Source organism: Crinia signifera, chromosome 4 (assembly GCF_055691185.1).
Source record: "Crinia signifera chromosome 4, ASM5569118v1, whole genome shotgun sequence".
Taxonomy (NCBI): domain Eukaryota; kingdom Metazoa; phylum Chordata; class Amphibia; order Anura; family Myobatrachidae; genus Crinia; species Crinia signifera.
This window is the reverse complement of record NC_139220.1, coordinates 109,576,642-109,648,730: the sequence shown is the minus strand read 5'-3', so window position 1 is coordinate 109,648,730 and position 72,089 is coordinate 109,576,642. Positions and strand designations below refer to the sequence as shown.

The 72,089-nt window shown below is 43.3% G+C and overlaps 2 protein-coding genes across 4 annotated transcripts; both read left to right on the top strand.

The window, feature by feature from the left end:
* Window positions 1–12,387: 12,387 nt before the first annotated feature.
* On the top strand, window positions 12,388–54,365 carry LOC146074278 (coiled-coil domain-containing protein 87-like). 3 transcript variants are annotated; one of them, XM_083182199.1, is made up of 21 exons: window positions 12,388–12,768; window positions 13,030–13,202; window positions 15,393–15,470; window positions 16,685–16,827; window positions 17,463–17,713; window positions 19,100–19,325; window positions 22,601–22,691; window positions 23,444–23,535; window positions 25,329–25,483; window positions 26,241–26,382; window positions 27,212–27,421; window positions 28,878–28,994; window positions 29,475–29,611; window positions 33,102–33,216; window positions 35,100–35,203; window positions 36,647–36,762; window positions 38,413–38,456; window positions 46,909–47,043; window positions 50,750–50,864; window positions 52,064–52,206; window positions 53,676–54,365. In XM_083182199.1, exons 2-21 carry the CDS (start codon window positions 13,031–13,033, stop codon window positions 53,820–53,822), a joined length of 2,733 nt encoding a protein of 910 aa, XP_083038325.1. In that variant the 5' UTR covers window positions 12,388–12,768; window position 13,030; the 3' UTR covers window positions 53,823–54,365. The 3 variants fall into 3 exon arrangements, with proteins under 3 accessions (XP_083038325.1, XP_083038324.1, XP_083038326.1); XM_083182198.1 differs by having other exon boundaries at window positions 13,027–13,202; XM_083182200.1 differs by lacking the exons at window positions 12,388–12,768; window positions 16,685–16,827 and having other exon boundaries at window positions 13,072–13,202; window positions 53,676–54,364.
* A 6,685-nt stretch (window positions 54,366–61,050) lies between these two features.
* LOC146072385 (coiled-coil domain-containing protein 87-like) lies at window positions 61,051–69,693 on the top strand. The gene is made up of 5 exons (XM_083179643.1): window positions 61,051–61,069; window positions 62,208–62,342; window positions 66,217–66,331; window positions 67,532–67,674; window positions 69,142–69,693. Exons 2-5 carry the CDS (start codon window positions 62,232–62,234, stop codon window positions 69,286–69,288), a joined length of 516 nt encoding a protein of 171 aa, XP_083035769.1. The 5' UTR covers window positions 61,051–61,069; window positions 62,208–62,231; the 3' UTR covers window positions 69,289–69,693.
* Window positions 69,694–72,089: the final 2,396 nt, after the last annotated feature.

Sequence of the window (72,089 nt, the reverse complement as noted above, 5' to 3'; positions counted from 1 at the left end):
ATGTCGGACGGTCTGCACATAAGATAAATCTTATGTGCAGCCGGCAATGAGCTGGTCTGGGGGAGTGGGGACCAGAGACCGGAGAGCAGGGTCCGGTCCGTGGGTGATGCAGAGGGGGTAGTCAGCTAGTGGCAGGAGAGGTGGCGGGGAGCGGGGTCCGGTCCAGCTGCAGGAGGGGTAGTGGGCTAGCGGGTGGACTGGATAGGTAGCGACAGGCGGGAGCGCACGGCACAAAGCAGAGTCCAGGTATCGGCGAGCGGGAGAATAGGAAACATCCTATTCAAAAGACTGGGTGGGCAGGGCGGTCGCTGATTGGCTGAGCTCTCGGGCAATCAGCGTCCGCCCAGTCTCTCCGGTCTCTGGTCCCCGCTCCCCCAGACGGACCCTGACCCCCCCCCGCCGCAAGCTCCCCCTAGACCCTGCTCTCCTGCAGCTCCCCCGGATTTGAATCGATCCGATTTATCATATGCAAAAAATGGCACATCAAGTGCCAAATCATATCAGGAGCTGCCGGGGGTAGCTCAGTGGAAGTCGGGGCCGACATTACGCCGACTTGTCCTAATGTCCCGGCAAAGTGTAAAAAATCACACACATCATCTATAGGGATGTGGGACCATTTGTAGACAACAAGTAGATGGTTCCCACACAATACAATATGCGATCACTGACTACGCTAACTGCATAACACTGACTGACTACGCTAACTACGTAAGCTCCGGCTCGACGGGCGGGAACACTAAACTACGCTGGCCGCGGGAACACTACGCCTATTTTGACAGGGACGCTACGTAACGGGCACCGCAATATCACACACAAGTACCAAAAAAAAAACAAAGTAATTTGACATATTAATAAGAGTAGGGGTGTAGGCAGGCATATACGGAAAGAGGTTAGTGTGTGCGCTTATTGGATCATAGTAAAATCGGGGTCTTAATATCGCATAATGGAGCTGCTTTAATGCTATTTTGGCTTCAGGATGGCGAATTAAAAGGCCGTCATTCCATAGGAGGAAGCCGTCATTCCGCGTCAGGTGACATGTTTACGAGAGTAGGGGTGTAGGCGGGCATATTTGGAAAAGGATGAGCGCGTGCGCTATGGGGATCACCGTAACATCGGGGTCTTAATATCGCATAATGGAGCTGCTTTAATGCTATTTTGGCTTCAGGATGGCGAATTAAAAGGCCGTCATTCCATAGGAGGAAGCCGTCATTCCGCGTCAGGTGACATGTTTACGAGAGTAGGGGTGTAGGCGGGCATATTTGGAAAAGGATGAGCGCGTGCGCTATGGGGATCACCGTAACATCGGGGTCTTAATATCGCATAATGGAGCTGCTTTAATGCTATTTTGGCTTCAGGATGGCGAATTAAAAGGCCGTCATTCCATAGGAGGCAGCCGTCAATCTGCGTCATGTGACATGTTTACGAGAGCAGGGGTGTAGGCGGGCATATTTGGAAAAGGATGAGCGTGTGCGCTATGGGGATCACCGTAACATCGGGGTCTTAATATCGCATAATGGAGCTATTTTAATGCTATTTTGGCTTCAGGATGGCGAATTAAAAGGCCGTCATTCCATAGGAGGAAGCCGTCATTCCGCGTCACGTGACATGTTTATGAGAGTAGGGGTATAGGCGGGCATATTTGGAAAAGGATGAGCGCGTGCGCTATGGGGATCACCGTAACATCGGGGTCTTAATATCGCATAATGGAGCTATTTTAATGCTATTTTGGCTTCAGGATGGCGAATTAAAAGGCCGTCATTCCATAGGAGGCAGCCGTCATTCCGCGTCATGTGACATGTTTACGAGAGCAGGGGTGTAGGCGGGCATATTTGGAAAAGGATGAGCGCGTGCGCTATGGGGATCACCGTAACATCGGGGTCTTAATATCGCATAATGGAGCTATTTTAATGCTATTTTGGCTTCAGGATGGCGAATTAAAAGGCCGTCATTCCATAGGAGGAAGCCGTCATTCCGCATCACGTGACATGTTTATGAGAGTAGGGGTATAGGCGGGCATATTTGGAAAAGGATGAGCGCGTGCGCTATGGGGATCACCGTAACATCGGGGTCTTAATATCGCATAATGGAGCTGCTTTAATGCTATTTTGGCTTCAGGATGGCGAATTAAAAGGCCGTCATTCCATAGGATGCAGCCGTCATTCCGCGTCACGTGACATGTTTACGAGAGTAGGGGTATAGGCGGACATATTTGGAAAAGGATGAGCGCGTGCGCTATGGGGATCACCGTAACATCGGGGTCTTAATATCGCATAATGGAGCTATTTTAATGCTATTTTGGCTACAGGATGGCGAATTAAAAGGCTGTCATTCCATAGGAGGAAGCCGTCATTCCGCGTCATTCTGCATGTAAAATATGTGTAATGGTCTTAGCAAGAAGTATACCTAAAATATAGTTGATATGTGCAATAATTTCAGAAATATTAATACAAAAGTCATTTTCTCCCATTATAGTCAATTGGCATTCCTTATCTGCAGACAACACTGTCATTCCACTGTGCTATTTTAATGCTATTTTGGCTTCAGGATGGCGAATTAAAAGGCCGTCATTCCATAGGAGGCAGCCGTCAATCTGCGTCATGTGACATGTTTACGAGAGCAGGGGTGTAGGCGGGCATATTTGGAAAAGGATGAGCGTGTGCGCTATGGGGATCACCGTAACATCGGGGTCTTAATATCGCATAATGGAGCTATTTTAATGCTATTTTGGCTTCAGGATGGCGAATTAAAAGGCCGTCATTCCATAGGAGGAAGCCGTCATTCCGCGTCACGTGACATGTTTATGAGAGTAGGGGTATAGGCGGGCATATTTGGAAAAGGATGAGCGCGTGCGCTATGGGGATCACCGTAACATCGGGGTCTTAATATCGCATAATGGAGCTATTTTAATGCTATTTTGGCTTCAGGATGGCGAATTAAAAGGCCGTCATTCCATAGGAGGCAGCCGTCATTCCGCGTCATGTGACATGTTTACGAGAGCAGGGGTGTAGGCGGGCATATTTGGAAAAGGATGAGCGCGTGCGCTATGGGGATCACCGTAACATCGGGGTCTTAATATCGCATAATGGAGCTATTTTAATGCTATTTTGGCTTCAGGATGGCGAATTAAAAGGCCGTCATTCCATAGGAGGAAGCCGTCATTCCGCGTCACGTGACATGTTTATGAGAGTAGGGTATAGGCGGGCATATTTGGAAAAGGATGAGCGCGTGCGCTATGGGGATCACCGTAACATCGGGGTCTTAATATCACATAATGGAGCTGCTTTAATGCTATTTTGGCTTCAGGATGGCGAATTAAAAGGCCGTCATTCCATAGGATGCAGCCGTCATTCCGCGTCAGGTGACATGTTTACTAGAGTAGGGGTGTAGGCGGACATATTTGGATAAGGATGAGCGCGTGCGCTATGGGGATCACCGTAACATCGGGGTCTTAATATCGCATAATGGAGCTATTTTAATGCTATTTTGGCTTCAGGATGGCGAATTAAAAGGCCGTCATTCCATAGGAGGAAGCCGTCATTCCGCGTCACGTGACATGTTTACTAGAGTAGGGGTGTAGGCGGGCATATTTGGAAAAGGATGAGCGCGTGCGCTATGGGGATCACCATAACATCGGGGTCTTAATATCGCATAATGGAGCTGCTTTAATGCTATTTTGGCTTCAGGATGGCGAATTAAAAGGCCGTCATTCCATAGGATGCAGCCGTCATTCCGCGTCACGTGACATGTTTACGAGAGTAGGGGTATAGGCGGACATATTTGGAAAAGGATGAGCGCGTGCGCTATGGGGATCACCGTAACATCGGGGTCTTAATATCGCATAATGGAGCTATTTTAATGCTATTTTGGCTACAGGATGGCGAATTAAAAGGCTGTCATTCCATAGGAGGAAGCCGTCATTCCGCGTCATTCTGCATGTAAAATATGTGTAATGGTCTTAGCAAGAAGTATACCTAAAATATAGTTGATATGTGCAATAATTTCAGAAATATTAATACAAAAGTCATTTTCTCCCATTATAGTCAATTGGCATTCCTTATCTGCAGACAACACTGTCATTCCACTGTGCTATTTTAATGCTATTTTGGCTTCAGGATGGCGAATTAAAAGGCCGTCATTCCATAGGAGGCAGCCGTCAATCTGCGTCATGTGACATGTTTACGAGAGCAGGGGTGTAGGCGGGCATATTTGGAAAAGGATGAGCGTGTGCGCTATGGGGATCACCGTAACATCGGGGTCTTAATATCGCATAATGGAGCTATTTTAATGCTATTTTGGCTTCAGGATGGCGAATTAAAAGGCCGTCATTCCATAGGAGGAAGCCGTCATTCCGCGTCACGTGACATGTTTATGAGAGTAGGGGTATAGGCGGGCATATTTGGAAAAGGATGAGCGCGTGCGCTATGGGGATCACCGTAACATCGGGGTCTTAATATCGCATAATGGAGCTATTTTAATGCTATTTTGGCTTCAGGATGGCGAATTAAAAGGCCGTCATTCCATAGGAGGCAGCCGTCATTCCGCGTCATGTGACATGTTTACGAGAGCAGGGGTGTAGGCGGGCATATTTGGAAAAGGATGAGCGCGTGCGCTATGGGGATCACCGTAACATCGGGGTCTTAATATCGCATAATGGAGCTATTTTAATGCTATTTTGGCTTCAGGATGGCGAATTAAAAGGCCGTCATTCCATAGGAGGAAGCCGTCATTCCGCGTCACGTGACATGTTTATGAGAGTAGGGGTATAGGCGGGCATATTTGGAAAAGGATGAGCGCGTGCGCTATGGGGATCACCGTAACATCGGGGTCTTAATATCGCATAATGGAGCTGCTTTAATGCTATTTTGGCTTCAGGATGGCGAATTAAAAGGCCGTCATTCCATAGGATGCAGCCGTCATTCCGCGTCAGGTGACATGTTTACTAGAGTAGGGGTGTAGGCGGACATATTTGGATAAGGATGAGCGCGTGCGCTATGGGGATCACCGTAACATCGGGGTCTTAATATCGCATAATGGAGCTATTTTAATGCTATTTTGGCTTCAGGATGGCGAATTAAAAGGCCGTCATTCCATAGGAGGAAGCCGTCATTCCGCGTCACGTGACATGTTTACTAGAGTAGGGGTGTAGGCGGGCATATTTGGAAAAGGATGAGCGCGTGCGCTATGGGGATCACCATAACATCTGGGTCTTAATATCGCATAATGGAGCTGCTTTAATGCTATTTTGGCTTCAGGATGGCGAATTAAAAGGCCGTCATTCCATAGGATGCAGCCGTCATTCCGCGTCACGTGACATGTTTACGAGAGTAGGGGTATAGGCGGACATATTTGGAAAAGGATGAGCGCGTGCGCTATGGGGATCACCGTAACATCGGGGTCTTAATATCGCATAATGGAGCTATTTTAATGCTATTTTGGCTACAGGATGGCGAATTAAAAGGCTGTCATTCCATAGGAGGAAGCCGTCATTCCGCGTCATTCTGCATGTAAAATATGTGTAATGGTCTTAGCAAGAAGTATACCTAAAATATAGTTGATATGTGCAATAATTTCAGAAATATTAATACAAAAGTCATTTTCTCCCATTATAGTCAATTGGCATTCCTTATCTGCAGACAACACTGTCATTCCACTGTGCTATTTTAATGCTATTTTGGCTTCAGGATGGCGAATTAAAAGGCCGTCATTCCATAGGAGGAAGCCGTCATTCCGCGTCACGTGACATGTTTATGAGAGTAGGGGTATAGGCGGGCATATTTGGAAAAGGATGAGCGCGTGCGCTATGGGGATCACCGTAACATCGGGGTCTTAATATCGCATAATGGAGCTATTTTAATGCTATTTTGGCTTCAGGATGGCGAATTAAAAGGCCGTCATTCCATAGGAGGCAGCCGTCATTCCGCGTCATGTGACATGTTTACGAGAGCAGGGGTGTAGGCGGGCATATTTGGAAAAGGATGAGCGCGTGCGCTATGGGGATCACCGTAACATCGGGGTCTTAATATCGCATAATGGAGCTATTTTAATGCTATTTTGGCTTCAGGATGGCGAATTAAAAGGCCGTCATTCCATAGGAGGAAGCCGTCATTCCATGTCACGTGACATGTTTATGAGAGTAGGGTATAGGCGGGCATATTTGGAAAAGGATGAGCGCGTGCGCTATGGGGATCACCGTAACATCGGGGTCTTAATATCGCATAATGGAGCTGCTTTAATGCTATTTTGGCTTCAGGATGGCGAATTAAAAGGCCGTCATTCCATAGGATGCAGCCGTCATTCCGCGTCAGGTGACATGTTTACTAGAGTAGGGGTGTAGGCGGACATATTTGGATAAGGATGAGCGCGTGCGCTATGGGGATCACCGTAACATCGGGGTCTTAATATCGCATAATGGAGCTATTTTAATGCTATTTTGGCTTCAGGATGGCGAATTAAAAGGCCGTCATTCCATAGGAGGAAGCCGTCATTCCGCGTCACGTGACATGTTTACTAGAGTAGGGGTGTAGGCGGGCATATTTGGAAAAGGATGAGCGCGTGCGCTATGGGGATCACCATAACATCGGGGTCTTAATATCGCATAATGGAGCTGCTTTAATGCTATTTTGGCTTCAGGATGGCGAATTAAAAGGCCGTCATTCCATAGGATGCAGCCGTCATTCCGCGTCACGTGACATGTTTACGAGAGTAGGGGTATAGGCGGACATATTTGGAAAAGGATGAGCGCGTGCGCTATGGGGATCACCGTAACATCGGGGTCTTAATATCGCATAATGGAGCTATTTTAATGCTATTTTGGCTACAGGATGGCGAATTAAAAGGCTGTCATTCCATAGGAGGAAGCCGTCATTCCGCGTCATTCTGCATGTAAAATATGTGTAATGGTCTTAGCAAGAAGTATACCTAAAATATAGTTGATATGTGCAATAATTTCAGAAATATTAATACAAAAGTCATTTTCTCCCATTATAGTCAATTGGCATTCCTTATCTGCAGACAACACTGTCATTCCACTGTGCTATTTTAATGCTATTTTGGCTTCAGGATGGCGAATTAAAAGGCCGTCATTCCATAGGAGGCAGCCGTCAATCTGCGTCATGTGACATGTTTACGAGAGCAGGGGTGTAGGCGGGCATATTTGGAAAAGGATGAGCGTGTGCGCTATGGGGATCACCGTAACATCGGGGTCTTAATATCGCATAATGGAGCTATTTTAATGCTATTTTGGCTTCAGGATGGCGAATTAAAAGGCCGTCATTCCATAGGAGGAAGCCGTCATTCCGCGTCACGTGACATGTTTATGAGAGTAGGGGTATAGGCGGGCATATTTGGAAAAGGATGAGCGCGTGCGCTATGGGGATCACCGTAACATCGGGGTCTTAATATCGCATAATGGAGCTATTTTAATGCTATTTTGGCTTCAGGATGGCGAATTAAAAGGCCGTCATTCCATAGGAGGCAGCCGTCATTCCGCGTCATGTGACATGTTTACGAGAGCAGGGGTGTAGGCGGGCATATTTGGAAAAGGATGAGCGCGTGCGCTATGGGGATCACCGTAACATCGGGGTCTTAATATCGCATAATGGAGCTATTTTAATGCTATTTTGGCTTCAGGATGGCGAATTAAAAGGCCGTCATTCCATAGGAGGAAGCCGTCATTCCGCATCACGTGACATGTTTATGAGAGTAGGGGTATAGGCGGGCATATTTGGAAAAGGATGAGCGCGTGCGCTATGGGGATCACCGTAACATCGGGGTCTTAATATCGCATAATGGAGCTGCTTTAATGCTATTTTGGCTTCAGGATGGCGAATTAAAAGGCCGTCATTCCATAGGATGCAGCCGTCATTCCGCGTCAGGTGACATGTTTACTAGAGTAGGGGTGTAGGCGGACATATTTGGATAAGGATGAGCGCGTGCGCTATGGGGATCACCGTAACATCGGGGTCTTAATATCGCATAATGGAGCTATTTTAATGCTATTTTGGCTTCAGGATGGCGAATTAAAAGGCCGTCATTCCATAGGAGGAAGCCGTCATTCCGCGTCACGTGACATGTTTACTAGAGTAGGGGTGTAGGCGGGCATATTTGGAAAAGGATGAGCGCGTGCGCTATGGGGATCACCATAACATCGGGGTCTTAATATCGCATAATGGAGCTGCTTTAATGCTATTTTGGCTTCAGGATGGCGAATTAAAAGGCCGTCATTCCATAGGATGCAGCCGTCATTCCGCGTCACGTGACATGTTTACGAGAGTAGGGGTATAGGCGGACATATTTGGAAAAGGATGAGCGCGTGCGCTATGGGGATCACCGTAACATCGGGGTCTTAATATCGCATAATGGAGCTATTTTAATGCTATTTTGGCTACAGGATGGCGAATTAAAAGGCTGTCATTCCATAGGAGGAAGCCGTCATTCCGCGTCATTCTGCATGTAAAATATGTGTAATGGTCTTAGCAAGAAGTATACCTAAAATATAGTTGATATGTGCAATAATTTCAGAAATATTAATACAAAAGTCATTTTCTCCCATTATAGTCAATTGGCATTCCTTATCTGCAGACAACACTGTCATTCCACTGTGCTATTTTAATGCTATTTTGGCTTCAGGATGGCGAATTAAAAGGCCGTCATTCCATAGGAGGCAGCCGTCAATCTGCGTCATGTGACATGTTTACGAGAGCAGGGGTGTAGGCGGGCATATTTGGAAAAGGATGAGCGTGTGCGCTATGGGGATCACCGTAACATCGGGGTCTTAATATCGCATAATGGAGCTATTTTAATGCTATTTTGGCTTCAGGATGGCGAATTAAAAGGCCGTCATTCCATAGGAGGAAGCCGTCATTCCGCGTCACGTGACATGTTTATGAGAGTAGGGGTATAGGCGGGCATATTTGGAAAAGGATGAGCGCGTGCGCTATGGGGATCACCGTAACATCGGGGTCTTAATATCGCATAATGGAGCTATTTTAATGCTATTTTGGCTTCAGGATGGCGAATTAAAAGGCCGTCATTCCATAGGAGGCAGCCGTCATTCCGCGTCATTCTGCATGTAAAATATGTGTAATGGTCTTAGCAAGAAGTATACCTAAAATATAGTTGATATGTGCAATAATTTCAGAAATATTAATACAAAAGTCATTTTCTCCCATTATAGTCAATTGGCATTCCTTATCTGCAGACAACACTGTCATTCCACTGTGCTATTTTAATGCTATTTTGGCTTCAGGATGGCGAATTAAAAGGCCGTCATTCCATAGGAGGCAGCCGTCAATCTGCGTCATGTGACATGTTTACGAGAGCAGGGGTGTAGGCGGGCATATTTGGAAAAGGATGAGCGTGTGCGCTATGGGGATCACCGTAACATCGGGGTCTTAATATCGCATAATGGAGCTATTTTAATGCTATTTTGGCTTCAGGATGGCGAATTAAAAGGCCGTCATTCCATAGGAGGAAGCCGTCATTCCGCGTCACGTGACATGTTTATGAGAGTAGGGGTATAGGCGGGCATATTTGGAAAAGGATGAGCGCGTGCGCTATGGGGATCACCGTAACATCGGGGTCTTAATATCGCATAATGGAGCTATTTTAATGCTATTTTGGCTTCAGGATGGCGAATTAAAAGGCCGTCATTCCATAGGAGGCAGCCGTCATTCCGCGTCATGTGACATGTTTACGAGAGCAGGGGTGTAGGCGGGCATATTTGGAAAAGGATGAGCGCGTGCGCTATGGGATTCACCGTAACATCGGGGTCTTAATATCGCATAATGGAGCTATTTTAATGCTATTTTGGCTTCAGGATGGCGAATTAAAAGGCCGTCATTCCATAGGAGGAAGCCGTCATTCCATGTCACGTGACATGTTTATGAGAGTAGGGTATAGGCGGGCATATTTGGAAAAGGATGAGCGCGTGCGCTATGGGGATCACCGTAACATCGGGGTCTTAATATCGCATAATGGAGCTGCTTTAATGCTATTTTGGCTTCAGGATGGCGAATTAAAAGGCCGTCATTCCATAGGATGCAGCCGTCATTCCGCGTCAGGTGACATGTTTACTAGAGTAGGGGTGTAGGCGGACATATTTGGATAAGGATGAGCGCGTGCGCTATGGGGATCACCGTAACATCGGGGTCTTAATATCGCATAATGGAGCTATTTTAATGCTATTTTGGCTTCAGGATGGCGAATTAAAAGGCCGTCATTCCATAGGAGGAAGCCGTCATTCCGCGTCACGTGACATGTTTACTAGAGTAGGGGTGTAGGCGGGCATATTTGGAAAAGGATGAGCGCGTGCGCTATGGGGATCACCATAACATCGGGGTCTTAATATCGCATAATGGAGCTGCTTTAATGCTATTTTGGCTTCAGGATGGCGAATTAAAAGGCCGTCATTCCATAGGATGCAGCCGTCATTCCGCGTCACGTGACATGTTTACGAGAGTAGGGGTATAGGCGGACATATTTGGAAAAGGATGAGCGCGTGCGCTATGGGGATCACCGTAACATCGGGGTCTTAATATCGCATAATGGAGCTATTTTAATGCTATTTTGGCTACAGGATGGCGAATTAAAAGGCTGTCATTCCATAGGAGGAAGCCGTCATTCCGCGTCATTCTGCATGTAAAATATGTGTAATGGTCTTAGCAAGAAGTATACCTAAAATATAGTTGATATGTGCAATAATTTCAGAAATATTAATACAAAAGTCATTTTCTCCCATTATAGTCAATTGGCATTCCTTATCTGCAGACAACACTGTCATTCCACTGTGCTATTTTAATGCTATTTTGGCTTCAGGATGGCGAATTAAAAGGCCGTCATTCCATAGGAGGCAGCCGTCAATCTGCGTCATGTGACATGTTTACGAGAGCAGGGGTGTAGGCGGGCATATTTGGAAAAGGATGAGCGTGTGCGCTATGGGGATCACCGTAACATCGGGGTCTTAATATCGCATAATGGAGCTATTTTAATGCTATTTTGGCTTCAGGATGGCGAATTAAAAGGCCGTCATTCCATAGGAGGAAGCCGTCATTCCGCGTCACGTGACATGTTTATGAGAGTAGGGGTATAGGCGGGCATATTTGGAAAAGGATGAGCGCGTGCGCTATGGGGATCACCGTAACATCGGGGTCTTAATATCGCATAATGGAGCTATTTTAATGCTATTTTGGCTTCAGGATGGCGAATTAAAAGGCCGTCATTCCATAGGAGGCAGCCGTCATTCCGCGTCATGTGACATGTTTACGAGAGCAGGGGTGTAGGCGGGCATATTTGGAAAAGGATGAGCGCGTGCGCTATGGGGATCACCGTAACATCGGGGTCTTAATATCGCATAATGGAGCTATTTTAATGCTATTTTGGCTTCAGGATGGCGAATTAAAAGGCCGTCATTCCATAGGAGGAAGCCGTCATTCCGCATCACGTGACATGTTTATGAGAGTAGGGGTATAGGCGGGCATATTTGGAAAAGGATGAGCGCGTGCGCTATGGGGATCACCGTAACATCGGGGTCTTAATATCGCATAATGGAGCTGCTTTAATGCTATTTTGGCTTCAGGATGGCGAATTAAAAGGCCGTCATTCCATAGGATGCAGCCGTCATTCCGCGTCAGGTGACATGTTTACTAGAGTAGGGGTGTAGGCGGACATATTTGGATAAGGATGAGCGCGTGCGCTATGGGGATCACCGTAACATCGGGGTCTTAATATCGCATAATGGAGCTATTTTAATGCTATTTTGGCTTCAGGATGGCGAATTAAAAGGCCGTCATTCCATAGGAGGAAGCCGTCATTCCGCGTCACGTGACATGTTTACTAGAGTAGGGGTGTAGGCGGGCATATTTGGAAAAGGATGAGCGCGTGCGCTATGGGGATCACCATAACATCGGGGTCTTAATATCGCATAATGGAGCTGCTTTAATGCTATTTTGGCTTCAGGATGGCGAATTAAAAGGCCGTCATTCCATAGGATGCAGCCGTCATTCCGCGTCACGTGACATGTTTACGAGAGTAGGGGTATAGGCGGACATATTTGGAAAAGGATGAGCGCGTGCGCTATGGGGATCACCGTAACATCGGGGTCTTAATATCGCATAATGGAGCTATTTTAATGCTATTTTGGCTACAGGATGGCGAATTAAAAGGCTGTCATTCCATAGGAGGAAGCCGTCATTCCGCGTCATTCTGCATGTAAAATATGTGTAATGGTCTTAGCAAGAAGTATACCTAAAATATAGTTGATATGTGCAATAATTTCAGAAATATTAATACAAAAGTCATTTTCTCCCATTATAGTCAATTGGCATTCCTTATCAGCAGTGTCATTCCACTGTCATTCCACTGTCATTCCTTTTAGTATCTCCCGCCAGCAGCAGTTCCCATAGATGGGAGTTGGTCACCCTGGGATGTGTGTGCAGGGTATTATTATAATGAATTACGGATTAATAATGGAATAGATTAGCAGGGCCCGGTGGAGGTGAGGGAAGCAACAGACTAGTGAGAGAACAGAGGATGTCTAGCAGCGTCTCCCTGCACAGGGTCTGGGAGAGGGACAGCGGTCAGTCACACGCAGTCACGCACGAGCTCTGACGGGGACGCGCACAGAGAGAGTGATAGGTCGCAGCATGGAGCCTTTCTGTTCCGGCGTTCCGGACTCCTCCTGCTTTCAGCAATCACTCCTCCACTGTTATCCGGCGCTTAGCAACAGAGCCCGGCCTGGGCAACATAGACTGTGCGCACACAGTACAGCAGGTAGGTACCCAGGCAGTGCCCGCACATAGCTAAGCGGCTGCATGCAGCCATATACCCGCGCCGCATACACCAGTGCTGCCCCTTCTACCCTGTGATGTGCTTATATATATAACCCCGAACACCACACCGCTCTGGTGACAGGAGGACGCAGCGCTGTAGTAGCGGTTGCTGCTCGGTGCCAGCAGGGGCTGTAATACTGGTACATGCATTATATGCAGATTCCGTTATAGAATTAAGTTGCATTTTCTTGTGTTCTAGAAGCATGCTAAAGGATTCCGGAAGTTTGAGATCACTGTGGAGAGACAGAAAACTCACCTCAGTAGTCGCAGAAGAGAAATTGGACACCAAAAAGCTTCATCAGCTGTACAATGACCTCCTGCAGCCCCTCACCTTATTCCCCAGTCAGACGCCCCATACCATACCTGAGAGGAAAGGTTTGTACAGTATTCTGTCATTGATAAGGATGATGACACTAGCACAACTTATTCAGAAACCTGATTACTGCTGTGCGAATTTCCAGAGGTCTGTGAACAGGGAGGTTGTCACCCAGAGTGAAATCCTGCCCTGTGATAGTCTGCGAAAATATTGCTGATTGCGGGCCAGCTGCAAATTCAGGCGCAACTCCGTCACCACCAAATTATTTTTCCAGTTTGTGCAAGTGTGCCTAGCTCTGACACAACTCTGTGACAGAGACAGGCTGAACAGGGCTGAAGCTGACATTACCCTCCCTGAAATCTCCTGGGCACCCCTGCATTTTTGCTGATACTGTCAGAAAACGTCCAGTTATCACCCCCAAACGGCAGCTTTGTTAGTCAAGTTGTCAGGGAATTACAAAAATAGTAATCTCTGTTTTTTGCCACTTTTGGCCTTGCGCATGTGCTCAATGATCCGTACGCATGTGACGCTTTCAATAATCGATTGGCCAGCGAATTTGCAAAACAGTGCTCATCTCTGAATAACCCTCTTACAGTAGTTTGGCCATTTTTACAGTGTAGGATACGTCATCATCATCATCAGCTGCCCACCCTGAGCAGGCAACGCCACGCATTCCCTCTGCTACAGCCCCCTGTCTGCCTCCTCTGGAGTGAACACCCCGGCGAGTGTGAAACTCGCCGAAGCCCTTCGCTCTCTTGGTATGCACATAACACACATGAGCAAACCCTAAACATTGGGGAGGGGGCTCATACGAGTGGGTCTGAATCGACCCCTGTATCTGGGCACCTGCTCCTGCCACCCACCATTGGTATCAAGGGGGCCAGACACTCTGACTCCTATCCTGCATCAGGTCTGAAACTCCTCTAAGTTGTATGTTCTATGGAGAAATAACTGATGGGAGGGATAATAATGATGGGAGAGACAAGAGGGCTATATGTGATGGGGGCACAGGAGGGATAATTGTGGTGGTCATAGGAGGGATAATTGTGATGAGGGGCACAGGAATGATATGTGTAACAAAAAATTATACGTAGTGTGTGTGTGTGTGTGGGGGGGGGGGTTAGAAATTATTATTTTTTGGTAGGGCGGCGCAAAATTTCTAGTTATACCATGTTCTCAATGCCGCCCCTGCAAAAACCCGTGTTTTTGCCGGTGCACAGATCATCTCAGCTCACAGGCAGGGCCAGTGCAAGCTACCGGAGCGCCCCTGGCGGAGGGGGACTTTGCGATGGGGCCACCGCAAGGGGGGGGGGGGGCCTTGCGATGCGGCCGCCGCACGGGGGGTGTGTGTGTGTGATGCAATAAGGAACGGCCGCCGCTCCACGGGGGGGGGGGGGTTGCCTGGTGCGATGCACCACGGTGGGGGTGATGCCGCTACGTCACTCCACAGGGAGAGACGCTGGTGTCAGCCTGCGCCAGCTGTCCATTTGCAGGGGGATGATGCGGCGGCGGCCGCCGAGTTGCTCGGGGGGAGAGGAGAGGAGTGACAGCCGCTCACCTAAATCGTGGGGGTGTTCCTGCTCCCAACTACCGCCCCCCAGTTCCTAGTGGTGGCGCCGGCCCTGGTCACAGACCCCCTACACACTGCACCTTAGACCCGGGAAATTCCTGGGTCTGCCCCGTTCACACTGGTTCTCAGGTCTGCCCTGCCAACAAGTGTGAGGAATCTAAGAGCATCTTTTATTGGCTGTTGAAAAAGCAGCTTTGATTGGCTATTTAAAGAGCAGCTTTGTTTGTCCATACGGTGGTGGGTTTTGTTTTTGGAGCGCTCCCCACTGGGCAAGTTTTTAATGGGGAGCACTCTCTTAAAAAAAAAAAAAAACACTGCCTCCCTGGGTCTGGGCAGCGCCGCTGCCCGAACCTGCGCCCCGGCACCTCGTCACTGTCCCCAGCAGCTGGCTTGTTATAAGCTGGCACCAGGGACTTCAATAGAAAAGCCGGAGGGGAGGGTGCAGGAGGCTCGGCAGAGGGGAGGGAGCCAGCCCTAAACAGTGGCAATCCCGAGAATTTTCCGGGCTTGCCAGACTGGGCACTGAGGCACAGCCCGAAAAATTCTCGGGATTGGTTGTATTACCATCACTTCTAGTGGAAAATTAAGCATAAAGCTCTGTACACACTTGACAACATGTGCCGTGACCAATATAGTTAACTATACTGGTGAGGGAGACATAATATTGTATTACTTACAGATCCTACACAGGAACAGAAATATCCCTCAGAACACAAGGTTAACTTGAAGGAAGAAGTGGATGCCACTCTTTGTAAAGGTAAACCTCAGAGAAAAATTGTATGCTGACTATGTATTTTTGATAACTGATGTTTTATTAAGCTATGCTTATTGGGCTAACAAGCTTGTGGACTTTATTTTTTATTATGGCTGGATTATTATTGTCTGTGCATCCACTGTCATGGATCCAAGATATAAAAGTTGCTAAAAATGAAGCAAAATATGCGCCCTGCAAACAGGTATGACATATGCGCAAACACTGTAAGCTGCACCAAGTGCTAAACCTAGATTTCCATCTAGTTGCTATGTGTAAGCCTAGCATGTTTGGCACATCATGCGCTAAAAATTACTTGTGCAAAGGTTTATTTGAAAGGGGAGAGCTGCTATGGATCACATAGGGCTAATAGGGGCCTGTAAAAAGATCCTAGGTGCTAGTAGCTTAAGGGGGGCATTTAATATGTGCCAATATTGTACTCTTGTCACGAAATCTCTACATATGCAGTGGCTGTGAAAAAATATTCACATATTTCCTCTTTAAACCACAGGGAAATAAGCAGGGTTGGAGAGGAAATGGATAAATCTCTCTTTTTTGACGGTCACTAGTTTTTACACAGTGAAACTGTTCCTGACCTTAACTCACACAGTTTGGGCAATCTACATGCCCAGTTAGCAATATTATATGGAATTCAGACCATTTTTCTCTATGGATTTTTTTTTTTTATTGTAGTATATACAACCATGCAACACATTCAGTGGGGGATTCATTAAATCTTTGAAATATACAACAAACTAACAAAACATTGACATATTAACATAACATAACAATTTAAGTTCATTCTAATGGTGTGTACACACGGTGAGATTCCTTTGCTATTCGACTTGCTATGCAATCTTTGCTAACTTATGTGCTATTTACATACAATTCATGCTATCTGCATTAGATTTCCACTATATAGTCATTGCAGCCCTGTCTATCTGGGTTTCGATTTGTGCTGTCCCGGGATGGCGCATCGGGGTCGCAAGGTAAAAAACCTGTGCAATCTGCATGTGATCCTGATGCGATTTTGACTATATAGTCATAGCCTTATGCTGGATTGTACCGTGTGTACACACCATAACTGTACTGTAGCTTACCGCAATAAGGGTTGAGTTTAAACAGTTGACTAATTACATTTCAATGTAAAAAACATAGTAATTGTGGATATTTACGAGTAGATTATATTACTTCAGTAATTCTTCTCTACGTTCTTGTAGAGGAGGTATATGCACATCCCGTAGCCCCATTTATGAAGGACGCTTGCACTGTCTCTCCGGACGTTCTTTGTAAGATTGTGAAGAGGAGACTACATAGAAAGTCAGCATTGCATGGTGGCTCCACAGAAGTGCGACGGATATTTGTATGTACAGTGCTTTCTATTCGTATCCACCTCTTATGCTGTCCTGTTATATCGCTATTCTCCAGTGCCGTGGCTTAGCTGTAGACCTGTGGGCCTCATTGTTCTGAAATGATATCAGACACTCACCAGTTCTGAATGCTAATGGGAGTCCTGTGCAGTGACATTATCGCACAGTGCACCTGATTCTGAAACCTCGTACAGCGATTAACAGGGTATGCTATTGCTTCCATGATCACTATAGGAAGGAAATAACCAGGCTGCTGTAAGCCCATATAGCTTATTGAAATGACAGCAGGGCCCCCCAGAACTTCTGGTCTCTGTTCCTACACCGCTCCTGTGGCAGTTATAATATCTATAGTAATCCCCATCTCTGCATATACTTAAGTACAGTTCAGAATCATTTGCAAATGAACACATCACTTTAGTCTACAGCCTTCATCATCGCCACTGAGTCTGATGCAGAATCAGGCCATTAATTGTAGGCAGTGGCTATAACATATACTGCAATATCAGTATGCGACTGATCAGATTACTAAGCAACATTTATTAACCAAATGATAAAAACTAAATTGAATGCTATGTATGTGGATAGTTTGTCCAGTTTTAATGATTTGTTCTTTTCTGTTTTCTAATAGGAAGAAATTATTCTCAGTGAGGTAAAAGTTGCCTGTGAGAGCATTGCCAGTGTACTATGCACAACATTATTACCACAGAATAAAAAGCTACAACTGCGCCGCCGTATCATCTCCCACATCATGATCGTTTCTGAGCACTTGTTTATGTTCTACGTGCACAAAATGGATCGGAATAAACCACATGCCGTGTTTTCCGAGGAGGCCAGTCTCACACGTTACAAAGCACAGCTGTTACTTGATTGTTCCAAATTGTAAGTCACAACAATAAACCACATATATTTTCCTCACATCTCTAAGGGAAAGAATTCTAATTGGGCCTACACACATAGCAAAGTGTGTAGAGGAGTGTTCTGAGTGATGCCAGATCGCTCAGCACACAGCGCTGCACAGTGATGTGTGCTGAGCGATCTGTCAGGGCCAGTGTTCTCCAGTGAGAACACTGGCCCCGACCAACTAATAACCAGCTAGCAGGATATTAATCGCTGGGAGCATCACATGGGGCCGCGCGTTGCTATCGCTATGTCCCCTACACACACACACAGCAATGTGGGGCCATTTTCTCAGCAATGTAGTTAAATTAAAATTGCTCAGAAAATGCCTGCATATTGCTACATGTTTAGGCCCCATAAAAGAGTATTAATAATAATGACAATCTGCGGAAATTAAAAAGTACTTCTCAGCACAAGACTTTGGCCAAAGATTGTATCATTGCAATAGTGTATATACCTGCACCTGTGTGTCCTGGGAGTATGATGCTGGGCTTAATGTCACAGCCCCATGTTATACGGCCTGCCTGACATAGCAGAGCCAGAGCACGGATATCCTCTTCCTCTGCTTAACAAGCTCCCACATATAATGTGGGGCATTTTTGAGAATGGGTGCTCCTGTAGGGGTGGGGGGTACCTATTGTATCAGATCATACTCTGTAATTGGAGTGCTCCAGAGTTATTTGTGTTAGTGCAGAGTCAGCTACTACATATGAGTAGTAATTTGAGGCAATGGATTGACCTTGTAGGGGTTAAATGTAATAGCCTGTGACTTACAGCCATTGGCGAGACCCTGGCGAGTCTGGCCGATGTTTTAAATTTGCACTCATTTAAAAGGTAAAACTCTCTTTAAAACATCATCCATACTCATTGGAAACTTGCAGGCAAGTCGCAGGCCATTATGTTTACCCTCTGGACACATTGATTGTGACTTATAGCAGCTGGACACACAGTATGCTGTTTTTTTTAATGGCTTATTTACAGCTGATCGCCTTGGTGCTAATTCACAAGGCGATTGATTATGGAATGATTGCGCATGTGTATGGATCATAGCCCAGATGCGCGCGGCCAAACAGTGACAGAAATCAGCGATTATTTTGTCCGCAATCCCCTCACAACTTGACTGATAGGAAGCCGTCGTTTGTGGGTGGTAACCTGACGTTTTCTGTGATTGCCCGGAAAAACGTAGACATGTCCAAGTGTTATAATGGAGGGTCTACCAGCATGTAGCATTTTTAGGAATAAACCAAGTTCTCAATTGTAATTTTAAATTGCGGTTATTAAGATAGTGATCTGATTATAACGAGCCTGATGCATGTGTACAACATTCACCTTTTATGCAGAAACTCTAACTGAGATTTTATTTTTTAGTTTTAATGTGTTTTCAGTCAGACACCATCTTATTGCTGAGATTAAGGAGTTAGATGGTAAAGAACTATCACATGATGACCCTAATGACGTGACTGCGGAGCACATTGAGGAGAAGACGCCCCAATATAAAACCCATAGGCCAAAGTTTACTATGACATACTTCTTAAGGTTGGGCAGGCCACACATAGCGGTGCAAAGAGTCCAAAGAGAGACAGAACTGGTGCAGGTAATTGTGACATAGATATAATGCAAATATGAAGAAATTCAGGGGCAGATTTATTAAGCTCGGTGTAGTGACAAAGGATCTGGTTTTTATCATTGGCCAATCAGCGCCTAACTGTGAAGTTACAGGCTTGGTTTGAAAAATGACAGGTAGGAGCTGATTGGCCAGTGATAAAAACAAGACACTTTATCACTTCACCAAGCTTAATAAATCTACCCCTTATTAACATGACATTCCAATATGTTTGTAAAATGCATTGTTTTATTTAATATGTATGAACTTCTTGCAGATGATTCCCTAATATGGTGTCAGGTTACCCTTAGGAATTAATCAGCAAAAGACATACATGGATCAGCCCAGTAGTTTGTCTTATCGGAAAAGGAATAAACTGCTTGGTTGCTATGGGTTAAAGCCTATACACAACCGTTGACTTTCAGCTCGAAAGCCGCCCCGAGTGTACGGGGCAACGATGGCCGCTCTTCTACTTGTATTACCAGCAGATGAACGATTGAGTAGACGGCTTTCCATAGCGTCCTGCTACTGAAAGTTGTCCTCTCCATGGAAAAAGCTAAAACCTGCGAAAAACACTCAGGGGGGTATTCAATGTCAGGGTCACGGCAGTCGAGCTTGCTCAACCGCCGTGACCCAGTCCCGTTCTCGGTCAGCTCGACCGAGAACACGCAGGCGGGATTCAATGTCCCGCCTGCCGGGGAGCGAAAAGGGGGCGTGGCCGCGAGTTGCGGCCGGGAAGAGGCGAGCTGCAGCCGGCAGCTCGTCACTTCCCGGCTGTTCTTGGCAGAACGAGCCCGACAGCTAGTGATGTCGGGCTCGTTCTGCCGAGATACCCTGCTCAATGCTGTCTGGGAAGACAGCATTGAATAGGGCCCGGCGGGCATCTCCCCGATGGGAGGTGCTCGCCAGAGATTGAATATCCCCCTCAGTGTGTGTATACTGAGCGTATTTTAGCCCAGTGATTTTCAACATCCTTGTTGTCCATACACGCTAAGAAAAATCGCCCGGTGTATGGACCTTTACTGTATTAGGAAAACATTCAGTACTTCCTCATCTTTGTGGCCACCGCTTACTCCAGTTATGTTAGCCGCTACGGAAATAGCAGCACCATTGTCCCCTCGCGGGCTTGCTTCCCTGGCCGTGCTTCGGCACCACCACGCCACCCTCCTGTATCCTTGCCACCATGTATCACCTTTAGTAAAGTCGTGTTGAGCCAAGCGAGCTTGCAAGGTGACAATGATGCTATGTAAGTTCTGTAGCGTAAGCGGTGGCGCAAAGATGAGGAAGTACCAAACGTTCCATTGCTTAATTTCATATGACAAATACATCAGGTCTCATCCCCTCGATTAGTCCAGTTTAAAAATGTTACATCTGCATCTTACAGTCATGTCTAATAACGACCGGTGTAGAAATTTAGGGTGAGATTTAATAGGATGAGAGATTCAGAAAGTGAGAGATTTGGTAAGAAATCGCCAGTTTTTTTAAAGCGGCAATCATTTACACTGCAAAACCAGTTTGATTTTGCAGTGTAAATGATTGCTGCTTTAAAAAAACTGTCACTTTCTGAATCTCTCATCCTATTAAATCTCACCCTTATTACCTATGGTAGATATAATTAATGGTTGGCCAGTGATAAAAACAAGACACTTTATCACTTCACCAAGCTTAATAAATCTACCCCTTATTAACATGACATTCCAATATGTTTGTAAAATGCATTGTTTTATTTAATATGTATGAACTTCTTGCAGATGATTCCCTAATATGGTGTCAGGTTACCCTTAGGAATTAATCAGCAAAAGACATACATGGATCAGCCCAGTAGTTTGTCTTATCGGAAAAGGAATAAACTGCTTGGTTGCTATGGGTTAAAGCCTATACACAACCGTTGACTTTCAGCTCGAAAGCCGCCCCGAGTGTACGGGGCAACGATGGCCGCTCTTCTACTTGTATTACCAGCAGATGAACGATTGAGTAGACGGCTTTCCATAGCGTCCTGCTACTGAAAGTTGTCCTCTCCATGGAAAAAGCTAAAACCTGCGAAAAACACTCAGGGGGGTATTCAATGTCAGGGTCACGGCAGTCGAGCTTGCTCAACCGCCGTGACCCAGTCCCGTTCTCGGTCAGCTCGACCGAGAACACGCAGGCGGGATTCAATGTCCCGCCTGCCGGGGAGCGAAAAGGGGGCGTGGCCGCGAGTTGCGGCCGGGAAGAGGCGAGCTGCAGCCGGCAGCTCGTCACTTCCCGGCTGTTCTTGGCAGAACGAGCCCGACAGCTAGTGATGTCGGGCTCGTTCTGCCGAGATACCCTGCTCAATGCTGTCTGGGAAGACAGCATTGAATAGGGCCCGGCGGGCATCTCCCCGATGGGAGGTGCTCGCCAGAGATTGAATATCCCCCTCAGTGTGTGTATACTGAGCGTATTTTAGCCCAGTGATTTTCAACATCCTTGTTGTCCATACACGCTAAGAAAAATCGCCCGGTGTATGGACCTTTACTGTATTAGGAAAACATTCAGTACTTCCTCATCTTTGTGGCCACCGCTTACTCCAGTTATGTTAGCCGCTACGGAAATAGCAGCACCATTGTCCCCTCGCGGGCTTGCTTCCCTGGCCGTGCTTCGGCACCACCACGCCACCCTCCTGTATCCTTGCCACCATGTATCACCTTTAGTAAAGTCGTGTTGAGCCAAGCGAGCTTGCAAGGTGACAATGATGCTATGTAAGTTCTGTAGCGTAAGCGGTGGCGCAAAGATGAGGAAGTACCAAACGTTCCATTGCTTAATTTCATATGACAAATACATCAGGTCTCATCCCCTCGATTAGTCCAGTTTAAAAATTTTACATCTGCATCTTACAGTCATGTCTAATAACGACCGGTGTAGAAATTTAGGGTGAGATTTAATAGGATGAGAGATTCAGAAAGTGAGAGATTTGGTAAGAAATCGCCAGTTTTTTTAAAGCGGCAATCATTTACACTGCAAAACCAGTTTGATTTTGCAGTGTAAATGATTGCTGCTTTAAAAAAACTGTCACTTTCTGAATCTCTCATCCTATTAAATCTCACCCTTATTACCTATGGTAGATATAATTAATGGACATGTAATAGTTAGACATTTGACATATGTATAAATATGAGTGCAGAGCAAACACATGCCTCATCTTTGTAAATAATTTATACATGCATTGGTGGACATCCGTATATAGATACAGTGGTTAGTGTTCACAACATTTTACCTACAACAAAATCTTTTTCAAATCTTCACAGATTGAAAACATAAAAGGACTGGATTTAGAGAGAGTTCTCCTGTTGGTTCCCAGACGAGAAGACCATAGTGGGTCTATAAATAATATGTGCTGTGAGTATACCAAACATTTCTAATGGTATTTGGTTTATAAAACCTATATATACAAGTAGTTTGTTTTGTGTCAAAATATACGTTTCATGTGTTTATTGTATGAAAAATTTATATACTATAGACATGCCTGTGAAATGCAGTGCTGGGATCCCCAGCACTGCATTGCACTGCCTGGAAAAAAAGGCAGGAATTCAGTAATGTAAAGCCGAGTTCAGAGATGCACACACACCCGATGGTTAATGTATATCTCCAATGTGTGTGAATCTGCACATGCACAGCATCTGTACCACACATTTACAGATCTGTCTCTGTGCCACAACTGTAGCAGCCCCCTCCCCATGAAATAGTGCGACTGTTTGGTAATGGGAGCGGAGTTGTAAGTGCTTTAGAAAACGGGCATGTTGACCCCATTTTTAGGGCATTCTAAAGCCAGTGACTGCCAGGAAACGTCAGGTTACACAAGAAGCCTCCTGTGTATTAGCATATATTAGTACAGCCCCTGCCTACTAGAACAAAGCATCTGTAGCTGATGTGCCTGTCTTTGAATCAGGCCTGCAATTAAGAACTACCTGTGGAGGCAGGGACATACACCTAATCACACCAGTCCAGATCTGACCTGACTGCTCTGGGTGCTAGTAAATACTTTGCAATGTATCTCCCCTTTCAGCAAATGCTTCTAACCTATGACAATAAGTCAGTGTAAAAAGCAGAACAGGTGATAAGATAGGCTGTCCTATTGTTTCCCCACACAGGTGAAGCAGTAACTACCCCATGTCCATTCATACACGATGGAGATCAGGAAATAAAGGAAGAATCCAGTCATACTAAGCAGACACGCATCAAGGTTGTTTTTCTTCTATTCTAAATAAGACACACATGTATGTTCACAGAAAGCTGTTTCGCGAACAGGTCATGCGCATTTTGCCTATTCATAGAGTGAGGTACTACTGCTGTGGGCTTTTTGCCTATTGGTAGGACTGTGTGCATATGCATAGGGTGTGGTGCCCCTGCAGTGTTTTTTTGCTTATGCTTTGGGTGCAGTGCAGCTGCAGTGGGCTTTTTGCTTATGCGTTGGGTATGGTGCAGCTGCAGTGGGCTTTTGCCTATGCGTAGGGTGTGGTAACCCTGCATTGGCTTTTTGCCTATGTGTAGTGTGCGGTGCCCCTACAGTGGGCTGTGGATGTGGTGCATCTGCAGTGGGCTTTTTGCCTATGCATAAGGTGATGTGCCCCTGCAGTGGGATTTTTGTCTATACATATGGTGATGTGCTCCTGCAGTGGGATTTTTGCTATGAATAGGGTGTGGTGCAGCTGCAGTGGGCTTCTGCCTATGCGTAGGGTGTGGTACCCTGCATTGGCTTTTTGCCTATGTATAAGGTGATGTGCCCCTGCAGTGGGATTTTTGTCTATATATATATGGTGATGTTCCCCTGCAGTGGGATTTTTGCTTATGCGTTGGGTGCGGTGCAGCTGCAGTGGGCTTTTTCCTATGCGTAGGGTGTGGTACCCCTGCATTGGCTTTTTGCCTCTGTGTAGTGTGTGGAGCCCTTACATTTTGCTGTCGATGTGGTGCATCTGCAGTAGGCTATGTGCCCATGTGTAGTGTGTGCTGCACTGGCAGTAGGTTTTTTTTGCCTATGCATAGGGTGATGTGCCCTCTTTTTTAATTTTTTTTATTCAGTTTCATTTTTATTACATTTTTGGCAGTTTCTTTTTGTGAAAAACAAGACAACATTACAATAAAAACAAAATGAAAGTGATGCATTTCCTGGACATTAACCCCTTCCCGACATTTGACGTACATTTACGTCATGGTCGGGATGTACTTCCCGACACATGACGTAAATGTACGTCATGACTTTAAAGTGTCACCGCGTCTAGAGATGCGGTGACAGAGGGACGATGTCTGCTGTCCCTGACAGCAGACATCTTCCCTCATTGCCCAGGGGGGGCAGCGATGCCCCCCCCCCGATCGGCGATCGTTGCAATTGGCTGTTCAAATGTGAACAGCCAATTGCAGCGTTTACTGTGTTATGTATATAATTTTGACTCTGCTGCCCCCTAGTGTCCAAAAAAAATAAAAGAAAGTTGAAACAATGAATGAAACATAAAGTTTACATATGGTCTATGTTAGTTATGAACTATTTTGAGTGGTATGATTATTTGTCTCACAAGCAGAAAATTTAACATTTTGCAAATTGCAAAATGTTCAATTTTTTTATGACATTTTGGTATTTTTCACAAAAAAAAAAAAACTGTATCGACCAAAATTTACGACTAACTTAAAGTACAATGTGTCACGAGAAAACAATCTCAAAATCACTGGGATAAGTAAAAGCAAAAAAAAGTTATCCCCACTTAAGTGATACATGTCAGATTTGAAAAAAAGGCCTCTGTCAGGAAGGCAAAAACAGGCTGCGTCGGTAAGGGGTTAATATAAATGTAATATTCGTGTGCAGCATTACAAATAACATTCAGCACATACTGTATGAAATTTCCAGCGGTAGGCCAGCGCATGAGGGCATGAAGGCGCCCGGTCGGGGCACCAATATACAATAAATAAGCTAGGAATTAATTTTAATACTGTAACAATTACAGACTTTGGTTTGACAAGATACTGTAATTTATATCAAAGTAGAAGTGTGTGTCCTGCCCTAACCTGAGGACCGGGGACCTGCTGGCTGATGAATTGAGGATAACATTTAACCAATACGCTGCTGAATGCCCAGAGGTTACGGGTACATATGACACAGTGGATGTGAAAGACGATCCGGTATCAGATGACCTCAGAAGGTATTTTAACTTCAGTTTAATGTATGTAAAATGTGTCAGAAGACTAGTGTTGTAGAAGGCTCCATATGGTGCTTGGTTTCCCCCACCACCCCCGATTTAAACAAACTTCAATACATACGCACACTATATTTAGTTACTCTGCCTTTAAAGGGATCTGCTTTTCTATAAATGGGTTTTCTCCATAATTTGGATTACAATGCTTTAAATAGACTAAAACACATTCAAAAACCATCCCAGTCATTATTTATGATGTTAACAACATTTCCCTCCTCAATGCCTTGTCTGGTAGCACTTGTCAAAGTCAGGGTTATACTTGGCACATGGCAGCGGGGACATGTAATGCAATGCTCTGAATTGTTAAACTGGCCCTGCTTGGCAGTCGTGACTTTGTATGTGACAGTATCACTGAAGCGGTAACACTAAGGGGGGATATTCAATCTCCCGCAGCCATCTCCCAACGGGGGAGATGGCTGTGGGGCCCTATTCAATGCTGTCTTCCTCGGCATGAATAGTGTGCTCAATGCATTCATGTCTATTTCGGCGCTGCTATCTACAAGATAGAATAATGATATGTGGGGACAGTGTATTAATGGTCAGTGACATTAACCATTCCAACACCTGCAGCTATTGATTTAGATAGATGCAGGTGTCGTTGCCTCCTCACCACAGCAGGTACAGCGCTGTAAGAGTCAGAGATTACAGTAGGAGGTCTGTAGGTTCAGATGACCATGCTTAATCCTATATTTATGTATTTAAGGTTAATGCAAGAATCCACATTGCCAAAGTCTCATGAAGGAGAAATACAGTATCCGGATGAGGAGATTCCTCCCTTAATAAGAGCTCTAGGTCCTGGACACAGGAATGTTGCTAAACGTCAGAAACTGGAAGCTTTATTACAGGTAGATAACACTACATGTAACAACGGTTTATTAGTCAGGGAATTGTTTATGTTTACTCTCATACCTTTTGGTTCTCTGTGTGGTTGTTTCTTTATCAGAAGAAAATTATATTTGTTTCATTTTCCCACATATAACTCCTCATTTAGAGCATACTTACTATTCTTTTCTCCTTTCCGGGAGATGCCCAGAGAGGAGAAGCTGCTGGGTAGTTCAGGGGTTGGGGCTGGGCTCTCACATTATCAATCTATCAGTCTGTGTGGAGAGTGAGGGGTTAAAATGACACAATTGTCATCATTTAGCCCCGCGGCGCAGCGACTGCCAGTGATTTTTCTCTCCATCTGTGAGAGATGCAGGAGATCTGCCAACTCTTTTAGAGGTGTGGAGAACTACCTGAATAATGTGGCGTTTCCTGCTGGGTGTGTGGATTTCAGTGGTCATTATTAGGAGGAAACAGGGGGTGACTAGGCATGGGCTGTCGTTAATAGGGGCTGCATTTAAAGACACAGAACCACTCACAACAGAAGTAGAAACTAGTAGAGGTTCCACTGTAGGGCTAGTACAGGTTCCACTGATGCGTTTCAGGGTGGTCCAAAGAGACAGATTCGCACCACTGCTGCAAGTGGGAGTCTCAGTATGAAGAACATCGGCTAGCGGCAAAAGGAGACATCTGTGCAAAAGACTCAGTCGCCACTGTGTCTGACTCAGAATCAGGCCCTGGTAGGAGTAAGTGACAATTTACTAAATATATCAATCATCATAATAAAATAATCTTAAACATTTTTAAATGACATGACATTTTCCTTCAATAAACTATGTGTATCCACCCCAGGATTTAAACAAGAAATCGGAACAACATAAAGAACATAAGGAACCCCAGAAGACTGAAACCAATTGTCATCCTCAAGCTTTCACAATTGATGTGCAAATACCTAACAGGCCACTAGCGAGGAAAGCAGATGCACAGGCCTCTGACAGGATATACACCGATATAACTGACATTCCTAAATATCCTCCTGTGTACAATGATTTTACATCAGAGGTAAGTATTACACTGGAACATTTATGGTAGCTACGTTGTTCGACTAACATTTTAGTTCCTCGCGTATTTTCTAAATGTCATGTACACTTATCATTTTAACTTATTTAATCAATTATTTTGAAAGTAAGTCAAATGTTATACTCTCGGTTGTGGTATTGAGTTAACAATTAGTAGGTGGATATTTAATTAGATCTTAAATATTTACCAGTTATTTGGTAATTATTTAAGAACTAATGGTGTTTAAATATGTTGTGTATATAACTGTATAGGAAAGTAGCTTTTATGATTGCAGATTCATCTTTGCAATTCCAAGAGGTGGCAATAGAATCTGTACCTATGCATCTATGTATGCTTAAGGCCCCCATCCACTAGTGCCCAAATCGCATGTGTTTACCCTCCGATTTGTGGTTATATTGGTGTTAGAGACCGTCACTTCTGCACCAAGAATCCATCGGATCTCGCAGCCAGGAATAAGATCGTATGCGATCCTGCCCTCCTTGAATGGTTGGGTATCGCATGCGAGGTACGGTATGCAATGCCTCGCTGTAGTGGATTGGGGCTCAGGCGTGTTTTAAGGGATGACGGTGGCATGTGCAGTGGGCCCCTCTGCATGTAGCTCTCCCCTCTTGGCTACACCATCATTTTGGTAATATGTTTGGGAAGTCCGTAAATTTACATAATTTAATATACAGTACTGTATCACTGGAAATATAGAGAAGCTGGATGAGTATTGGGAGACATGAACCACAGGTAGCCACATTGGAGAATCGGTCAGTGAACAATGGCCCATGGGACCAGGGACACCTAGCACCCCAGATGGTTATTCCGCTGATACATAGAAATGTCCCCGTTCTCATTGAAAATACAGTAAAGACAGAGTTCTCTGTTCACTGTTGTAGACCAGAAAAGACTCCTGCTATATGGTTGTCCTAGTCCAATTCACACACATCCTTATCCCTGATTCTTAAACAAAGTGGCTAACACTCCTAATGATCAGAAAGGAAAATTATCCTTGTTTGTAACTCAAAGTATCTGGACTACACTGGAGTGCACCCATATTTCTGTGGTTCAGTTATCCATGCCTGGACAAGTTGCAAATAGGGACTGGAATTTCCCAGGTATTGCAACTCTGTGATAAGGGCCTAGTAGTGGGATGAGCAGGTGCTGCATTCAGCCAATCAGGTACAGCATGACCTATTCATATTAATTAGAAATGTTGCTAAGTCCACTTTGCCTTCCTTAAAATTGTCCAATGGCTGGGATACCTGGACAGTATAATTACTGCTAAGATCTGTTGCTGCAGAGCAGACACTTCCACCATCCTGCTACCTAAGCAGGCTATTAGTGGTGGTAAATATGTCCAATGTTCCAACATAATCTTTAATTACCCCAACAAATGTAAAAGGGGATGCCCGAACTTTGAAGTATGAGAGGATAAAACCCATTTTCGTTACAGATTGATGCTGCTACAGTGAATAAATTAGACAGAAACTTGTATGTTGGACAGGAACTAGAAGAAGTTTATACAGAGCTCATTAAGAATATTTCAACAGATCATCTGAAGTTTGACCAGGTAAGACAACCAGTATAAGCAATGTGTCATGTATGTGCAGTACAAGAGCATTCTAACTTATATTCTAGTTTTCTGTATACAAATATGAACCATTATTACACCAAACTGCTTTACCTAGAAGCCATGCAGCGAATTTCCTACACGTATGATTGTACCCACAACAAAATGCTGTTTGTCCTTTATAATAAAAGCAAGTATCACATACCACTTCTTCCATACCTAGACCACTGCTTGTTTAGGTGCCAGGTTCATATAATGGGGCAGATGTATTAAGCCTTAACAAGAGATAAATGCCAGTGTGATAAGGAGAGATAAACATCCAGCCAATCAGCTCCTTACTGACTTTTTTCAAACACAATGTGTAACATGGCAGTTAGCAGGTGATTGGCTGGACGTTTATCTCTCCTTATCACCCTTGCATTTATCTCTTGTTAAAGCTTAATACATCTGCCCCAATGTGTTTTGTTTCCATGATTGCAGGATTTAGAAAATGAGCCCTATGCTGCAAAGTTGGATTTCTCCATGTGCACTGCTTCATCAACGTTGACCAAGAAAACCAATCAGCGTGTGATCAACAAGGAGCTGGACTCGCTTATACCCAGCGACAAATGTGAAAGGTAAGCCAGGATCTTACTTGGGGGAATTACCATACTCCATTATGGCACTGATGTCAGAAAGTTGCATATTTACTGACACTACCTCAGGGCCTTATTTTGGTTCACTCTTTCTGACAAAATCCTTCTTAGATGGACAAAACCATGTGCACTGCAGGGGAGCATATGCAAAATGTGCAGAGAGAGTTAGATTTGGGTGGGGTTTTATTTCAAAGTGAGATCTATATTGAAGTGTAAAAATAGAGCAGCCAGTATTTTCCCTGCACAGAAACAAAATTACTCACCAAAATCTAATTCTCTCTGCACATGTTACATCTGCCCCCCTGCAGTGCACATGGTTTTGTCCATCTAAGAAGTATTTTGTCAGAAAGAGTGAACCAAAATAAGGCCCTCAGTCAGGTGCATATACAGTATACAACACATACATTGCAGGTATGATTCTTCGTAGAGCTCACGGATTCTGACCCATGATTGGTTTGCTTCCAGATAAAATGTGTATAAGATAATAAAATAAGAGCTCTGTACTGCTCATTGACATTGTACACATGTCTGTTTTCTATTGTTGCTATTATTTTCTGTTTGTATGCTCCACAATTTAGTAAAATTATATAAAATAAAATAAAAAATATATTTTGTCTTCATAAGGTCACTAGGGTGTACACACAGTTCAATGTAGTGAAATTTTCTATTTGATTTTCCTTATATAAGCAAAATTGAATCGAAATTGAACGCATTCGATTCGATCCCGATACACGGTCCGTCGGCATGGAAATTGAATAGAAAAATAGCCTGTGCAGGCAAAACTATCTAGTACAGATCTGTACTATATGGTTTAAATCGAATGTGTACATGGCACCGTACGATCCGATTGAATAGAAAAGGAATCGCACCGTGTGTACACCCCTTAAAACGCAAGTATATAAACAAATGGTTATACATAGGACTCCTTTACACTTGTCACTTTACAAATGACACGAAGGACATAAAGTTTTCTTAGACTACAAATGTAACCTTTTTCTTACTTATGCTGCTTTATAAAGTACACCGATTTATACTTGTACATTCCTACCAATTTATTAAACCACATTCTGAATTCTGTAAAAACAAACATTTTCAATAAACAACTACCAGGAAAATTACTGGATATGTCCTGGGAAGCTGAGAAACCAGTGTTCTCTTGTTCATGTTGAACTAGTGTGTTACACATCATTGATGAGAAGCTACGAGGCGTGAAGTATATTGATCCACTTTTTTTTATATTTACCTGTCCTAACTTGGAAGATTAGGGGATTAACCCATATGTGTATGGATTTGGTTTCTGTGCAGGGTACATACTGTCTGCATTATTTTTACACTGCAATATAGATTTCAGTTTAAACACACCCCACACAATTTTAACTCTCTGCACATGTTACATCTGCCTCACCTGTAGTGCAAAATGGTGCCCATTTTGAGAACAAATTTGTACTGTGATCAGATCTGAATAAGGGCCTTAGTTTCAGATAGATTCATCAGGCTAACTAATATTAGTACTTAAAAAAAAGATAGATCTGATCATCGTTGTTTTGTAAAGATGAATAAAATAAAATGTAATTTAAAAAATTATTTTTAGCTTTTCATACACAATTGAAAAGATTACTTTGAACCAATGTTTACTTTAAAGCTGAGTACACATCTATACAATTGTCTGTCCGTTCTTTCGACCTCGGACGAATGGCCATTGCATTGTATAGGTGTGTACGCTGTCCCAGCTCATGTGGTACAATCGATAACAGTAATCTTCCTCAGTCATTCAAATCTTATGTGCAGTTTTATATTAATCCGACCGAATGGGCCCATATAGGAACAAAGTGCATACTACCGTTTTTTGTGATAGTTTGGACGGGAGGAGATCGAACATCGCAAGTAAAATTGTATAGGTGTGTACGCACATTTCGGCTGTAGTGTGGGGATGTTCAATCGGGAGTAGGGTCAATCGAACCCTGGAATGAAAACAAGATTGTAAGGGGACTTATGTTATGAATAATCAAGGATGCCTTTGTGTAGGATGGAAATGGGAAATGCCAGCTAAATCGGTGTGCCGCAACGACCGTTTCACCCGATGCCGTGGTTTAGAATTGCATATGAGTTCTCCTCAGGTCCGCCAGTAGCTGCAAAATACTGGTTGTGGGATATAATTCCTATTTGTAGGGATGACCATCGAATGGACAAAGCATTTGATGGTCTATGACTGATGTCAAATACATTACCATCGATGGAGGAGAACCAGATGGTTCCCCACCGTTGATGGTAGTCGTGGAACCAATTAACCCCTTCACTGGTGGGTTTTTCCTTTGAGAGCGCTCCCCACTGGGCAAGTTTTTATGGGGAGCGCTCCCTTAAAAAAAAAAAAAAACACCACGACCTCCCTGGGTCCAGGCAGCGCCGCTGCACTGTCAATCAGCGGCTGCCCGGACCTGCGTCCGCCGAGTCCCTGGCCCCGGCAGCCGGCTTGTCATAAGCCGGCGCCGGGGACTTCAATAAGAAACCCGGAGGGGAGGAGGGTGGAGGCGGCGCCATAGTCCAGTTCTTCTTCCAGGTCCTTCAAGCTGCAGGTCACTCTGGCAGCTCCCCGCAGCGGACTGAGAGGCGCAGAGATGTTTCATCTTCCGCGCCTCTCATGAGAATGATTCTATTGGCCGCTCAGCGGCGCTTCTGATTGGCCGCTGAGCAGCCAATAAAAGAACTTCCATGGAGGACCTGGGTGAGTAGGATTTCCTTCTACAGGTCCACCATATATTTCTTCGGACCAGACACCGACCCCGTACACTGGAGCCAGGGACCCAGGGACCTACCGACAGGATCAAGATAGGTAAGTATCAGTATATGTGTAATGTATGTATTAAAGTTTCATTTTTCTGGTGTGTCAGTGTGTGTTTATTTAACTATTTTTGTAACTGTGGAACTACAAGACCCAGTGGGCCCTTTAATGTCCCGCAGGCTGGGACTTGTGGTTCTTCAAGTCCCAGCTTGCAGGGTAGGCTTGCTGGGACTCATAGTTCCACAGTTAAAAACAATAGTTTTTTTCTATTTTTTTACACACAATCAGCTTGATGCCCACCGCCCAGGGGCATCGAGGACAGCACCAGGCTTCAGCCTGGTCAAGTAAGTCCTGGAGGGGGGGGGGCTTTATTGGGGGGTCCTCACTCCCCCAGGGCCCCTGGCCAGGCTGACTGGTCAGAGGGTTAATGCTTTGGCTGGGGGGACTTGTATAAAAAGTCTCCCCCCGGCTGTGGCATTACCCTGCTGGCTGGTTGAGCCTGGGGCTGGTTCTTAAAATACGTGGGACCCCTAGTAATTTTGTCCCCCGTATTTTTGGAACCAGCCCCGGACCTGGAGCCTGGGGCTGGTTGTTAAAAATCGGGGAACCCCTATTAGTGTGGAGGTGGTGCCAATACTTTACTTTACCCCTGCTAATCATGTCTCTCTTTATATTTTCCTTTTGGGTAATAAGTTTTGTGCAACAAATACCTGTTGACAAAGAAGCCTCAAGAGATTGTAAATCCTGGTTCATTTGGAAGAAGTCTGCAGTGAACACTAATGACTATATGAAATCAATATCTACACAGGTATATCACCTTCATATTAATAAACCAGAGGATCTCACTTTTTGAAATTTGCTACATGTAAAACAGACACCTGGAAATACCTCAGTTTTTCACTGGTATACCTAGGTAGTCCTCATAGTACATCTAAGGCCATATGTAATAGTCCATGATTTATAGAGTCTGCATGTTTCCGGTGATGGTAATTAGATTTCAAGTGGTAATTAGTTTAAAAGCAAAAATAACCTGGTTTTGTTTGTTAATGGCCATCGTTTTGTTCACATGAAAATATGCTAAATATTTCTTTATAGTTTAACTCTACATGGCTAATTTTGCTTCATATGACTTACTAGAGTTATTACTATTTTAGACTAATTGGAATTAAAAGTTAAGTTTTAACTCATTCACTATACATTATTCTCAACAAATCAAAAGTGTGCCTCCAAAAAGGAATCCTTGTCTGCGAACGGCTGCCCACTCTCTGTGGACTACCGTCTCTCTTCTTTTTAAGTATACCTAGGTAGTCCTCATAGTACATCTAAGGCCATATGTAATAGTCCATGATTTATAGAGTCTGCATGTTTCCGGTGAGATGGTAATTAGATTTCAAGTGGTAATTAGTTTAAAAGCAAAAATAACCTGGTTTTGTTTGTTAATAAATAACGACATAACATCTAATGACTATCACGCTGTCTCCCACAAATCATGACTGTTATTTTTGACCCCTAATCACTGCTCTCTCACTGGATTCGGTATGAAATCCCGACGGTCAAAATCTCGACAGGGTCAAAATCCCGAATGGGTCATAATACCGATAAGGACAAAATCCCGACATTTAAAATCCCGACAAGGTCAAAATACAGACATTTAGCATGTACAGGTGAAACAGTCAACATGACTTTGTGTCGACAGGTTGCGAGGTCGACATGGGTTTTTTCACAGTTTTTTTAACCGAATGTCGACACAGTGAACCGCAGCCCCTCTTCGCTCGTGATGCTTCGGGCACGGTGCCGCGATGCGCTCGGCATACTATTTTATTCTCCCACCATGCCCTAGTGGATGGTAGGGCATGAAATACCGCCTGTCGGCACATGTCGGGTCAAAAACACAGTGAAAAAAAAACATGGCGACCTGTCGACACAAAGTCATGTTGACTGTTTCACCTGTACATTCTATATGTCGGTATTTTGACCATGTCGGGATTTTGTCTTTGTCGGGATTTTAAATGTTGGGATTTTGACCTTGTCGGGATTTTGTCCTTGTCGGTATTATGACCCATTCAGGATTTTGACCCTGTCGGGATTTTGACCTTCGGATTTTGACTGCATCCCCTCTAACTTTACAAACTTAGGGCCTTATTCTGGTTCACTCTTTCTGACAAAATCCTTCTTAGATGGACAAAACCATGTGCACTGCAGGGGGGGGCAGATGTAAAATGTGCAGAGAGAATTAGATTTGGGTGAGTTATTTTGTTTCTGTGCAGGGTAAATACTGGCTGCTTTATTTTTACACTGCAATATAGATCTCACTTTGAAGATCTAATCTAAGACCCCATCCAAATGTAATTCTTTCTCACAAGATACATCTGCCCCACCTGCAGTGCACATGGTTTTGTCCATCTAAGAAGGATTTTGTCAGAAAGAGTGAACTAGAATAAGGCCCTTAGTGCTCTTGTTGCACAAAATGAAATCTAATTTTTGCTCTTCTCAAAAACAAGCTCTGGTGTGACTACTCCATACTTAGCAGGGATCACCCACACTCCACTGGGCTCCCCTCATAGGTTGCTGCAACCATAAGCTAATGTTCCTTCGAAAAACGCTGCCATCCTGCTCTGCAAACCCATTCTCCTCATTGGAAAGAGCATGTGCTGCATGACCTATTCCACTATGTTCTGTTCCTATTTGCAGGATCTGGACTACCTAAAAGTACTTTTCCATCTATACAACAGTAATTCTGAAGAAGAAGAACAAGCAATTATCGCCTTAAAGAAGAAGCAAGATGAGCAGAAGAGGTTGGTATATTTATTACATGTGTATTACATATATTTATTACTGATAAGGACAGGCGTGGGTGAAGCACAGAGTATATTAAAGTACCTGTACCATATAAATATACTCTTTGCTTCACCCACGTCTGTCCTCATCAGTGTACAGCCCTGCAGATTAGACCACACATAAAAACAATTTACTACTAAGCCAAACACAATTGTTTCATATAAAGAGTGACCCAACAAAAAGGAGTCTTTCTCCTTTATAAACTTAATGAAAAAAATATAATATTCACAAACTAACAGAGTTCTGGTGACCTGAGATTGCACTTATATAGGGCAGCCAGCACAGACGGTGTAATGGTTAGTATTACTGCCTCACAGCACTGAGGTCATGAGTTCAATTCCCACCATGGCCCTAAGTTTGTGAAGTTTGTATATTCCCTCTGTGCTTGCTAAGCCTAGTATGAATGTGTGTGCTCTTATGATATTATCTGGGAAGCGCTGTGGAATATGGACCTTATTCTGGTCCACAGGCAATGCTGCAAAATTTGTGACCTCTGTACCAATGCAGAGAATTATAGTTACAGTGGCCTCTACAGAATACATGGACTATTACTGAAATTACTATTATAAAATACAGGGAACATACTAGTGGCCTAGGTATATAGAACAGAATTCTGGTGACCTCAGAGTGCACTAATACAATTTGTGTGTTTGAAATGCTGATGTATTATGAATGGTATTTAGCACACCACTACTTCCAGTGCAGCACAACCTGTACTTTCTGACTAGAGCCTTCTCTGTCATGTATGTGTATCAGTTTCTTCATGAGCCTGAGGGTGAGGCCAATAAATGTGCAGAATCCAAACCACTGAAAGCAAGAGCTCATCCATGACCTCTCCATCAGAAGCCTATTTGTATACTACGGAAGTATAACAAATCTTTATATGAATTGGCTTTTGACAACATAGCAAACACTAGAATGATTATTTGAAGGCTATGTCATATTTATTTATTTACAGTTTCTTATATAGCGCAGCATATTCCGTTGCGCTTTACAATTGTACATACAGTATCTAGTCACGCCACTGATTGACTACTGTCATTCTGATTTTAATGAACAATTGATCCTATAGCTGGAGTGATATTATGTATACCCAGCTTTACTAATATGATGAGAACACCTCATTAGCTGCAGCTAAAAGGTTTTATATTTTATATTGCATCCACAGGCTGTGGTTGTACAGAACATTTGTACTTTGTTTTAATTCAAATTTTCTGTACAAGGGAAAACCGTTAGATATTTAAGTCCTTATTGTTTTCTGTTGTGCATTTCAGTGTGTGTGTGTGCGTACGTACGTGTGTTGTGGTGATAAGGAGTTCATCAGAGGACTGGGTTCACTTTATATGAAATTGATTGTGTGTTCATGCACTAATTGCAAGATCTCCAATTCATTTACACAGGCAGCGCGATCAAAAGATGGCGGAACTCAGAGCCGAGAAGCAACGCTATTTACCTGGCTTGTGGAATAGTAACAGTATCATGCTTGGGGGTCTTGGATTTGATCCACCCTTACAGGGTAATCACCTTTGTAATTTAGGAATCTGTATTTGTTATGATATAATCATATAGACTACAATAGATGTATTTTTAAGGGCAATGACTGATTCTGTCCTTTTACTGAAATAGCGTAAACTATGGTATGGAAATCTGATAGTGATTTATAGAGATAGTAGGCATCGTTTGGACAGCAAAATGTGTGCTTGTGTGGCTACAGAGCTGATGGAGTAGGACAGTGACCCCGTGGATTGCCGAATGTTGCTGGGTGTGGCCTCCTTCCGTTATGTAACCGCGTCTGCCTGGGCCTACTGGTCAAGGAGGATGCGGGCCGTGGCTCGGCTCTCGGTCAAACCCCTGCTGCGAGCTGCAGTGGCTATAGGAGTCTTCTACCTTCCCCTCCTTGCCTGTGTTTGAGCGGCGCAGCTCCGGGCATTGGGAGGCGCTGTGCGGCAGGTCTTGATTAGGGATGGCCATCGGCAAATCCTCACCACTGCATGTTATATAGGAGACTGTATAGCTCATGTCCCCACATGCACCCTGCCTGTGTAGCTCATGTCCCCCCATACACCCTGCCTGTATAGCAGAGCCCACACCTTGGTGACATGACTGCACTTACCAGGCTGTAAGTGAACCTCTGCTTTGGGCCATTGTGCTGTCTGTCTCCTCCCTTAAGATGGCCATACACCTGAATGAGATTGTACCCAACTGTACAATCTCAACAGGTTGTATGACGGATTGCATGCAGATCGTGTGCACACAATCATGCAATACACGGTCCCGAGGGTTGGAGGATTGGCCCTCTGATCAGACATGCTGCAAGTCTGATCAGTCGGGATTGGGACCAGATTGCATGTGCTCCATGACAAGTCCTCTACCTTCCCACCTCCCTGTTGACAAAAAAAAAGTACAAATAAATCTATATACACTGTTTGAAGCCCCACCCCCACAAAAGCTCATCCCACGTCTCCGCCCACTCTGCTCCTTCTTAGAGTTCCTGAACCTATTTTTCTACAAAAATAGCACTGATTACTACTATACATATAGGGTGGTATTCACAGTTTTTTTCACCAGCATTTAAGCTTCTATTGCCTTCTAGAAAATAATAGATCTATCCGATTGGTTGCTATGGTCAACTTTCCATCTTCAATACAACCCCCATCTTAGTAAATGTACCCCTAGAGTTTATGTATATATTTTAGGAGCCAGAGTACCCAGAGGAAAAGCACAATATACAAACTCCACACAGTCAGGGCTGTGGTGGGAATCAAATTTAAGGCGTCAGTTTGATAACTGCTTTTGCTGTTAGTTACATCCCGGCGGTAGTGATGGTCATTGACCATACAAGGTTTGCAGCCATTTATATGACCAATGTTTTTGCCACTGAAGGCGCTGCATAATTGCCAATCTATTGATGGTTGTTGATAAAACATATGGGGCGCTTGTGCGATGGCCAAGGTCTGCACATTTGCTTCAAATTTATCATAAAATGATGCAGTTTCTGCATAATCTTTTGATAAATGTACTTAATAAGGAGGGGCCTTAGCTTTTAATAGGCAAGTCTGTGATCATTTTCTTTTTAATATGTCACATGGTGATGGGTTTAAAAAAACTATGCTCAGATCATGATATCTGAATACATAGAATACTTTCTTATATTATTTTCTTTCAGATATTGAATGTGAAATAAAGGAATCAAATACCATCATATCTGAGGTAATACATACAGTATATCTTTAAATTCAAATTTTATTGGGTTTAAAAGAAAAACAAGTTTTGCTATTGTACAATATCTGTTTCAGCAATCCTATATAAAAACATAAATTGGATTGTATGGATAACTTGAGGTGTACTGATTGATTTTAATGTTGACTGAAGATCACTTATCATGTATTGCTAGGCTGTCACGATTACCAGCAATTGTACAGATACTGTTTTAGCCACTGTGTGATAATGCGTCCAAATATTAATTTATTAACCCCTTCCCGACATTTGACGTATATATACGTCATGGCCGGGATGTACTTCCCGACACATGACGTATATATACGTCATGACTTCAAAGTGCCACTGCGTCTAGAGACGCAGTGACAGAGGGACGATGTCTGCTGTCCCTGACAGCAGACATGTCCCTGCATGCCCGGGGGGGCGGCGATGCCGCCCCCCCGTCGGCGATCGCTGTGATTAGCTGTTCAATGTGAACAGCCATTCGCAGCGTTTTCCTGTGTTACCGGCGAATCAGACGCTCGGTAACACAGGTGTCAATCACCGCCGGGTGTGAGGGGGCATGAGGGGGTCATCGGTGACGACGACACCTCACCCCACCTGCCCCCAAGGCTGTGACTGGTCCGTCGGACCGACGGACCAATCACAGCCAAGGCGCGCCATTTAAACTAACGGTGACTGCGCTGCAGATGCCATTCCGGTCTGGAATTGCGTGCAGAGCGGTCACCGGCCACTCTGTCGTGATATACATACCTGAACCTTGCCTGATACTTACCTGATCACCGCTGATCACCGCTGGTAGCGTGCTGCCAGCAGTTGGATGCTTCCTGGATCTTGTGACTTCCTGTGTCCTGCTGCTGCAGTGTCATAGAGTCACAGATCGTGAGAGATAGTGACAGATAGTGACAGAGAGTGACAGAGAGTGATAGAGAGTGCTATATTTTGTGTCTGCTGCACCCCTTTTGTGCTGATCAGTATATCTGTGCTGATCAGCAACTTTTTGGGGTTTTTTTTTTTATATATATACCTGTCAGTTGCACCAAAGGTTGTGCTGCCTGTGCAACTGACTGCTGCCCCCCCTTTTGTGCTGATCAGTTTAAATTAATTAACTGATCAGCAACTTTTTGGGGGTCCAGGTTTTTTTTTTTTATATATACCCTGTCAGGTTGCACCCACAGTTGTCTGCCTGCTGCCCCTCACTGCTAATCAGTGTCGCATCACTGCATCACTGATCTGCAGTTTTTTTTTTTTGAGGGGGATTGCAGTGGGGTTTTGTTTTTACACCCACGTTGCTTTTGTGGGTGCTTTTGTGGGTGTCCTGTGGCCGCTGATCAGTGACGTACATCACTGAACAGCATTTTTGGCACAGGGTTGATATCATTTTTTTTCTGCAGTTTTTTTTAAATTTTTTTTTTTTTTGGAGAGTGCTGTGGTTTATTACACCCACGTTGCTTTTGTGGGTGTCCTGTGGCCGCTGATCAGTGACGTACATCACTGAACAGCATTTTTGGCACAGGGTTGATATCATTTTTTTTCTGCAGTTTTTTTAAATTGTTTTTTTTTTTGGAGAGTGCTGTGGTATTTTTTTTTTTTAAATTGTTTTTACACCTGTTGCCTTTGAGCGCTGTTCAGTGACGGACGTTACTGACCAACATCTGTGCTTAATTTTTGGCGCAGGACCTTTTTTTTTTTTTTTTTTAACCCCTTCAATTTTTTTTTTTTTTTATTGGGATCAAATTCCTGTATAAAGTATTTTTTTTTCTGCACTACATACACACTACACACTACATACCCCCCGTGTTGAAATAAAGTTTGTACCCCCCCAACACTATACACGTGTTGAAACATTACACTTACAGAAACACAAAAATAAAAATGGCATCCCAAATGTCATCCCAAATGTCATCCCAGTCATCCAGAAGAATGTATTCAGCGGAGGAGGCATATGCCATGCTTGCCTCTGACTCTGACACAGCCAGTGATGCAAGTGGGGAATTTGAAGGATTCGTCTTAAGCTCCTCTTCCTCCTCTAGTGATGAGGGACCCCCTCAAAGACGCCCCCGTAGAGCAGCTGAGACCCCCCCCCAAATGATTGATCCCGTATGGACCCCACCACCAGACAATTTTGACCCCCAGGTTCCTGAGTTTTTGGCCATCCCAGGAATCCAATTTGATTCAACAGGTCTCAGAGAAATTGACTTTTTCAAATTATTTTTCTCTGATGATTTTATAAATTTAATGGTGGACCAAAGTAATTTATATGCCCAGCAGTTTATTGCTCAAAACCCCACGTCATCATTTGCTAGGTGGACCCCTGTAGATGCAGTAGAGATTATGACGTTTTGGGGTCTGGTGTTACATATGGGCATAGTAAAAAAGCCAGAAATTAGGCAATATTGGAGTACAGATGTTCTGTACAGCACCCCACTTTACCGTATGGCCATGACTCGGACTCGTTTTGAGATAATCCTTAAATTTTTACATTACACCGATAATGCACAGTGCCCACCCAGAGATGATCCCACCTTTGACCGGCTATTCAAAGTCAGGCCGGTCATTGATCATTTCAGTGCCAAATTTGCAGAGATGTACATCCCTGAAAAATGTATTTGTATCGACGAGTCCCTTATACATTTTAAAGGAAGGGTTAAATTCCGCCAGTACCTTCCCAGTAAGAGGGCAAGGTATGGCATAAAAATGTATAAACTGTGTGAAAGCACCTCAGGGTACACCCACAGGTTTAGGGTATATGAAGGGAAGGATTCAAGAATTGAACCGCCAGAATGCCCCCCCTCCCTCGTAGGTGTTAGTGGAAAAATTGTCTGGGATTTAGTGCACCCCTTCCTGGATAAAGGTTATCACCTCTATGTGGATAACTTTTACACTAGCATCCCCCTGTTTAAGGCCCTTGGTTCAAGAGGTACAGCAGCTTGCGGTACTGTGCGCAAGAACCAAAGAGGCCTCCCAAAAACGCACATTGCCCAAGTACTGAGAAGGGGTGAAAGCAGGGGAATATGCACCGAAAATATGTTGTTGGTCAAATATAAGGACAAGAGGGATGTCCTTATACTGACAACAATTTATGGAGACAGTACCACCTCCATCCCTGTACGAGGTACCAGTACCCACACCTCAAAACCTAATTGTATCCTAGAGTACAATAAGTACATGGGCGGAGTGGATCTTTCAGATCAGGTACTGAAGCCGTACAGTCCCCTGCGGAAAACAAAAATCTGGTACAAGAAGCTGGCCGTGTATATCATCCAGATGGCACTGTATAACGCTTACGTGCTATTCCATTCTACCAGCCAGAGGGGGACATTTATGCACTTTCAAGAGGAAGTCATAAAGGGCCTAATATTTGGGAACCAGCAGGCAGAGGGCCCCAGTACTTCTAGTACTGGCCCCCGTATTGTACCAGGGCAGCATTTTCCTAACGAAATCCCCTCCACTGCAAGAAAGGGCAGGACACAAAAAAGGTGCAAAGTTTGCTATAAAAAGGGAATAAGAAAGGATACTATTTTCCACTGTGAAACTTGCCCCGACAAACCCGGCCTATGTATAAAGGAGTGTTTTAAAATATACCACACATCTATGGATTATTAGGTTCATCATTTCACCGTGCTTCGGGGGTCTTGCTAATGCCACATAGCACCCACCATTCATTCCACCAGAATCTGAGCTGCAAAATCCAAAAATCACTCCTTCCCTTCTGAGTCCTGCCATGCACCCAACTGGTATTTTTTGGTCACATATGAGGCATTGCCATACTCGGGAGAAATTGGGGCACAGATTTTGGGGTGCTTTGTCTCCTTCATTCCTTGTGAAAATGAAAAATTTGGAGCCAGAACTGCATTTTTGTGTAAAAAATGTAATTTTTCATTTGCACAGCCCAGTTGTATCAAAATTGGTGAAACCCCTGGGGGTTTGAAATGTACACTATACCCCTAGATGAATTCCCTGAGGGGTGTAGTTTGCAAAATGGGGTCACTTGTGGGGGGGTTCCACTGTATTGGTGCTTCGGGGGTCTTGCTAATGCGACATAGCACCCACCAACATTCCACCAGAATCTGTGCTGCAAAATCCAAATATCACTCCTTCCCTTCTGAGTCCTGCCATTTTTTGGTCACACATGAGGCATTGTCGTACTCAGGAGAAATTGGGGCACAGATTTTGGGGTGCTTTGTCTCCTTCATTCCTTGTGAAAATGTAAAATTTTGAGCCAGAACTGCATTTTTGTGTAAAAAATGTAATTTTTCATTTGCACAGCCCAGTTGTATCAAAATTGGTGAAACCCCTGGGGGTTTGAAATGTACACTATACCCCTAGATGAATTCCCTGAGGGGTGTAGTTTGCAAAATGGGGTCACTTGTGGGGGGGTTCCACTGTATTGGTGCTTCGGGGGTCTTGCTAATGCGACATAGCACCCACCAACATTCCACCAGAATCTGAGCTGCAAAATCCAAAAATCACTCCTTCCCTTCTGAGTCCTGCCATGCACCCAAATGGTATTTTTTGGTCACATGTGAGGCATTGCCGTACTCTGGAGAAATTGGGGCACAGATTTTGGGGTGCTTTGTCTCCTTCATTCCTTGTGAAAATGAAAAATTTGGAGCCAGAACTGCATTTTTGTGTAAAAAATTTAATTTTTCATTTGCACAGCCCAGTTGTATCAAAATTGGTGAAACCCCTGGGGGTTTGAAATGTACACTATACCCCTAGATGAATTCCCTGAGGGGTGTAGTTTGCAAAATGGGGTCACTTGTGGGGGGGTTCCACTGTATTGGTGCTTCGGGGGTCTTGCTAATGCGACATAGCACCCACCAACATTCCACCAGAATCTGAGCTGCAAAATCCAAAAATCACTCCTTCCCTTCTGAGTCCTGCCATGCACCCAAATGGAATTTTTTGGTCACATGTGAGGCATTGCCGTACTCGGGAGAAATTGGGGCACAGATTTTGGGGTGCTTTGTCTCCTTCATTCCTTGTGAAAATGACAAATTTGGAGCCAGAACTGCATTTTTGTGTAAAAAATGTAATTTTTCATTTGCACAGCCCAGTTGTATCAAAATTGGTGAAACCCCTGGGGGTTTGAAATGTACACTATACCCCTAGATGAATTCCCTGAGGGGTGTAGTTTGCAAAATGGGGTCACTTGTGGGGGGTTCCACTGTATTGGTGCTTCGGGGGTCTTGCTAATGCGACATAGCACCCACCAACATTCCACCAGAATCTGAGCTGCAAAATCCAAAAATCACTCCTTCCCTTCTGAGTCCTGCCATGCACCCAAATGGTATTTTTTGGTCACATGTGAGGCATTGTCGTACTCGGGAGAAATTGGGGCACAGATTTTGGGGTGCTTTGTCTCCTTCATTCCTTGTGAAAATGACAAATTTGGAGCCAGAACTGCATTTTTGTGTAAAAAATGTAATTTTTCATTTGCACAGCCCAGTTGTATCAAAATTGGTGAAACCCCTGGGGGTTTGAAATGTACACTATACCCCTAGATGAATTCCCTGAGGGGTGTAGTTTGCAAAATGGGGTCACTTGTGGGGGGGTTCCACTGTATTGGTGCTTCGGGGGTCTTGCTAATGCGACATAGCACCCACCAACATTCCACCAGAATCTGAGCTGCAAAATCCAAAAATCACCCCTTCCCTTCTGAGTCCTGCCATGCACCCAAATGGTATTTTTTGGTCACATGTGATGCATTGCCGTACTCGGGAGAAATTGGGGCACAGATTTTGGGGTGCTTTGTCTCCTTCATTCCTTGTGAAAATGAAAAATTTGGAGCCAGAACTGCATTTTTGTGTAAAAAAAATAATTTTTCATTTTCACTGCCCAGTTGTACCACAATTGGTGAAACCCCTGGGGGTTTGAAATGTACACTATACCCCTAGATGAATTCCCTGAGGGGTGTAGTTTGCAAAATGGGGTCACTTGTGGGGGGTTCCTAACTTTTAGCATCTTATGGTGCCTAGAAACCTACATGGTGCCTAAAAAATAATCTCATAAAAAGGAGGCTCCAAAATCAAGTAGGTGCTCCTTCTATTATGAAGCCTGTGGTTTGGTCAACGTGCACACTAGGGCCACGTATAGGATATTTATGAAAACAAAAGAATTGGGGGAATCAATTTTTAGTCACATTTCTCTAGTAAAATCTACTGTGTTCCTTAGAAAAATGTATTAAAATTGCAAATCTGCAAAAAAAATGAAATTTTGAAATTTCACCTACACTTTGTTTTATTTCCTGTGAAACACCTAAAGGGTTAACAAACTTCCAAAATGCTGTTTTGAATACTGTGAGGGGTGCAGTTTTTGAAATGGCATCATTTATGGGGGTGTCTCACATACAAGTCCCTCAAAGTCACATCAGAACTGAACTGGTCCCTAAAAAAATCAGTGTTTGAAATTTTCTTGAAAATTTGAGAATTTGCTATTCATATTTTAAGCCTCCTAGTGTCCAAAAAAATTAAAAGGATGTTGAAATAATGATGGAAACATAAAGTAGACATATGGTCTATGTTAGTTATTAACTATTTTGAGTGGTATGATTATTTGTCTCACAAGCAGAAAATTTAACATTTTGAAAATTGCTAAATTTTCCATTTTTTTACGACATTTTGGTATTTTTCACAAAAAAACACAGACTGTATCGACCCAAATTTACCACTAACTTGAAGTACAATGTGTCACGAGAAAACATTCTCAAAATCACTGGGATAAGTAAAAGCAAAAAAAAAGTTATCCCCACTTAAGTGATACCTGTCAGATTTGAAAAAAAGGGCTCTGTCAGGAAGGCAAAAACAGGCTGCGGCGGGAAGGGGTTAACTAAGCCATAGTACTAATTTCTCTTTAATGATTAAATCATACTGTACATAACTTAAGAACTTTTGGAATAGTAGGGTTTTTTAGTGGTAGGGGATTATGTTGTCTGAACCTCTTGTCCATATTAGGCCACATATCAGTAGTGTCAGAACGGGGATGTGGGACGCAACTGAGGAGTGACACTAAAATGCCAGCTCCTGCTCAGAGAAGATGGTTGGGTGCTGCACTGTAACATTACAAACATTACATGCAGGCTTCTGCAGTGGTGTTACTACCCGGGTGTGGGGTGTGTGGCAACCACTGAAGACCGTCCCGTCTGTGGAGGAAACCTGAATCGGAAGTCAATAAAAAGTATAAATGTTTATTAAAAAGTCTCTTTTTTTCCAGATGGTTGTTGTGGTAATCCAGACAATGTTGTTATTCACTTTAATACTGTTCTTGTACATTTGGAATTAGAAAATACCTGAATGTATATAGGTATGCTATGTACATTAAGGTGGCATATTTGTAATTTGCAAATAAAAATTGTTTAGTTAATTACTAAGTTTTTACAATTTCACATTCCCCTGTCCTACCCTGTAGAAGAAACATACCATATTTTATTGAATATACATTTATTAAACACATTTTATTTCCTGTTTTAAATTAATATTGATTATTGCATAAATTGGTTTGAATTCAGTAAAAATTGACTTTTAACATAATAATAATTATTTTTTTTGCAACATTTTGGTAGTACATCAAAAAAACTTTCAGTTTACTAAAATGTGTATTCTGCTTCATATGTGATGTTGCTATGGTCAACCAATCAGATCCTGTCTACTATCTTCTAGGGTGCTAAATAAGAAGTACATTCTGATTGGTTGCCCATAGCAACATCACATGTGAAGTAGAATACACATCTTAGTTAATTTCCCCCATATGTCATTTCACGATCCTTGCATTTATCTGGATTTAATTTCATTTTTTTTTTCTAAATTTCTCAACAAAAGAACATTTCTGATACTCATGCATGTATTTAAAAAATGTTTGGGAACCACTGGTATAGGCTGAATATCACTCCATGTCAAAAAACAAGTACACTTTAATAAGATCCCGAGTTAAAAAATCAACAAACATTCGGTTGATGGGTACAAAAGGTTGACACAAAAATGGTCAACACCTGTTTTTCAACATTTATTAAGTTAGGACAGTGGTTCCCAATTTAATCACGGTGCCCCTGAGTATCAGAATTTTTTCACTGCACCTCCCATTAGGCCAAATGTTTCTCAATGAAAAAATCAGAATAATATATGAAATGATATAAATTGTGTTTATAGCTCATCCTAAGGGTCAGTTATGTGGTAATGGGCAGGAGTCACGTATCTTTGTCCACAATATGCCTATTGCATTGGCCATAGAAAATTGTAACTGGTCATTGGCCACCAATCCAGGGCACCCCTGCAAGTCCTCACCCCAGGGTGCCACAGCACACAGTTTGGGAACCACTGGGTTAGGATATGGCAGAGGGCGAATAGGGTTAAACCTCACTTTAGCTTGTTTCATTTCCTCATAGCTATCCATTGGGCAACATGTATCCAAAAGTCAATTGTCTCCTTTTTATGCATCTGTACAGGCAGAGACAACAACCTATGAGGGAATGCAGAAACAGATAAATTCCATATGGCGGGCACTTCATGTTCCTGAAGGCCAGCGGCTGGATATGGCCATTAAATATAGCTCCAATCACTACCGAGACAAGCTGCCACAGGTGAGAACACAATAAAGTTACATATAAATGTGCATTATATTATATAAAGTTGTACAAGTGTATACCCACAACTTACACTACACAATTTAAAGCATATACGTTTATTTATCAAGAGCTTACAAGCTAAAGACAAGAATGATAAAAAAAAAAGGTACTTGTTTCCTAGCACGGCCACATATCTTATGGATCGTGTACCTTTAGTTAAGGTACACGATCCATACGATGGACCCGATTTCCTTTGAAATCAGGTCCATTTGGCCGGCTAGGACAAAATATCGGGGGCATCGCGTCGGTCGGGACCGTTAACAATGGTCCCGACGCGATGCCCGCGATTTCCCCATAGGCTTCAATGTTAAAAAATATTTTAACATTGAAATCGTGTCGGGAAAGGTAAAATATCGGGGGCATCGCGTCGGTCGGGACCATTAACATAGGTCCCGACGCGATGCCCCCGATTTTTACATAGGCTTCAATGTTAAAAGATTTTTTAACATTGAAATCCTGAAAAAATGTGAAAAATGTGAAATGGGCCAATATGACCCATTTCACATTTTAGATGTCCCCGTCGTCACCCCACGATAGACGCCAACCCGAAGCGTGGGGAGCGCAGCGAGCCCGCGAGGGGCGGCGGTGCGCGTCCTCCGACCTTTTCATTCCCCTACTATCCACGTCGGCGTGGAGTTGAGAATAGAATAGTGTGGCGAGCGCAGCGAGACACCGAGCCCGAAGCGTGGCGAGCGCAGCGAGCCCCGCGAGGGGACGCGGATACCTTCACAGTTATACGCGTCCCCTCGCGGGCTTCACAGGTGTCCGTGGCGACGCGGACACCTGTGAAGTCCGCGAAGGGACGCGTTTACCTGTGAAGGTATCCGCGTCCCCTCGCGGGGCTCGCTGCGATTGCCACGCTTCGGGCTCGGTGGCTCGCTGCGCTCGCCACACTATTCTATTCTCAACTCCACGCTGACGTGGATAGTAGGGGAATGAAAAGGTCGGAGGACGCGCACCGCCGCCCCTCGCGGGCTCGCTGCGCTCGCCACGCTTCGGGTTGGCGTCTATCGTGGGGTGGGGTGTACGCCGTGACATTTAGGGGGGTTGGGAATATTTTACATTGAATCCAATGTAAAATCGGGTCCCAGGGACCCGATTTACATTTAATTTAAAAAAAAAAATCGGGTCCAAAATCGGTCGGTCGCGACGATCGCATCGCATGCGACCAAATCGCATGCGATGCGATCGACCCGATTTTTCCGACACGACCACCCCGATGTAAATCGGTGTGGCCGTGCTAGGAAACAAGTACCAAAAAAAATCTTTGTTATTTATTAGCTTTATTAAACCAATTGATCTCAAATGTACAATTGAAGTTTCAGCAGTGTGGCGATAAAACTCCTGCTACAGTATGTTTGGCTGTGCAAATATCCACGTGTTCTAGTAGAGCCAACATTGCTAATTTCATATGCATCTCTATGGTGTGCAGGGAAAACCTAGCAATATTGCTGGTCATGAAGTTTATTTCCAGAACAGCCCACTGTGGCCAGATCACTAATGAAATCACCCCCACTGTATTTTACAGTTACAGATTAAAAAGAAAAATACATGATACAATGTAATTATTAGCAGAGGTCCAAATGCAGATTTGTTTGTAAACCCGATGGTTTCACACAAATCTTATGGAGTCTGGTCTGTGCATGTGCAGATTGGGTCTTGCTATATTGCTCGGAGCCTCATATCAGCCAGAGCCAGTGAAGGTATACGTACAACTCTGATGGTGAGAGATCTGAGCACAGGCAGATTCTGTCCTTGTGTTGCGAATCCTAAGGCTTACCCGAACTGCCGATGGCGATATGCAAGCTGTGATAGTTCTACTTATGTTGCATCTAAAGGCTTCTCAGGCAGAAAGAAATCCAAATAGAAGATGCTGCAAGTGGACATCTCAAGTTCTTTACATTAGCATAAATAGCAGATGCGACTGCAGCAAAAGATGCAGCTGCCACATCTGGGTCCAATTCAAAATCAGGCTCTTGCACTCTCCACAAGCTGCATGGACTTTTTGTGTCAAATAATATGAGATAGCCAGGGATATTATCTAAGACCATTATTACTGTACATATAGCGGTATTCACTGGTTTTTCACCAGCATTCCAGCTTCTACTGCCTTCTTGGAATTAATAGATATATCCGATTGGTTGCTATGGCCAACTTTCCATCTTCTATACAACTCCCGTCTTAAATTTGCCCCTAGAGTTAAAAAAAAAACTACAATTTTTTTTTTTTTATGTATATATTTTAAGAACCAGAGTACCCAGAGGAAAAGCACAATACACAAACTCCACAGAGTCAGGGCTGTGGTGGGAATCAAACTCAAGGCGTTAGTGCTGTGAAGCAGTAATGCTAACCATTACACAAACTATGCTGTCCATATCCACTTTACTACAGATTACATTTGGAAAAGAGGGAGAAATTAGTATAGAAAATGATCACCAGTAATACCAGCTAAATGCTGCCAGTTCTACACCTGAACATGCCAATCTGTGCTGCAGTCAGCCAAATGCTTTTCGTTTATGCTTTGGAAATACTGGGGGTTATTCAGACCTGGTCCGTTCTCTGCTAATTTGCAGAGAGCTACGCTCAGGTATACACCATCCAGACAGCGTGAAATCCGCTCTGTGCAAGCTTGTGAATTGCTTAGCACAGTACGCAACAATTAGCTGGATCGGCAATTAGCTGCAAATCCATTTGCAAGCTGTTCACCATCAAATGATTTTTGCCTGTACACACACTGGACTTACTTGGCGGCTGGGATAGAAGCAGTCGAATGTATCCGAAGCTGACGTCACACTCCTACTCCTCAAACGCCTGGGTACGCCTGCCTTTTCCATGACCCTGCTAGAAAACATCTGGTTACCACCCTCAAACTCTGGCTTTCTGTCAATCAAATTGCAAATGCCCTGTGATCAAAAAAGTAGCAGGATTTTATCTCGGGAAGGCCCCGGATGAGCGTACTATGAGCCATGCGCATGAGCAGTCTATCGATAATTGCCCAGCTTGCTAATTCGCAGCCGTGTGATCAGGTCTGCAAAGCCACCACTGTGTGTTTCTGCATATAGCACAGAAACACTGTAATTTGACTGACAGTTACGTTAAATTGAGATTAGGAATATGGGGAAAGCAGGAAGACATTTTCTTCATTCATCAAATTGTAATACGCAACATGTCACTGAGATTAAAGGCCCATACACACTTGGTGATTTTAAGCTGAAAGCCACTCAAAACAACAAATTTGAGCGGCTTTCAGCTCAAAGCCGCCCAGTGTGTATGGCACGGCGATGAACGGTGAGCAGTGATGCAGGCTCCCGCATCATCGCCGGGAAAGCCATTCATCTGCTGGTATTACCAGCAGATGAACGGCTTTAGGACGGCTTTGCACAGTGCTGCGCTATGCAAAGCCGCCCCCCTCCCCCCCACTGACAGCCCCAGGCAGGGGGAAAGCCGCTCAGTGTGTATGCACTGAGCGGCTTTCCCCCCAGCGATGACAGTGGTCATAGCTGGGCATAATCGCCCAGTGTGTATGGACCCTTTTAGTTTTAAATGTTGCTACTATCTATCAAGGTGGATTGGCATTTTGAAACAAATATTTCAATATATATATACAACATATACTATATACTTAGAGGTGCATTAAATGTAATTTACCTATCTTACTCAGGCAATAACAATGTGGGAAAAGGCCGTGAGGCTAATCCAGGGAAGAGAAAAGATTCTAGCTGAGCTGGAGATGTTTGAGAGGACCGCTTCTGACCCCAACAGATTCTTTCACAGAGGTAAGTAAAAATTGGGAAATTAAGTTGTAATCTCTAAGCTACAAACAGTAAATGCTATTGCTAGTGCTAATTCAACAAGCCCCGCAGAAATGTGAAAATTGCTATTAAACAATATTCGCACTTCTGTGCATGTGCAGCCACCTACTTTGCCCAGAAGGATTCGATTGCATTTTGATAGTATGCAGGAGACGATAAGGCGGCATTAGGGAGGCACAGTCTGGGCAACGTAGGCATGTCCAGACCTGCATTAAGTCACATGCAGCTGCTGAGGCCTAAAAATGGTGGCCCTGCGTCTGCCTTCGCAGCTCGGCAACCCTTACAAATGAAATGGCATTTCTGCAATGCAATGGTAATTACACTGCGATCACATCGCGGGGAGATATTTTACCTGTGCTGTGAGGCCCCCAGCATGTGAGAGACATTAGTTTTTCTGTTTCAACAAAACTGCAACTGAAGCTGAATCAGGCCCTTTCTCTGCATAATGAGATGTGATTTTCCCCACAAATCAGCATAATTGGCTCCTGGAGCCATATAATTGCTAATTTATTGTTCCACACATGTCTCCCTTGTGGATGGAACTGGCTATATTTGGTACATAGCATGTGCTAGAGCCAAGAATATGTATCTCCGGACAATTCCAGGTTGTATGAATACACGTTGTGTGTGAATGAATGTAACTGGTTGGCAATGGAATGACTGCACACAGCGAACCAGTAATGCTTTGCTTCAGTCAAATTTTAGGTTCTTTAAAAACTAGGGGGGTATGCAATCCCAGATCATGGCTGTCGATCCCTCCCGACAGCCGTGATCCTGGCCTGTTTGTGTTTTGCCCGACAGCAAATCAGCATGCAAAATTCAATGTCCCACATGCCGATCGCTAAAAAAGGGGGCGTGGCCACATAAACGGCAGTGGCTTGTCGTTCTGCAGCCAGAATAACGGCAATCCACGGCCGCCATCGGCAGACCGGGCCCAACAGCTTCTAAAGTGTGATCCCTCTTCAATGCTGTCGGCCCTGCCACTATTTACCCCGTCGGAAATTGCGGCGGAGGATTGCATACCTCCCTATATATGTACAGTACTCGACATGTTGCCATGTTATGTACATTTCTGTATAGTAAGGATATATTTAAAAATGAGGATAATCTCTAAATGTTTGACAGGTAAAAAAAAAAGTAAAAATCAATGTTACACTATTTAGGTTATGAAGGAACATCAATGGCAAGGATGGAGGAGTCCAGAAAAAGAGAAACCCTGCACAAACAGATTGCAGCATTTGAGCAAGACTTAATTAAACTATTACAAGTTATGAAGAAGACCCTTAATGACACAGTCAGCTTTAAGGTGAGCACAGAAAGTCATTCAGAAACCACTTATATTTGTTTCATTTGTCACTTTTATTGTATTTTATAAGTTACTAATGTGACTCCCCTATTCCCCATGCTGTATTTTAATAAGGGAAATCTTTAATATATAAATTGCAAAAGCCTTTTAATAAATTGATACATTTATATTGGCAGTTCCTAAAGACCACATTAACCACTTAACTGCTCAAAAATAGATTTTATCTCGCAATTTTAAATTTAGAAAGCATTTTTCAAAACGGATTTAAATATATATATAAAAAAAAGTAGAACCAGTACATAGAACCATCGAGTGGCAAAAAGTTACCTGTGGCATAACCTCTCAACCCATAGCTGTAACCAAGCTTCCACAATACACCAATATCCATAGGTCTTCACTGTGGCACTATCCCCCCCAATGTGTATGTGTGTGTGTATATAAGAGACAGAGAGGCACTTGCTATACAATCAATGTAATTAATTTACATAACACCAACCTTTGTTGTGAAAAAAAAAAAGCAGTGGCAACATTTCAGTCCACATACAGTAACTGAAGGTTGACAAGATCACAGCTTAGCACCCACATTCCTTACTGGAAACTAACAGTAGTGTGAACAAAGTAATACACTTCTCTGGGCTTAAATCACAAGGCAAACTGCCTATAGGTGCCGTTATTTGCTTGACATCTGTGTGTTAGATGTCTATGCTGTAACATGACTGGGGCCACATTGGTACATGATGTCTGTTTTAATACATACACAGTTACTGGTGCTAGCCACTACTGCACATCATGCAATATGTGCAGGAAGACAAATATGCTTAAATAGTTTAGGGATCAGTGATACAGCTCAAATATAATATAATAACATTAGTAACAGCATAAATAAACGGTTGTCCATATATTACAAAAAATAATATTGAAAAAAATAAAAACAAAACTAATACACATATATAAAATATGCATATATAAATATATATGATGAATGTTACAGTGAATATGTTAGCAAATGTTGATTAGGATCCAAATTCATAAGAGAGCTAGTTCAGAACTGTGATAAGCCCCGTCGTACACACTTGTCGACTTGAATGCTTAGAACTGTGAAAGGTCTCCTTATGCTGCCGAACACACGATACACTGGAAGATATCACGAAAGATGTCTTAAGTGATCTCATCCCATGTAGTCTTGATGGATATAGTCAAGATTAAGCTGCATGCACAGACGACAAACATCCACTGACAATGACCTGGCGCATCATTCATTGTGTACACACTAGACAAGGGGTGGTCAAACCGGTCCTCGAGATCTACCAACGTTCCACATTTTCAACATCACCTAGCTGGTGCACAGCTGTAGCCTTTACTAACGTCACATTTTCAAACGTGCTGCATTCATTCCTATTCTAGATCCACAGGTTGAACTGTGACTGTGACTGCATAATAGTTAATATATATAATTCCTTGTGTTACAGGGAAGACCGTATATTGAAAAAATAAAGTGGGACAAGACAGAAATGCTCTATTGGCTGCAACAAGATCGACGCAAATCATTAATGGAAATGGATATTAAAAAACAAAATACTCTTGTAAAAATGGAACCTCTCAACCCAATCATTTAGTATACAAGTTTGTAAGATTTGGGGGTTTATAACAACCAGTGTTTATTGCCACTTTATATTCTGCAGAAAACTGTTCAAAGATAAATAAGCCCTGTAAGCCTTAAAATTTCAGTAATCATGTGAAAACACAAAAATGGTCCGAAAAGCGCCAAATCCACATTTGCTTTTTGGCATAAGTGTACTAGGGATGTGCACTGGGCATTTTTCGTATTTTGTAAAACTTGTTTTGGATCTGGATCTGTTTCAAAACACCACCATTTCCGTGTTTTGGATCTTTATTTTTTTGCCTAAAAACATAAAAATCACTAAAATCGCAGAATGTTGTTTTTTTGCTCCTACGCTATTACTGACCTCAATATCATTAATTTCCACTCATTTCCAGTCTATCCTGAACACCTTACACCTCACAATGTTGTTTTTAGGCCAAAAGTTTGCACCAAGGTAGCTGGATAACTATGCTAAGTGACACAAGTGGGTGGCGCAAACACGTGGCTCAACTAGGAGTGTCACTTCAGCAGCAGACACCTGCACCTCACCCCACCTGCCCCCAAGGCTGTGACTGGTCCGTCGGACCGACGGACCAATCACAGCCAAGGCGCGCCATTTAAACTAACGGTGACTGCGCTGCAGATGCCATTCCGGTCTGGAATTGCGTGCAGAGCGGTCACCGGCCACTCTGTCGTGATATACATACCTGAACCTTGCCTGATACTTACCTGATCACCGCTGATCACCGCTGGTAGCGTGCTGCCAGCAGTTGGATGCTTCCTGGATCTTGTGACTTCCTGTGTCCTGCTGCTGCAGTGTCATAGAGTCACAGATCGTGAGAGATAGTGACAGATAGTGACAGAGAGTGACAGAGAGTGATAGAGAGTGCTATATTTTGTGTCTGCTGCACCCCTTTTGTGCTGATCAGTATATCTGTGCTGATCAGCAACTTTTTGGGGTTTTTTTTTTTATATATATACCTGTCAGTTGCACCAAAGGTTGTGCTGCCTGTGCAACTGACTGCTGCCCCCCCTTTTGTGCTGATCAGTTTAAATTAATTAACTGATCAGCAACTTTTTGGGGGTCCAGGTTTTTTTTTTTTATATATACCCTGTCAGGTTGCACCCACAGTTGTCTGCCTGCTGCCCCTCACTGCTAATCAGTGTCGCATCACTGCATCACTGATCTGCAGTTTTTTTTTTTTGAGGGGGATTGCAGTGGGGTTTTGTTTTTACACCCACGTTGCTTTTGTGGGTGCTTTTGTGGGTGTCCTGTGGCCGCTGATCAGTGACGTACATCACTGAACAGCATTTTTGGCACAGGGTTGATATCATTTTTTTTCTGCAGTTTTTTTTCAATTTTTTTTTTTTTTGGAGAGTGCTGTGGTTTATTACACCCACGTTGCTTTTGTGGGTGTCCTGTGGCCGCTGATCAGTGACGTACATCACTGAACAGCATTTTTGGCACAGGGTTGATATCATTTTTTTTCTGCAGTTTTTTTAAATTGTTTTTTTTTTTGGAGAGTGCTGTGGTATTTTTTTTTTTTAAATTGTTTTTACACCTGTTGCCTTTGAGCGCTGTTCAGTGACGGACGTTACTGACCAACATCTGTGCTAAATTTTTGGCGCAGGACCTTTTTTTTTTTTTTTTTTTACCCCTTCAATTTTTTTTTTTTTTTATTGGGATCAAATTCCTGTATAAAGTATTTTTTTTTCTGCACTACATACACACTACACACTACATACCCCCCGTGTTGAAATAAAGTTTGTACCCCCCCAACACTATACACGTGTTGAAACATTACACTTACAGAAACACAAAAATAAAAATGGCATCCCAAATGTCATCCCAAATGTCATCCCAGTCATCCAGAAGAATGTATTCAGCGGAGGAGGCATATGCCATGCTTGCCTCTGACTCTGACACAGCCAGTGATGCAAGTGGGGAATTTGAAGGATTCGTCTTAAGCTCCTCTTCCTCCTCTAGTGATGAGGGACCCCCTCAAAGACGCCCCCGTAGAGCAGCTGAGACCCCCCCCCCAAATGATTGATCCCGTATGGACCCCACCACCAGACAATTTTGACCCCCAGGTTCCTGAGTTTTTGGCCATCCCAGGAATCCAATTTGATTCAACAGGTCTCAGAGAAATTGACTTTTTCAAATTATTTTTCTCTGATGATTTTATAAATTTAATGGTGGACCAAAGTAATTTATATGCCCAGCAGTTTATTGCTCAAAACCCCACGTCATCATTTGCTAGGTGGACCCCTGTAGATGCAGTAGAGATTATGACGTTTTGGGGTCTGGTGTTACATATGGGCATAGTAAAAAAGCCAGAAATTAGGCAATATTGGAGTACAGATGTTCTGTACAGCACCCCACTTTACCGTATGGCCATGACTCGGACTCGTTTTGAGATAATCCTTAAATTTTTACATTACACCGATAATGCACAGTGCCCACCCAGAGATGATCCCACCTTTGACCGGCTATTCAAAGTCAGGCCGGTCATTGATCATTTCAGTGCCAAATTTGCAGAGATGTACATCCCTGAAAAATGTATTTGTATCGACGAGTCCCTTATACATTTTAAAGGAAGGGTTAAATTCCGCCAGTACCTTCCCAGTAAGAGGGCAAGGTATGGCATAAAAATGTATAAACTGTGTGAAAGCACCTCAGGGTACACCCACAGGTTTAGGGTATATGAAGGGAAGGATTCAAGAATTGAACCGCCAGAATGCCCCCCCTCCCTCGTAGGTGTTAGTGGAAAAATTGTCTGGGATTTAGTGCACCCCTTCCTGGATAAAGGTTATCACCTCTATGTGGATAACTTTTACACTAGCATCCCCCTGTTTAAGGCCCTTGGTTCAAGAGGTACAGCAGCTTGCGGTACTGTGCGCAAGAACCAAAGAGGCCTCCCAAAAACGCACATTGCCCAAGTACTGAGAAGGGGTGAAAGCAGGGGAATATGCACCGAAAATATGTTGTTGGTCAAATATAAGGACAAGAGGGATGTCCTTATACTGACAACAATTTATGGAGACAGTACCACCTCCATCCCTGTACGAGGTACCAGTACCCACACCTCAAAACCTAATTGTATCCTAGAGTACAATAAGTACATGGGCGGAGTGGATCTTTCAGATCAGGTACTGAAGCCGTACAGTCCCCTGCGGAAAACAAAAATCTGGTACAAGAAGCTGGCCGTGTATATCATCCAGATGGCACTGTATAACGCTTACGTGCTATTCCATTCTACCAGCCAGAGGGGGACATTTATGCACTTTCAAGAGGAAGTCATAAAGGGCCTAATATTTGGGAACCAGCAGGCAGAGGGCCCCAGTACTTCTAGTACTGGCCCCCGTATTGTACCAGGGCAGCATTTTCCTAACGAAATCCCCTCCACTGCAAGAAAGGGCAGGACACAAAAAAGGTGCAAAGTTTGCTATAAAAAGGGAATAAGAAAGGATACTATTTTCCACTGTGAAACTTGCCCCGACAAACCCGGCCTATGTATAAAGGAGTGTTTTAAAATATACCACACATCTATGGATTATTAGGTTCATCATTTCACCGTGCTTCGGGGGTCTTGCTAATGCCACATAGCACCCACCATTCATTCCACCAGAATCTGAGCTGCAAAATCCAAAAATCACTCCTTCCCTTCTGAGTCCTGCCATGCACCCAACTGGTATTTTTTGGTCACATATGAGGCATTGCCATACTCGGGAGAAATTGGGGCACAGATTTTGGGGTGCTTTGTCTCCTTCATTCCTTGTGAAAATGAAAAATTTGGAGCCAGAACTGCATTTTTGTGTAAAAAATTTAATTTTTCATTTGCACAGCCCAGTTGTATCAAAATTGGTGAAACCCCTGGGGGTTTGAAATGTACACTATACCCCTAGATGAATTCCCTGAGGGGTGTAGTTTGCAAAATGGGGTCACTTGTGGGGGGGTTCCACTGTATTGGTGCTTCGGGGGTCTTGCTAATGCGACATAGCACCCACCAACATTCCACCAGAATCTGTGCTGCAAAATCCAAATATCACTCCTTCCCTTCTGAGTCCTGCCATTTTTTGGTCACACATGAGGCATTGTCGTACTCAGGAGAAATTGGGGCACAGATTTTGGGGTGCTTTGTCTCCTTCATTCCTTGTGAAAATGTAAAATTTTGAGCCAGAACTGCATTTTTGTGTAAAAAATGTAATTTTTCATTTGCACAGCCCAGTTGTATCAAAATTGGTGAAACCCCTGGGGGTTTGAAATGTACACTATACCCCTAGATGAATTCCCTGAGGGGTGTAGTTTGCAAAATGGGGTCACTTGTGGGGGGGTTCCACTGTATTGGTGCTTCGGGGGTCTTGCTAATGCGACATAGCACCCACCAACATTCCACCAGAATCTGAGCTGCAAAATCCAAAAATCACTCCTTCCCTTCTGAGTCCTGCCATGCACCCAAATGGTATTTTTTGGTCACATGTGAGGCATTGCCGTACTCTGGAGAAATTGGGGCACAGATTTTGGGGTGCTTTGTCTCCTTCATTCCTTGTGAAAATGAAAAATTTGGAGCCAGAACTGCATTTTTGTGTAAAAAATTTAATTTTTCATTTGCACAGCCCAGTTGTATCAAAATTGGTGAAACCCCTGGGGGTTTGAAATGTACACTATACCCCTAGATGAATTCCCTGAGGGGTGTAGTTTGCAAAATGGGGTCACTTGTGGGGGGGTTCCACTGTATTGGTGCTTCGGGGGTCTTGCTAATGCGACATAGCACCCACCAACATTCCACCAGAATCTGAGCTGCAAAATCCAAAAATCACTCCTTCCCTTCTGAGTCCTGCCATGCACCCAAATGGAATTTTTTGGTCACATGTGAGGCATTGCCGTACTCGGGAGAAATTGGGGCACAGATTTTGGGGTGCTTTGTCTCCTTCATTCCTTGTGAAAATGACAAATTTGGAGCCAGAACTGCATTTTTGTGTAAAAAATGTAATTTTTCATTTGCACAGCCCAGTTGTATCAAAATTGGTGAAACCCCTGGGGGTTTGAAATGTACACTATACCCCTAGATGAATTCCCTGAGGGGTGTAGTTTGCAAAATGGGGTCACTTGTGGGGGGTTCCACTGTATTGGTGCTTCGGGGGTCTTGCTAATGCGACATAGCACCCACCAACATTCCACCAGAATCTGAGCTGCAAAATCCAAAAATCACTCCTTCCCTTCTGAGTCCTGCCATGCACCCAAATGGTATTTTTTGGTCACATGTGAGGCATTGTCGTACTCGGGAGAAATTGGGGCACAGATTTTGGGGTGCTTTGTCTCCTTCATTCCTTGTGAAAATGACAAATTTGGAGCCAGAACTGCATTTTTGTGTAAAAAATGTAATTTTTCATTTGCACAGCCCAGTTGTATCAAAATTGGTGAAACCCCTGGGGGTTTGAAATGTACACTATACCCCTAGATGAATTCCCTGAGGGGTGTAGTTTGCAAAATGGGGTCACTTGTGGGGGGGTTCCACTGTATTGGTGCTTCGGGGGTCTTGCTAATGCGACATAGCACCCACCAACATTCCACCAGAATCTGAGCTGCAAAATCCAAAAATCACCCCTTCCCTTCTGAGTCCTGCCATGCACCCAAATGGTATTTTTTGGTCACATGTGATGCATTGCCGTACTCGGGAGAAATTGGGGCACAGATTTTGGGGTGCTTTGTCTCCTTCATTCCTTGTGAAAATGAAAAATTTGGAGCCAGAACTGCATTTTTGTGTAAAAAAAATAATTTTTCATTTTCACTGCCCAGTTGTACCACAATTGGTGAAACCCCTGGGGGTTTGAAATGTACACTATACCCCTAGATGAATTCCCTGAGGGGTGTAGTTTGCAAAATGGGGTCACTTGTGGGGGGTTCCTAACTTTTAGCATCTTATGGTGCCTAGAAACCTACATGGTGCCTAAAAAATAATCTCATAAAAAGGAGGCTCCAAAATCAAGTAGGTGCTCCTTCTATTATGAAGCCTGTGGTTTGGTCAACGTGCACACTAGGGCCACGTATAGGATATTTATGAAAACAAAAGAATTGGGGGAATCAATTTTTAGTCACATTTCTCTAGTAAAATCTACTGTGTTCCTTAGAAAAATGTATTAAAATTGCAAATCTGCAAAAAAAATGAAATTTTGAAATTTCACCTACACTTTGTTTTATTTCCTGTGAAACACCTAAAGGGTTAACAAACTTCCAAAATGCTGTTTTGAATACTGTGAGGGGTGCAGTTTTTGAAATGGCATCATTTATGGGGGTGTCTCACATACAAGTCCCTCAAAGTCACATCAGAACTGAACTGGTCCCTAAAAAAATCAGTGTTTGAAATTTTCTTGAAAATTTGAGAATTTGCTATTCATATTTTAAGCCTCCTAGTGTCCAAAAAAATTAAAAGGATGTTGAAATAATGATGGAAACATAAAGTAGACATATGGTCTATGTTAGTTATTAACTATTTTGAGTGGTATGATTATTTGTCTCACAAGCAGAAAATTTAACATTTTGAAAATTGCTAAATTTTCCATTTTTTTACGACATTTTGGTATTTTTCACAAAAAAACACAGACTGTATCGACCCAAATTTACCACTAACTTGAAGTACAATGTGTCACGAGAAAACATTCTCAAAATCACTGGGATAAGTAAAAGCAAAAAAAAAGTTATCCCCACTTAAGTGATACCTGTCAGATTTGAAAAAAAGGGCTCTGTCAGGAAGGCAAAAACAGGCTGCGGCGGGAAGGGGTTAACTAAGCCATAGTACTAATTTCTCTTTAATGATTAAATCATACTGTACATAACTTAAGAACTTTTGGAATAGTAGGGTTTTTTAGTGGTAGGGGATTATGTTGTCTGAACCTCTTGTCCATATTAGGCCACATATCAGTAGTGTCAGAACGGGGATGTGGGACGCAACTGAGGAGTGACACTAAAATGCCAGCTCCTGCTCAGAGAAGATGGTTGGGTGCTGCACTGTAACATTACAAACATTACATGCAGGCTTCTGCAGTGGTGTTACTACCCGGGTGTGGGGTGTGTGGCAACCACTGAAGACCGTCCCGTCTGTGGAGGAAACCTGAATCGGAAGTCAATAAAAAGTATAAATGTTTATTAAAAAGTCTCTTTTTTTCCAGATGGTTGTTGTGGTAATCCAGACAATGTTGTTATTCACTTTAATACTGTTCTTGTACATTTGGAATTAGAAAATACCTGAATGTATATAGGTATGCTATGTACATTAAGGTGGCATATTTGTAATTTGCAAATAAAAATTGTTTAGTTAATTACTAAGTTTTTACAATTTCACATTCCCCTGTCCTACCCTGTAGAAGAAACATACCATATTTTATTGAATATACATTTATTAAACACATTTTATTTCCTGTTTTAAATTAATATTGATTATTGCATAAATTGCTTTGAATTCAGTAAAAATTGACTTTTAACATAATAATAATTATTTTTTTTGCAACATTTTGGTAGTACATCAAAAAAACTTTCAGTTTACTAAAATGTGTATTCTGCTTCATATGTGATGTTGCTATGGTCAACCAATCAGATCCTGTCTACTATCTTCTAGGGTGCTAAATAAGAAGTACATTCTGATTGGTTGCCCATAGCAACATCACATGTGAAGTAGAATACACATCTTAGTTAATTTCCCCCATATGTCATTTCACGATCCTTGCATTTATCTGGATTTAATTTCATTTTTTTTTTCTAAATTTCTCAACAAAAGAACATTTCTGATACTCATGCATGTATTTAAAAAATGTTTGGGAACCACTGGTATAGGCTGAATATCACTCCATGTCAAAAAACAAGTACACTTTAATAAGATCCCGAGTTAAAAAATCAACAAACATTCGGTTGATGGGTACAAAAGGTTGACACAAAAATGGTCAACACCTGTTTTTCAACATTTATTAAGTTAGGACAGTGGTTCCCAATTTAATCACGGTGCCCCTGAGTATCAGAATTTTTTCACTGCACCTCCCATTAGGCCAAATGTTTCTCAATGAAAAAATCAGAATAATATATGAAATGATATAAATTGTGTTTATAGCTCATCCTAAGGGTCAGTTATGTGGTAATGGGCAGGAGTCACGTATCTTTGTCCACAATATGCCTATTGCATTGGCCATAGAAAATTGTAACTGGTCATTGGCCACCAATCCAGGGCACCCCTGCAAGTCCTCACCCCAGGGTGCCACAGCACACAGTTTGGGAACCACTGGGTTAGGATATGGCAGAGGGCGAATAGGGTTAAACCTCACTTTAGCTTGTTTCATTTCCTCATAGCTATCCATTGGGCAACATGTATCCAAAAGTCAATTGTCTCCTTTTTATGCATCTGTACAGGCAGAGACAACAACCTATGAGGGAATGCAGAAACAGATAAATTCCATATGGCGGGCACTTCATGTTCCTGAAGGCCAGCGGCTGGATATGGCCATTAAATATAGCTCCAATCACTACCGAGACAAGCTGCCACAGGTGAGAACACAATAAAGTTACATATAAATGTGCATTATATTATATAAAGTTGTACAAGTGTATACCCACAACTTACACTACACAATTTAAAGCATATACGTTTAATTATCAAGAGCTTACAAGCTAAAGACAAGAATGATAAAAAAAAAAGGTACTTGTTTCCTAGCACGGCCACATATCTTATGGATCGTGTACCTTTAGTTAAGGTACACGATCCATACGATGGACCCGATTTCCTTTGAAATCAGGTCCATTTGGCCGGCTAGGACAAAATATCGGGGGCATCGCGTCGGTCGGGACCGTTAACAATGGTCCCGACGCGATGCCCGCGATTTCCCCATAGGCTTCAATGTTAAAAAATATTTTAACATTGAAATCGTGTCGGGAAAGGTAAAATATCGGGGGCATCGCGTCGGTCGGGACCATTAACATAGGTCCCGACGCGATGCCCCCGATTTTTACATAGGCTTCAATGTTAAAAGATTTTTTAACATTGAAATCCTGAAAAAATGTGAAAAATGTGAAATGGGCCAATATGACCCATTTCACATTTTAGATGTCCCCGTCGTCACCCCACGATAGACGCCAACCCGAAGCGTGGGGAGCGCAGCGAGCCCGCGAGGGGCGGCGGTGCGCGTCCTCCGACCTTTTCATTCCCCTACTATCCACGTCGGCGTGGAGTTGAGAATAGAATAGTGTGGCGAGCGCAGCGAGACACCGAGCCCGAAGCGTGGCGAGCGCAGCGAGCCCCGCGAGGGGACGCGGATACCTTCACAGTTATACGCGTCCCCTCGCGGGCTTCACAGGTGTCCGTGGCGACGCGGACACCTGTGAAGTCCGCGAAGGGACGCGTTTACCTGTGAAGGTATCCGCGTCCCCTCGCGGGGCTCGCTGCGATTGCCACGCTTCGGGCTCGGTGGCTCGCTGCGCTCGCCACACTATTCTATTCTCAACTCCACGCTGACGTGGATAGTAGGGGAATGAAAAGGTCGGAGGACGCGCACCGCCGCCCCTCGCGGGCTCGCTGCGCTCGCCACGCTTCGGGTTGGCGTCTATCGTGGGGTGGGGTGTACGCCGTGACATTTAGGGGGGTTGGGAATATTTTACATTGAATCCAATGTAAAATCGGGTCCCAGGGACCCGATTTACATTTAATTTAAAAAAAAAAATCGGGTCCAAAATCGGTCGGTCGCGACGATCGCATCGCATGCGACCAAATCGCATGCGATGCGATCGACCCGATTTTTCCGACACGACCACCCCGATGTAAATCGGTGTGGCCGTGCTAGGAAACAAGTACCAAAAAAAATCTTTGTTATTTATTAGCTTTATTAAACCAATTGATCTCAAATGTACAATTGAAGTTTCAGCAGTGTGGCGATAAAACTCCTGCTACAGTATGTTTGGCTGTGCAAATATCCACGTGTTCTAGTAGAGCCAACATTGCTAATTTCATATGCATCTCTATGGTGTGCAGGGAAAACCTAGCAATATTGCTGGTCATGAAGTTTATTTCCAGAACAGCCCACTGTGGCCAGATCACTAATGAAATCACCCCCACTGTATTTTACAGTTACAGATTAAAAAGAAAAATACATGATACAATGTAATTATTAGCAGAGGTCCAAATGCAGATTTGTTTGTAAACCCGATGGTTTCACACAAATCTTATGGAGTCTGGTCTGTGCATGTGCAGATTGGGTCTTGCTATATTGCTCGGAGCCTCATATCAGCCAGAGCCAGTGAAGGTATACGTACAACTCTGATGGTGAGAGATCTGAGCACAGGCAGATTCTGTCCTTGTGTTGCGAATCCTAAGGCTTACCCGAACTGCCGATGGCGATATGCAAGCTGTGATAGTTCTACTTATGTTGCATCTAAAGGCTTCTCAGGCAGAAAGAAATCCAAATAGAAGATGCTGCAAGTGGACATCTCAAGTTCTTTACATTAGCATAAATAGCAGATGCGACTGCAGCAAAAGATGCAGCTGCCACATCTGGGTCCAATTCAAAATCAGGCTCTTGCACTCTCCACAAGCTGCATGGACTTTTTGTGTCAAATAATATGAGATAGCCAGGGATATTATCTAAGACCATTATTACTGTACATATAGCGGTATTCACTGGTTTTTCACCAGCATTCCAGCTTCTACTGCCTTCTTGGAATTAATAGATATATCCGATTGGTTGCTATGGCCAACTTTCCATCTTCTATACAACTCCCGTCTTAAATTTGCCCCTAGAGTTAAAAAAAAAACTACAATTTTTTTTTTTTTATGTATATATTTTAAGAACCAGAGTACCCAGAGGAAAAGCACAATACACAAACTCCACAGAGTCAGGGCTGTGGTGGGAATCAAACTCAAGGCGTTAGTGCTGTGAAGCAGTAATGCTAACCATTACACAAACTATGCTGTCCATATCCACTTTACTACAGATTACATTTGGAAAAGAGGGAGAAATTAGTATAGAAAATGATCACCAGTAATACCAGCTAAATGCTGCCAGTTCTACACCTGAACATGCCAATCTGTGCTGCAGTCAGCCAAATGCTTTTCGTTTATGCTTTGGAAATACTGGGGGTTATTCAGACCTGGTCCGTTCTCTGCTAATTTGCAGAGAGCTACGCTCAGGTATACACCATCCAGACAGCGTGAAATCCGCTCTGTGCAAGCTTGTGAATTGCTTAGCACAGTACGCAACAATTAGCTGGATCGGCAATTAGCTGCAAATCCATTTGCAAGCTGTTCACCATCAAATGATTTTTGCCTGTACACACACTGGACTTACTTGGCGGCTGGGATAGAAGCAGTCGAATGTATCCGAAGCTGACGTCACACTCCTACTCCTCAAACGCCTGGGTACGCCTGCCTTTTCCATGACCCTGCTAGAAAACATCTGGTTACCACCCTCAAACTCTGGCTTTCTGTCAATCAAATTGCAAATGCCCTGTGATCAAAAAAGTAGCAGGATTTTATCTCGGGAAGGCCCCGGATGAGCGTACTATGAGCCATGCGCATGAGCAGTCTATCGATAATTGCCCAGCTTGCTAATTCGCAGCCGTGTGATCAGGTCTTCAAAGCCACCACTGTGTGTTTCTGCATATAGCACAGAAACACTGTAATTTGGGCCAAGGTGCACTCCCTCAGCAGCTCAAGGTGCAAATCTGCACATACTTTCTGGATTTGCTATTTGTTAGAGGCAATATTTGAACATAGGGGAAACGTTAGCTATAAGAGTAGACTATTGCAATGTGAGAAAACCACAAAATAAACATTTCAAAATCTGACAGTTACGTTAAATTGAGATTAGGAATATGGGGAAAGCAGGAAGACATTTTCTTCATTCATCAAATTGTAATACGCAACATGTCACTGAGATTAAAGGCCCATACACACTTGGTGATTTTAAGCTGAAAGCCACTCAAAACAACAAATTTGAGCGGCTTTCAGCTCAAAGCCGCCCAGTGTGTATGGCACGGCGATGAACGGTGAGCAGTGATGCACGCTCCCGCATCATCGCCGGGAAAGCCGTTCATCTGCTGGTATTACCAGCAGATGAACGGCTTTAGGACGGCTTTGCACAGTGCTGCGCTATGCAAAGCCGCCCCCCTCCCCCCCCACTGACAGCCCCAGGCAGGGGGAAAGCCGCTCAGTGTGTATGCACTGAGCGGCTTTCCCCCCAGCGATGACAGTGGTCATCGCTGTCCATACACGCTGGGCATAATCGCCCAGTGTGTATGGACCCTTTTAGTTTTAAATGTTGCTACTATCTATCAAGGTGGATTGGCATTTTGAAACAAATATTTCAATATATATACAACATATACTATATACTTAGAGGTGCATTAAATGTAATTTACCTATCTTACTCAGGCAATAACAATGTGGGAAAAGGCCGTGAGGCTAATCCAGGGAAGAGAAAAGATTCTAGCTGAGCTGGAGATGTTTGAGAGGACCGCTTCTGACCCCAACAGATTCTTTCACAGAGGTAAGTAAAAATTGGGAAATTAAGTTGTAATCTCTAAGCTACAAACAGTAAACGCTATTGCTAGTGCTAATTCAACAAGCCCCGCAGAAATGTGAAAATTGCTATTAAACAATATTCGCACTTCTGTGCATGTGCAGCCACCTACTTTGCCCAGAAGGATGCGATTGCATTTTGATAATATGCAGGAGACGATGAGGCGGCATTAGGGAGGCACAGTCTGGGCAAAGTAGGCATGTCCAGACCTGCATTAAGTCACATGCAGCTGCTGTGGCCTAAAAATGGTGGCCCTGCGTCTGCCTTCGCAGCTCGGCAACCCTTACAAATGAAATGGCATTTCTGCAATGCAATGGTAATTACACTGCGATCACATCGCGGGGAGATATTTTACCTGTGCTGTGAGGCCCCCAGCATGTGAGAGACATTAGTTTTTCTGTTTTAACAAAACTGCAACTGAAGCTGAATCAGGCCCTTTCTCTGTATAATGAGATGTGATTTTCCCCACAAATCAGCATAATTGGCTCCTGGAGCCATATAATTGCTAATTTATTGTTCCACACATGTCTCCCTTGTGGATGGAACTGGCTATATTTGGTACATAGCATGTGCTAGAGCCAAGAATATGTATCTCCGGACAATTCCAGGTTGTATGAATACACGTTGTGTGTGAATGAATGTAACTGGTTGGCAATGGAATGACTGCACACAGCGAACCAGTAATGCTTTGCTTCAGTCAAATTTTAGGTTCTTTAAAAACTAGGGGGGTATGCAATTACGGATCATGGCTGTCGATCCCTCCCGACAGCCGTGATCCTGGCCTGTTTGTGTTTTGCCCGACAGCAAATCAGCATGCAAAATTCAATGTCCCACATGCCGATCGCCAAAAAAGGGGGCGTGGCCACATAAACGGCAGTGGCTTGTCGTTCTGCAGCCAGAATAACGGCAATCCACGGCCGCCATCGGCAGACCAGGCCCAACAGCTTCTAAAGTGTGATCCCTCTTCAATGCTGTCGGCCCTGCCACTATTTACCCCGTCGGAAATTGCGGCGGAGGATTGCATACCTCCCTATATATGTACAGTACTCGACATGTTGCCATGTTATGTACATTTCTGTATAGTAAGGATATATTTAAAAATGAGGATAATCTCTAAATGTTTGACAGGTAAAAAAAAAAAGTAAAAATCAATGTTACACTATTTAGGTTATGAAGGAACATCAATGGCAAGGATGGAGGAGTCCAGAAAAAGAGAAACCCTGCACAAACAGATTGCAGCATTTGAGCAAGACTTAATTAAACTATTACAAGTTATGAAGAAGACCCTTAATGACACAGTCAGCTTTAAGGTGAGCACAGAAAGTCATTCAGAAACCACTTATATTTGTTTCATTTGTCACTTTTATTGTATTTTATAAGTTACTAATGTGACTCCCCTATTCCCCATGCTGTATTTTAATAAGGGAAATCTTTAATATATAAATTGCAAAAGCCTTTTAATAAATTGATACATTTATATTGGCAGTTCCTAAAGACCACATTAACCACTTAACTGCTCAAAAATAGATTTTATCTCGCAATTTTAAATTTAGAAAGCATTTTTCAAAACGGATTTAAATATATATATAAAAAAAAGTAGAACCAGTACATAGAACCATCGAGTGGCAAAAAGTTACCTGTGGCATAACCTCTCAACCCATAGCTGTAACCAAGCTTCCACAATACACCAATATCCATAGGTCTTCACTGTGGCACTATCCCCCCCAATGTGTATGTGTGTGTGTATATAAGAGACAGAGAGGCACTTGCTATACAATCAATGTAATTAATTAACATAACACCAACCTTTGTTGTGGAAAAAAAAAAGCAGTGGCAACATTTCAGTCCACATACAGTAACTGAAGGTTGACAAGATCACAGCTTAGCACCCACATTCCTTACTGGAAACTAACAGTAGTGTGAACAAAGTAATACACTTCTCTGGGCTTAAATCACAAGGCAAACTGCCTATAGGTGCCGTTATTTGCTTGACATCTGTGTGTTAGATGTCTATGCTGTAACATGACTGGGGCCACATTGGTACATGATGTCTGTTTTAATACATACACAGTTACTGGTGCTAGCCACTACTGCACATCATGCAATATGTGCAGGAAGACAAATATGCTTAAATAGTTTAGGGATCAGTGATACAGCTCAAATATAATATAATAACATTAGTAACAGCATAAATAAACGGTTGTCCATATATTACAAAAAATAATATTGAAAAAAATAAAAACAAAACTAATACACATATATAAAATATGCATATATAAATATATATGATGAATGTTACAGTGAATATGTTAGCAAATGTTGATTAGGATCCAAATTCATAAGAGAGCTAGTTCAGAACTGTGATAAGCCCCGTCGTACACACTTGTCGACTTGAATGCTTAGAACTGTGAAAGGTCTCCTTATGCTGCCGAACACACGATACACTGGAAGATATCACGAAAGATGTCTTAAGTGATCTCATCCCATGTAGTCTTGATGGATATAGTCAAGATTAAGCTGCATGCACAGACGACAAACATCCACTGACAATGACCTGGCGCATCATTCATTGTGTACACACTAGACAAGGGGTGGTCAAACCGGTCCTCGAGATCTACCAACGTTCCACATTTTCAACATCACCTAGCTGGTGCACAGCTGTAGCCTTTACTAACGTCACATTTTCAAACGTGCTGCATTCATTCCTATTCTAGATCCACAGGTTGAACTGTGACTGCGACTGCATAATAGTTAATATATAATTCCTTGTGTTACAGGGAAGACCGTATATTGAAAAAATAAAGTGGGACAAGACAGAAATGCTCTATTGGCTGCAACAAGATCGACGCAAATCATTAATGGAAATGGATATTAAAAAACAAAATACTCTTGTAAAAATGGAACCTCTCAACCCAATCATTTAGTATACAAGTTTGTAAGATTTGGGGGTTTATAACAACCAGTGTTTATTGCCACTTTATATTCTGCAGAAAACTGTTCAAAGATAAATAAGCCCTGTAAGCCTTAAAATTTCAGTAATCATGTGAAAACACAAAAATGGGCCGAAAAGCGCCAAATCCACATTTGCTTTTTGGCATAAGTGTACTAGGGATGTGCACTGGGCATTTTTTGTATTTTGTAAAACTTGTTTTGGATCTGGATCTGTTTCAAAACACCACCATTTCCGTGTTTTGGATCTTTATTTTTTTGCCTAAAAACATAAAAATCACTAAAATCGCAGAATGTTGTTTTTTTGCTCCTACGCTATTACTGACCTCAATATCATTAATTTCCACTCATTTCCAGTCTATCCTGAACACCTTACACCTCACAATGTTGTTTTTAGGCCAAAAGTTTGCACCAAGGTAGCTGGATAACTATGCTAAGTGACACAAGTGGGTGGCGCAAACACGTGGCTCAACTAGGAGTGTCACTTCAGCAGCAGACAGGATGACAGTTTTAAAAACTGTGCCAAAAAATGCTCCAAAGAGCACATAATACAAAGAAAATAGGTACAAGAAGGAATTGTCCTTGGGTCCTCCCGCTCACACTTATGTTGTATTAACAGGACATGCACAGGGAACTTATGTTTTAGCCGGGCGCCTGACAACGTAGCGTAGCCATTGTTGGGAGCCCTGCTAATACGTAAGTTACTTACTGCGGGCAGCGTAGCTTCGGCGGGTGGAGGGGTGAGATCCCGGTGGGTTGAAGGGCGGCCACTGGAGCTTCATCGGCGGCTGCACGGAGGGGGAGATACCGGCGGGCGGGCGGCTGGAGGAGACGCAGACGCGTCATGCCAGCAATGTATGTAATTCAGTGTAATGCCGCTGGGGGAGCATCACATGGTTTCCCTGGTCCCCCAGCGGCACCTGCGTACATTGCAGGGAGTGTCATGGCGGACGGGGAGCCAAGTGCCGGAGGAGGGGAACGCTGCCACCGGGGACATCATTGAGGTAAGTATAATGCACTACACAGGCACACACACGCTACAGACACACACACAACACCCACTAACACAATCATATACCCATATACCCATGGAGTTAATTTTATAAAGTGTGGCAAGTGCAGCGAGCCAACCGAAGCGTGGCGAGCGTAGCGCGCCCCACGAGGGGACGCATATCCGCATCCCCTCGCGGGGCTCGCCACACTTTATAAAATTAACTTACGCCCACGTGGGTAATGGGGGTATGACGTGGATAGTGGGTATATGATCCATTATGTATTTAGCACAGCTCCAGTTACGTAAAGTACGTAGTTTACGTATCCAGCATAGTGGTGTATTGGTATTCTCAATACATCACTACGCAAACTACGTTATGGGCGCCCTGCTAATACATAAGTACCCATGCACAGCTTAATCATTTCAGCGACGTGTATATATATATATATATATATATATATATATATAAAAATAAGCTGGGAGTTCTGTGACAGGCTGGTAACTAGTATATATGTAATAGGCTGGGAGTCCTATGACAGGCAGGTAACTATTATATATATATATATATATATATATATATATATATGTAATAAGCTGGGAGTCCTGTGACGGGCAGGTAACTAGTGTATATATATATATATATATATATATATATATATATATATATATATATATATATATGTAATAAGCTGGGAGTCCTGTGACAGGCAGGTAACTAGTGTATATATATATATATATATATATATATATATATATATATATATATATATATATATATATATAAAAATAAGCTGGGAGTTCTGTGACAGGCTGGTAACTAGTATATATGTAATAGGCTGGGAGTCCTATGACAGGCAGGTAACTATTATATATATATATATATATATATATATATATATATATATATATATATATGTAATAAGCTGGGAGTCCTGTGACAGGCAGGTAACTAGTATATATATATATATATATATATATATGTAATAAGCTGGGAGTCCTGTGACAGGCAGGTAACTAGTATATATATATATATATATATATATATATATATATATATATATATATATGCAGTAAGCTGGGAGTTCTGTGACAGGCTGGTAACTAGTATATATGTAATACGCTGGGAGTTCTGTGACAGGCAGGTAACTAGTATATATACTGTATATGTAATAAGCTGGGAGTTCTGTGACTGGCTGGTAACTAGTATATATGTAATAAGCTGGGAGTTCTGTGACAGGCTGGTAACTAGTATATATACTGTATATGTAATAAGCTGGGAGTTCTGTGACAGGCTGGTAACTAGTATATATGTAATAAGCTGGGAGTTCTGTGACAGGCTGGTAACTAGTATATATGTAATAGGCTGGGAGTTCTGTGACAGGCTGGTAACTAGTATATATGTAATAGGCTGGGAGTTCTGTGACAGGCTGGTAACTAGTATATATGTAATAAGCTGGGAGTCCTGTGACAGGCAGGTAACTAGTATATATGTAATAGGCTGGGAGTTCTGTGACAGGCTGGTAACTAGTATATATGTAATACGCTGGGAGTTCTGTGACAGGCTGGTAACTAGTATATATGTAATAGGCTGAGAGTTCTGTGACAGGCTGGTAACTAGTATATATGTAATAAGCTGGGAGTCCTGTGACAGGCTGGTAACTAGTATATATGTAATAAGCTGTGAGTTCTGTGACAGGCTGGTAACTAGTATATATGTAATAAGCTGTGAGTTCTGTGACAGGCTGGTAACTAGTATATATGTAATAGGCTGAGAGTTCTGTG

Excerpts from the sequence above, each read along its gene's own strand:
- LOC146074278 (XM_083182199.1), top strand. The coding sequence starts at position 13,031 with ATGCTAAAGGATTCCGGAAGTTTGAGATCACTGTGGAGAGACAGAAAA. Across the intron at positions 16,828-17,462 it reads CAGAAGTGCGACGGATATTT|GAAGAAATTATTCTCAGTGA; the intron begins GTATGTACAGTG and ends GTTTTCTAATAG. Across the intron at positions 38,457-46,908 it reads CAAATACCATCATATCTGAG|GCAGAGACAACAACCTATGA; the intron begins GTAATACATACA and ends GCATCTGTACAG.
- LOC146072385 (XM_083179643.1), top strand. The coding sequence starts at position 62,232 with ATGCAGAAACAGATAAATTCCATATGGCGGGCACTTCATGTTCCTGAA. Across the intron at positions 62,343-66,216 it reads ACCGAGACAAGCTGCCACAG|GCAATAACAATGTGGGAAAA; the intron begins GTGAGAACACAA and ends TATCTTACTCAG. Across the intron at positions 66,332-67,531 it reads CAACAGATTCTTTCACAGAG|GTTATGAAGGAACATCAATG; the intron begins GTAAGTAAAAAT and ends TACACTATTTAG.